We start from the raw sequence: 72,089 nt of genomic DNA on the forward strand, positions 1-72,089 counted from the left end.
CGTAGGTGCAACGGTGAAAGCGGATCAGCGTGTGCACCTCAAGGAGATATCCCGGGAGCTTGGCATTTGGTATGGGAGTGTTTAAAACATCGTTCACAAGCCCTTAGGGTGGGTGCCTAAGCAGTTGGATGATCTGATGAAAGGCAAGTGAATGATTGCTTCACTGAATCATCTGCAACAATATGCCGAGGAGGGTGATAGTTTGCTGGAGCACATTATTACTTGCAATAGAACACGGATACTGCACTTCACACCAGAATCGAAGTAACAGAGCAAAGTGTGGAAGCATCCTAGTTCGCCTGTGGCAAAAAAAAAAATCCATTTAGTGCCATCTGTTGGGAAAGCGACGTTAACGTTCTGGGATCCCCGAGAAGCGCTCCTGCTGGATCTCATGCTACAAGGTGAAACCATCAATGCCGACAGTTATTGTTCTACACTGTGACGTCTGCTGGCTGCGATCAGGCGAAAACGCCGAGAGATTCTCGATGTAAACAACACGGTTATCCTCCATAACAATGCAAGGCCACATGTAGCAATCAGAGCCGCCGACAAGCTCCGGTCATTTCAATGGGAGAGTCTGGAACACCTATCATAGAGTCCGGACCTTGCCCCTAGTGGTTTCCACGTTCTTGGTCCGCCCTGAAGAAGTTCCTGGTGGGACACCGACCCACGTGGAGCGATGAAGCCAAGATAGCAGTCCGACGGTGGTTCCACAGTCAGCCGGACGAATTCTACCGCAGGGACATATCAAAATTAGTTCTGCGATGAGACAAATCTCTGAACCGGTATGGGGACTATGTAGAAAAATAGTGTAGGGTTACGTAGAATAATACGTATACTTGTAATTAGCTGTATGTACTTTATTTTGGCTAATAAAAAATAGGGGCAAAGACATTCTGATTCGCCCACGTAAATTTAGTTGCTCATTTGGACAAACAGCATGTGCGGAATAACGTACAGGTACGCTGTGCCAAACATGAATGCGGAGTTGTACTATTACGACGCCGACAACACACGGGGACGCCGTGAGTGGAACTACAATGCTCTTATAACAGCTATTAGTGAAAGAAAAACTCGATTCACTTGCAAGTTCAAGTATATCTGTAATGAAACTTATATCATATTTCTCACGCAACAAGTGGAGTAGAACCCCAGGCCATCACCCAGGCTAACATCTCATGCTCCTGATTAAGGTCCGCAGCTCACTTTTAATATCTATCTCTTTAAACGAGCTTTACATCAGCTCTCAACATGTCTTTATGTGACGTATTTATTTGGTTGATCGCTGGCAACTAGTGACAGTTATGGCACGTAAAAGGCCATCTTTGCAACCCTAGCCTTACGGCTTATACTAATAAGTGCCCTCGTGAAAATTCTTCAGCGAACTGTCAGCGGATCGACGCATCTGTGACGATCAATACACTGAACCGCTCTTTTAACCTTACAGTAACTATGTCAAATTTTCATCAATAGCCTAAAGATCTACTGTCAAAGTCACTGCAGTTTTTATGGCCTCATTTTGAGCTGTCCAAGCTAGGTGTGCTGTTGTTCTTGAGAAAATTAAAATGTATTTGCCGATGAGATACATTCTGCACGTGTCTGGGTTTCCAGTGTATCTAACCAACAATGAACTTTCTTGTCCTTCGAGCCCTTCAAACTTTTACCCTTCAGATAACACGCATCTTGGCAATGTTTCCATAAAAGCACAGTTGAATCCGCACGTTGATTTCTACACTCGGCATCATGGTAATGATGTCTCTTGGCAACGGTCCATAATGAAGCCGACAGCAGAGTCAGCTCATCTTGTAAACGGCGATTTATTTGATAGGTTAGAACTGAATGTGAAAAAACTTCCCCTTTTCCTTTTACGGGAAAGGGGGGGGGGTGAAGGGTCTACTGAAACCAAAATTCGATATGGAATGGTTATATAGGAGCCCGTACGTACAAAAAAAGATCTATCTTCTTCTGTGTTCTCTGTTTCCTGAAGAATGAGCTAACACAAAGCAATAAAGAAAGAACGACAGAGCGACGTTAACAGAGTGTTACAACAGCGATGCATTTAGCTTTCAGCAAACATAATTGTGTCCAACAGAAGGCGATGTCAGTCGCTGACACTGATGCATTGGTGTTGAGATAAAGCTCGAGTGATTCAATGCGCCCAATCGGCTCGACCATTGATGGCCAAGGCCGAGCGACGAAACAGGGAGTCCGCTGGCGAGGAGGTGATCAGGGGCACATGCTGTTTCTTAACCTATATATATATATATATATATATATATATATATATATATATATATATATAGAGAGAGAGAGAGAGAGAGAGAGAGTTTGTGCTTTGTTTTAACAACACATAGATCTAAAGTGAAGAGACGACGCGATTTAGAAAGAAAGGCACAGCATTAGATTCTGACGTCGTTATTTAAGATATTTCATGGAATACGTACAACTTCACCGGCAAATCAAGGTTCGCTCAAGTGCGCCACGCTTTCCCGCACGTGTGTACTTCGAATTAATTAGGCTCAGGCACAGGAGGAGAAGAAAAAGAAAGGAAGTAAAGACAGCGAGGTCAACCAAACGCAAGTCCGATCTGCTAGCGTACACGGGAGGAAGAGAAAATGAAGAATAAGAGGAGAGGGAGGGAAAACGGCTCTCTTAGTGCGAACAGGTGCTGTTGCCCATCACTTATCGCCTAAAATCGGTCACTGAGGCCAGTTGAATTCATGAAGCGTAGCAATGCCTGCGACGCATTGGGCCGTGATCCAAGAGTGTGTTTCTGAAAATGGTCTGCCGTCTAATCGGTTTAACACACTCCGAAGAACGTCGCGTTTGATATCATAAAGATAACAAGAACAATACACGTGCTCGATCGTATCTTCCCACTTGCACAAGCCACGGAAAGGTGTGTCGGACATTCCAATAAGGAATGAGTAGGCTTTCGTATAATCCAAATGAGCCATAATCAATTTGGGCCATTTTGTACGCAGAGACGACAACTGTGTCCGCTAATTAAGGGTTCGCTAGCGTATATAGAAGTTCATACAGAACGTTTCTGACGACTCCATTATATTGTTAGGCTTAATGTTGAATCGGCTTTATTTAATGGACGGGGTTGCTGGTGAAGTCAAGATGGCGTCCCGAGGCTGCGCCAGCTAACGTCTTCCTCCTCTTCTCCTTGCCCGGCTCATGCCGTAGCAATATGAATAAGAACGCCATGACAGAGCACTGTTATCGATTTCTATGTACTTTCGTATCCTCACTTCATAGTATGTTACCTCATTGTATTGTTTACTGTGTTTTGACACCCGCTTTCCTGCTCTTTCTTCCGCGAATAATTTCCCAGAGAAAGGCAGCCCTGTTGAAAGTAATGAAAAAATAAATGTAGGCTCCATCAAGTTTCTTTGGCGCAAAACAAACTGACAATTCCGAGGGTTCATTATGCACACCGAACTAACGCGAACTCGGGACACAAACCCGTCACGCCGCAATTTTTTCTGGTCAAGAATGAACCCCTTTCACATTCGCTAGTGCGAATAAACAATTGCCCATACACCGATCCCGCAAGATAGCGATGACCGCAACGACAAGAGATGCGGCGCAGTTGATTGGTCTTTCCTCTCTGAAAAAAAAAAAAAATAAAGACTCATTATGGCGAACGAAACTTCACCTTCACTCGGCCTTTCCTTTCGCAGAAAATACGAACACAAAGAAATGTAAGCATGCGACGCGAAAGTGCATAACAGTCCTTTTTGACGCGCGACCAGGCGTGTACAAAACCAGAGCTCCGAATGACGCGGTCTTCTTTCTTCCTTTTCTTCAGCCTCGACGCAGACGGGTAGTGTGCTCGAAGAAGGGTGGAGCGAAACGCCAGCGGGTAGTTCGAAGATCCAGCATCCACCGAGTCGTTTATGAATAGCAGCAAGCAGCGCACAAGCATTTCTCCTCCGCGGCTCATTTCTTGCGCTCTCTCTACACTGTTACCTCACTTACGTTAAAATCGCAACGCCGTCGCTCGTCACCGTCATCGACGTCGTTGCCTTCAGTGATGTTGTGCCTCTTGCTTACGCCTCGCGATTGTCAGCAGCCGAACTAAAAGAAAAAAAAAAGAGACATCCGCGCAGTGCAGCGGAAGCTATGGGTCGCGCCAGTCAATCACGAAAGCGCTCCTCAATTAAGTACTGCTAAACGCCCTCTGCGCGACGCCGACTGAATCTAACTTTCACAGATGGATAAGCGGTGCGCAATGGGCGAGTCGCCCTTCCTTCTCTGAAACACGCAGCTGGATCTCTCCATTTACCGATTAACTGACAGGAGCACTAGCTTTCGTAGCACTGCACGGCACTCGTACTTCCTCTTGCCATGGCAACGGCCCCCTTTCCCAGCTTTCTCCCCTACCTGCCGCGCCACCGCCAGTGTAGTTATTTGTGGAACATCGGTTAGGCCGTCGCCGCACCAGAGATGGTCGTACGCGCTCCGGAGCACGTTCGCGAAAGAGGACGACTGTGTTCTGTGGCGTCGGGCACGACCTTTCTTTCTTGCAGCGCTGATCTGGTCAAAATCGCTTGCGGGGGTGATTTAGAAGAAGAGAGGGCTCCGCGGTTAATGCATGCCTTGCGCCGAAGCTTCGCCTTCTGAACGAAATGACAGGCCACCGAATCAAACGCATCTCGTCAGTAGAAGGGTTGGCATTAAGCACGCGCGCTCGCGCGCTTGCCGAGGACGTATAGTTCGAGTATCCGCCTGTGTATACCAGCGTGCCTAGCTGTTCGCATTCAAGGATTACGAATGCGCCATTTGCGAACATTCGATGCCTAATGGCGGCTCTTCGAAAAACACACTTTGTACGCCTGTTTGGAGGGGCTCAGTTCGGCACTCGATTCGTCGTTGTTTGCAAGCTAAAGAGCGAAAGCATCACCGCCTTTATTTTTCATCTTCATTTCGTCTGTTCCACTTTATCGCCAATTCAGAGACATGTCTGAATGAAACGCGCTGCAATCATTCGTGTCGATAGAAGGAAATGGTGCTAGACTGCACGAGCGTTCACGTTGTTGCGAGAGAATGTGAGGCATTGAACTTGAGGAAGAGAGAAGCTCAGAATGTAACAATGTTTCTACGCAGGAAAGCTCAGTTAAGCTCTTATGTGGTTTTTAATCTTATGTGGATTTTGTTCCCAAGATATTCCAAATGCATGCACCGCCGGCACTGTTGCAGTGAGGAAGACATGTTACTTAGATATTCCCAATTTACTCCGTGCAATCGCTGCATTGACGCGGCAACATTGGTGGTGCCAGTTCTGGCAGCCATTTATGCCAACAAACCTTCGTGAACATATTGCCCTTCTTTTAGAATAGGGCTTCCCAACCTAGCAGCTCACGCTTACGTTTGGCAGCAATATGAGAGCGACTTATTCTTCACGCTGCCGAGCAACGCATTAACGTTCAGCCTTTATTTTCAGTGACTATGCCCTTTTCACGCGCATTTTTTTGGTATCGTATTGCATGTCTCAGGCCCGTACTCGCTCGGTCAAAATGTGGGGCAGTGAACTGCCTCTCGGCGATTCACTGCCGCGCATCTTACAGTGATATCATTCAATCCGACAAGACTCATACGCAGCTCTTATATGAGAAGCACTGGTCGAAATACTCGCAGCGCCTCCGGAGAAGGCCGGAGTGTAGGCCGCGATCTACGCGGGCTCACAGCGGCAGTAGCACATTCTACATAAACGTCGAGTAGGCGGACAACTGCCGCTGGCGTAAAGCGTACGTCCCATGGTGCTGCCCCATCAATCATGATGTTCTGACAGGACGGCAATTTCGACACGATTCGCATGCATTTCAGCCAAACATTCACTATGCTGGCCGGTAAGTGTGGTTGTGTGCGCGGCGATGCGCAAGCTTGCGCAGAGTGATTCTAGATGACAGCCCCTCACGCACAACATATACGCGAACAATAGCAAAAGTGGTTATACTCTTCAAAGAATGTGCGAGCGTATTTCGTGGCTGAAAAATTACATACTGCCAACCTCCGAGCTCTAGCCGACGCCTGCTATAAGAGTGTGGAATTATAAGTGAGAAAGAGTCAGGAAGAAATAAAGAGCGAGAGAGATATACGATTGTACTACACTGAGCATGGTCATATAAAATTATGAAAAGAAATTACGAAGAAGGGACAGCTGTGCTCTCGCGATTTATAACCTTGCGTCCGCTTAAGTGTCCGTTGGATTGCCTTTAGTGAGGGGCTTGCTTTAGCCGTGGGGAACTAGCTAGTTTGTTTCAATCTTTCTTACATTTCATATGTATCTTCTGTTCTAGGACATGAGTAAATCACTATGCACGTACACTGTAGAAACACGTTAAATTTCTTTTTTAATGTGAGAGCCATTTGCTCGGTCGCTGTTGTAGATATATTATTACACGAACAAACAAACGCTAAAAAGAAGCCAGACCATAAGGAACAGTCGACGAAGAATGGTGATCCAGTGCCAGGTAGCGGCGTGCTATATCGAGAAGCCTTATAGCGTTCCAGTAAAAGCGAGCCTGTGAAAAGACAAACCGTAAAGTAAGCCTCAGCTAAAGCAAAAAGAAAGGTGCAATTTCGAGAGAAAGGTGATGCGTCGAGTGCGATAGCAAATTAGTAGAAAGCTATACGGAGTAAGGATGATAGTTTTATCGGCCCTATAAACTTGTAAACATTTGCTTACTAACTACCAATATAACAAGTATGGTGTAACACGCTCACAAGCAAACATGACCACATCTCTGTCGATGACCACGCACACTCGCTGACAAAACGCTGGAGTGAGGAAATGCGGCAGCAGCAGCGAACGAACCGTCTGTCGTGCTGCCTTTCGCTTCAACGCGAACTAAGTGGCGAGAACACAGCGCACACGAAGCTATCAGCATTCGGCGCACTCTGTCCCCATCGCATATCACTTTCGAAATAGGGCGCACGTGGCCGCGCCATCCGCAGGCGCCGCCGGACTAGAATGCCCCCCCTCCCGGCTTCATCCATCCCCGCCCCCCCAGTGCCAAACGCGCGATGGAAGACGGTGCGCTACCTCCCCGCCTTCCTCCCTTGCTGGCGCGACATTGAGCCACCATCGTCGGCTCACCCTCGCACGATTTCACTCGCACGTACCGCATGCGGCGCACGGCGACAATGTTACCGCACTAAGACTTTATACGGAACATCATGGCGACGCCAACGGCGGGAATGCCCCTGTAGTGTCGACATAATTGTCATCGCAATGAAAAAATAGCACAGGCGACACTGGCTCACATTTCGTAATGCGTGATGTCAAGAACCAGCCGATGGTGATTTCGTAGAGCAGCAAAGGCTTGTTGCGCCGAAGGTTGACTTTATGTGCTCAGGAGAAAGGCGACGTGTTTATTTCCACCACGGCTTTCAGTGAAAAAAACAACTCGAGAAGTTAACGCTGTCGATCAGCGACAACGCCGTTGGTATTCAAATATAGGTTTGAAGAAAGAAATGTCAAAATTTATCAGCGGAGCTGATAACCTTTGTTGTTGTTTTTTGTTTTTTTGTCAGCCGTCGTGAATAATGTCGGGTCCATGTTTCACTAGTGTATATATTGTAGCAACATGCAAATAAAGTGAAGTTATGCACTGGAAGTAAAGTTCAAAAAGTTAGAAGCCTAAGCAGCAAAATATATTTTAAATTGCACGCTACGGTATCAGTAAAAACGTCCTATACGAGACCGGAAAATTCTTGGCGATATTGATATCATGCGGGATGAAAATCCACACAATTTCTCCATTATAGTCCAGAAGTATCTGGCTGAATGTATTATTGAAAACATGTACATTAAAGAGGCTGCCGGCTGCGGCTATTGTGTTACGTGTGGGTACTGCAAATATGTAAAGTGAAAGGGGATCAGCTTTAGTCGTTATTTAATGAACAACTTGAGCCCTCTTTATTTGTACGTGGCTTCAACCGACAACACTTAAAGCGACCGAAATAAATCCGAATTGTGATCCGTAATCTTTGAACATGCAATAAAGTTTAATGCGAGCTTTTGAAGTCAATTAAAAATTAAATTGTGTGATCTTACGTGCCAAAACAATTATGAGATTATGAGGCACTCCCTAGTGGAGGACACCGCGATAGTTTTGACCACCGAGGATTCTTTAACGTAGATCTAAATACGTAAGCATTTTTACATTTTGCCCCATCGAAATGCGGCCACCGCGAACGAGGTAAAGCCCATGACGTCGAGCTCAGTAGTGCAATGCCAGAGTCACTAAGCTACCGTGGCGGGTCGTTGTTGAAGTCAAATTAATGCCTTTAGATAGGTAGGACATGTGCCACCCCATGTTTCTATCATCATCATCATCATCATCATCATCATCATCACCGTCATAATCCTATTTTTATGTACACTGCAGGACGAAGGCATCTCTCAGCGATCCCCGATTACCCCTGTCTTGCACCAGCTGATTCTCACTTGCGCCTGCAGATTTCCTAATTTCATCCCCCCACCTAATCTTCTGCCGTCACCGGCTAGGCTTCGCTTCCCTTGGCGCTCATTTGGTAACTCTAATGGTCAACCGGTCACCTGCCCTACGCATTACATTGCCTGCCCATGCAGCTCCATTTCTTTCTCTTAATGTCAATTAGAATATCGACTTTCACCGTTTGCTCTCTGATCCACACGTTGTTTTCCTCTCTCTAGGCGCCTAACATTTTTCGTTACATCGCGATTTGCGCGGTCTTTGTTGATCTCGAGCGTATATTTGTTAACCTCCAAGTTTCTGCCCCAGATGTTATCATAGGTAGACTGCAAAAATTGTACACTTTTCTTTTCAACATCATTGGTAAGCTTCCAGTGATGATTTGTTAATGCCTGCCGTATGCACTCCAAACTATTTTTATTCTTCTGTAAATTCTGAGTAACTGACCTAAATAAAGACTCTAGAGGCTGACTGGCGATCACGAACTCTTCTTGCCTTGCCAGGCTATTAAACACTATGTTGGTCTCCTGCATGTTAATTTTCAAACCGTTCCCTAACGCTTTCTCAGTTAAGGTCCCAAATCATTTGTTGCAATCCATCCTGAGTGCTGCTGAGCAGGATAATGTCCTTTGCAAAGCGACGGTTGTTGAGATATTCGTCGTTGATCATTACACCTAAGCATTACCAGTATCACAGTTTGAATACTTCTTTTAAGCATGCAGTGAATAGTATTGGAGATATTGCATTACCTTGCTTGGCCTTTTTCTTCATAGGCAATTTTCTACTTTTCTTGTGCAGAACGAAGGAATCTGTGGAATCTTTATAGACATTTCCCAAAATATTCATGCATGCCTTTTGTACTCCTTGATTACGCAATGCCTCGACAACTACTGGTCTCTCTACTGAATCAAGTGCCTTTTCAAAATATATGAAAGCCATATATAGAGCTTAATTGCATTGCGCAGATTTCTCAGTTACCTGATTGATTTCATGGTGGTGATTAACTTCACAATATCCCTTCCTGAACCAGCGTGTTCTGTTGGTTGACTGAAGTTGGTTGACTGTTGGTTACACAGCCTGCTGGAGTGGTGCCATACTAACCAGTTACATATAAACATGTTGAAAACAAAATTTCTTGTATTCGCTTCCCACCAACGAACACTTCACTCCATTCCTCCTATTTTTCTTGGCGCCAGTCCTATCCCTGCAAGATTTTCCTCTAATTATCTTGGTATAGAACTAGACAGAAATATCAAATTTATTCAACAAATAACCAAAGCAATACAGACGATTACTTACGGGATCAGGGTACTTCTAAAGGCACGAAACATATTTAACCATCGAATATTACTATCCTTATACTTTTCATTTATTCATTCCCACATTACTGCGTTACTTGTTCGGGAAATACCTACGTATTTCACGGGCATCCGCAGTAAGCTGAAAAACGCTAATCCCTAATAAATAGAAAGACAGAAAATGTTTATTCGGACGTTTTGCAAACCACTCTGCAACATACTAATTGGAATTTTCTTGCATGGATTCGTTGCTTCAGAAGTTGGTTAATCAATATTGACTAATTATTATATTAGGCAAAATACAAAAATGGCGTGAAACACTACATACAAAAGTGAGCAACATGCATTTGGTCGCGTCGTCTTAGAGTGCATCGGCATATGTTTAAACTCTTGCTAAATTTAGCCGAAGCAACCTGTATATACTGTGCCGAGGAAAGCATATGTCGACAAGTTCACTTGTCGAAACATTGGCTCTCGCTTTTGCCTTGTTCGCGTTTTGCTCATCGTTTCCTAGTGCATATCACTTTCGATAGGTCACTTCTTTCTATTCGGCAAAGAACCAATGTGTTTCAAATGAATATATTATACTGGAAGGTAATATTCTGACAGTCCGCCAACCTTTGTCTGGATTGCCATATATAACTAAAAGGTTCTTCGTTATCGGGTTTTCTACTTTTTGAAATTTTGAGGGTGAAAATTGGGTGCTATTATTCTACAAGAAAATCAAGGAGAAAACAGTGGTTTTGCTTTCTGGCAGCTCAAGCTTTTAAATTTTCATGATAACTTCTACGAAGCCTTCACACAAGCAACGGCCTTCTCTTGGTTCTCTTTAAACAAGAGAAATCACTCAGAGGAACATTTGGTGCAAAGAGGGTTGCTAACCAATCACGGGACGATCTCATCTCTTCAAAGCCTCGTTGTCAGGCATTATTAGTACACTTAAAAGAAACAACATTAACAGAAACAACAAATATGGACAGGTTTTGCGATCGCTTCCTTACTTTTTTTTTCATACAATTCTTGAACAAATAGAGAGCGAGAGAGAAAGAGAGAGAGAGAGAGAGAAAAGGCAAGGAGAGGGAAGGGAGTAAACTCGACAAAATAATAGGCAAAAAACGTTATGCACACGGGCATGTTTCGAAAGAGGTGTGATCCTCTTCCTCATCTTACAAAAGTCATTGTTGACGTACATTGTCGTAGGCGTGTTGAGCGTTTCTGTGTCCATGCTATACCTGTCGTGCCTTTAGTCCTTGTTCGTTATCGTCCTGCTTTACTCATTCCCGATATACGTTCAAACAACAAAATGGAATACCAACTATAGACGAACGAGCCACCCTTTTTGAACGCATAGCGTAGTTACACGTTCCTATCCTCTCAAAGACGCAGCTGCCGTTCACGATGCAGTACGTCGTCAGCACTGCGTTAATTTGATTCCTAGCACATTGCCACCGTTTACAAGTATAATGCGAGAAATGGGATGCGTATTCGTGTAAACACAGCTACCAATAAAGCCGCAGGCTTTCCTTTCACTCAAGGCTGGCAGGCGCTGAACATATATATTGCCATATATGGCGGTTTCGCTTGAGTGTTGCGCTAAAACAAGGTATATACCTTCTTATTATTATTATTATTATTATTATTATTATTATTATTATTATTATTATTATAACACGATATATCGTGAAGACTTGCTCACAGAAGACAGGCTGTCTTCCCTAGTTTTGTGACATCTGCATTTATTATTATCCTTTATGAAAGGTCAAACTTCGGGGAGTAATCTGGTATCGCCCGATTTTCGTAAATTTTCTTCGGGGTGCGAAAAGCGGGGAATTACCGGATTTTACAGGAAAACGAAGGACCCTACTTATAATGCACGTTGTTTTTGTTTTTCCAATAAAGTCCCGTCGACGGCGCTGCGAGAGCTCGCGAGAGCGCAAAGTCACGTCAATTTAAGTACAGCCCTAGTGTCTATGTATCGCCACTGATACCAAAATATAAACACTAACGGTGAGTCCTATCATCAACTGAGAAACCGCACCGTCATTACAGCCACGTTTCTACGTCATGATATTTCTCCCCCCCCCCCCCCCCCTACTTTTCTAAATCCCATCAGCCGCACTCTCGGGATAGACGTTCGGGCAGGGGAATATGCGCGCTATCTCTTTCTCTGACGCTGAAGAGAGGAAATTCCCTTTTGAATAAAAGATGGAAAACGTGAAGGCTTAATGCGAAAATGGACGCCGTTGGAAAATATACGACGCCTTGTCTTCCGTTTTTGATACCGCTCCTTGTCTGCCTCCATCTCCCTTCCTTCCCATAATCTCTGTACTTTAGCTTATATGCGGAAACAAAGGCTCTTCCTGTACGTATCCCGCGCTCATACATTATATAGCGAAAAAAATTGGAATGAGTAAGCAAGTACATTACGTCATTTCTACTGATACCGAGCGAAAGAAAAAGAAAGATTCACTGCTTTTGAATATACATTTGTGACTTCGGGAGAGATTATCTACGCACATACCTGGCCTCGCGCCTCTTATCCCAGGGCATATCGCTGAAAGCCTTTCCTAAACAGTTTTCATTTGCTTCTTTCATTCTGTTTTTTATAACGCTGCCTATACATCCTTATATGAAACGAGCACGAAAACACGCACGCGAGAAGATGGCAACGCACACACACCTCGAGCTATTTTGCTTATTTATGCATTTGTGTCATTTCCTCGTTAGTCAATATTTCTCTGTAGGTCCCCCCGCCACTGCCGTTTCCCCAGTTCTTCCTTCCTTTCGTTTCCTCTTCCTTTGTTCCCACCCACGAATGTCCATTTTGCAGCTTGTTCACAACCGTGAGCGAGGAAACAATCTCAGCTCCCTTTAGGTGCTCTCTTCTTTCAGTCATCGATTCATTCATTCGCTTTTTTTTCCTTCTTTTATTCATTTACCCACCGTGGTGGCTCTGTATCTACGGTGTTCTGCTGCTAAACACGATATCGTGGGTTCAATCCCTCCTGGCGGCGGCCTCATTCCGACGGGGGTGGATTGTAAAAGACGATCGTGAACTGTGCGCTGTGCTCAGATGGCCGAAAGTAATCCGAAATTTCCCACCATGACGTCTCTTGCAGCCATTTGAGTTACTTTCGGAGATTAAACCATTTGACTTTAATATTCCTTTCATTCACTCACTCACCCGAGAGTTCATTCTTTTCTTCATTCGCTCACTCACTCTCATGTATCTTATTCACTCCTTCACTCATACGTTCATTCATTCACTTACTCATTCGTTCTTTTCTTCATTCACTTACACACTCGGTGTTCGTTCTTTACTTCATTCACTCCCTATGCGCTCATTCCTTCCTTCATTCACCCATTCACTCACCCATTAATTTCTTTTTCACTCACTTACCATTCATTCATTCGTTCATTCATTAGCTAATTCCTTCCGTCCTTTTCATTTCCTTCTCGTCATTTATACTTTGCCTAGTTCTTCTTTCTTTCAGGGCTTCTTCATTTTTTCCTGGACGAAGCTCAGTGAGCTCCTTCCGGAGTAAGCAATTCACTCCGCCCGGCGGAAAGACGTCGCGCTCTATACGGGCCCAGGAAGTGTTGTGGTTCGCTGTAGGCACAGCCATGTACGCCGCACAAAAGCAACGAGTCGCTGAGCATTTAGCCTTAAGCTCCAGGATGTGCGTGCATATTTCGCGGTTGAGCGCACAAGCGTGGGCGCGTGGAGCGAGCGGTGAGCCGCGTTATCTGTGCCAGCGAAAATTTGCGGTTGCGAGGAAGAAGAAATAAAAGAAACAAAGTAAAGGGTAAGACACGAGGGGAGTTTCTTATTTACGCTCGTTGCGTTCACAAAGGCGCATGGTGGTAAAGAAAAAAAATGTGTAAACTCTTCCTGTTCACAGCAGACTTGGCGTGAAATCTAAAAGGATATAACGCACGAGAAGAACTTTCTTTAGGAATTCTGTCTTATACACACATGTAGAAAAAGCATCGCATGGATTGGCGGATGAAGGTGTGCGCGGCGCAAGTTTGGTTTTGTTCATTACCACCCACTGCACGTGTAACTTTTAGGAGGCGCATAGAAAACTTTTGAGAAAGGAGAGCAAATTGAACCGCAAGAATCGCTTTTTAGCGACAACCGTGTGATGCCAACAGACGATGAAGCATAAGAAAACATAGCAAGGCAATAACGAAAAGCAAAGAAAAATTTATTGACAGAAATGCAGAGAGGTAGGCCTAAGCTATATATCTTGCTCTGGCGTGCTACGGTGCACTAAGGAAAGGAACTGGGAGGAATAGGACTGTTGAGAACGATGATTATGACGACTATGATGGCAGTGATGATGAAGACAGCGAAAGAGGTGCGCATACACAAGTACACTACGTCGCGGCCTCTCTAAATCCATGTGTCTAAACCAGCGGCTTGTAGAAAGCCTGCAGCTGCACTGGTAATCAAGGCTGCGCTGTCTGCTCAAGGCCTACGACCCAAAAGAAACTGGTCGGGTAGCGGCCTCTCATCGGCATTGTCCGTTAAAAAAAAACGACATTATGGGGCTTTACGTGCCAGAACCACGATCTGATTTAGAGGCGCGCCATATAGCGGGCGGCTCCGAAATCATTTGCACCACCTAGGGTTCCTTAACGTGCGCCTAAATCTAAGCACACAGGTGTTCTTGCATTTAGCCTCCATCGAAATGCGGCCACCGTGGCCAGGATATGATCCCGTGACCTCGTGCTTAGCAGCCAAACACCCGTCATCGTTCGTACACGGAACAAATGCAAAATATGTGGGCAAATACGTGTTTCTGGCATCTGACAGCGTTTACAATTTGAGCTAGAGTCATTGCAACCTATGAGGTCTGCATAACGCCTAGTAAATGCGACACCAAGGCGAATCCACTGAACCGCACTTGTTTGGCTTATTTTCAGCTTCTGAAGCATACGGTATTTAATATGTGGGTCCCACTTATGCAATCGCCTGTGTCGTCGATCTGGTGGGGACCAGAGCTCCAGCCTAGAGTGGCGTATTAAGCAACGATGCAGGACGTTTGTCTCTGTTTGCGAGAACGTAATGCGTATATCAGAGGCATTAGTTAAAGATATTCTTGATTCAGCATCTGCTTGTTCACTCCCGAGCACACCAGAGTGTGCACACTGTGGTCATTTCTATTAGCAAGCTCGAGAAGCTCTGCGATTTCTATAGCGCTGAGGAATAATACGAGCGCCGTCTCGGGATGCAGCCAATGGTTCGAAAAGCTGGCCTAGCATTGCAGAATATCGTCCACGTGTAACGAGGCTCTTCGGAGAGAAACTGAAGTGCTTCCTGGATCACAAGTTCTACTACATTCAAGTGCCTTTATGGTCTAGTTTAAGCTAGCAAGCGATCATTTGTGGGACGACAAAAGCTGCAGTGGAGGCATGTGGCTTGACATACCCATCGGTACACACATGCGCAGTACCTCCATACACTGCATAAATGTGAAACGTGGCGCGTTCCTTGAGGCCAATGGATGGAACGGATGACTTCGCCGTACTACCTGGGATCTGCAGTCTATAACCAAAGGTGCAGGAAGAACTACGAAGGTGTTTTCGCATTGCTGGCGGGAGAGCATCTTGATGGTAGCGTATTCTGATGGCGCGATATAGTCCTCGAAAAGTTACAGCTTGGGTGGGTGGCGGAGAGTAATGACAAAGGATGGTAGCTCTTTCCGGTCAACAAGCGAGGGTACACTCGAAGAGGCTCGCAGAGGACGTATACGCCGATGGTAGAAGCACGAGCTTCCGTTTATGTTTCGTCGGTTGATGTACAGCGTGGTAGGCCCGAGCATGCGCGCAATGCTCGAGCAATGTTCTTCAGCGAGCGCACACAGCAGACGCTATTAAACTGTACATTTGAGTCATTAGTTTATGTTTTACGCTTTTTTTCCGCCAGAACTGCCATTGTGATAGCGCTTCTGCCAATTTGGCATTTCAGGGAGCGAAAGTTGACGCCATCATCGCAACAGAGGCAGTAATGCGGGCCAAGAGAAGGAGGAGGAGAAATAAAAAGGAGAAGGCGGGAATGTTAACCAGAAGACCGTCCGGTTGGCTACACTGCACACTGGGGTAAGACAAATTGGAACACAAAGATTAGAGAGGGAGAGGGGAAGGAAAGACGCGGTGAATTCGCGCGCAGGCGCGGACGGCACCACTACACAGCATATAACAAGTCGTTTGCAGAACTGCGGAAGTTGCAAGGCTTCTTATTCAATAGGAAGGCCGAATGTCCCTCAAGATGCGTTCACCCGCGTCGCGTCGTCTACTCACCGCCAAAGTAACTTGTGGTAAACAACGCGGATACGCAAAGGTCCTAGCATGTCACGCACCGCTGTAACGTATCATGTACCAAACAAGACTAGAACTGTCTAATCCCGCCAATAATCAGACACTTGCGCACGGAACAATATTTCGCTGCGCAAGAATGTTGCCTGTGTTACGCTTCGTACCTCTGGGAGTGCTGCAAACAACAAATGAAGCATCAGTCAAAGGCGTTCCCGCAGGCCCTGGTGTCGCCCTCAAAAAACACAAAATTGCCTCCAAGGCCCTGTCGGCCGACGAGCGATGGGGACGGGACAGTGTTCGAGTAGCGCCTGCACAGGCATCGGCCGATCGTCCAGTCGTGGCAATGTGTTCGAAGGTTTTTGTCACTGTGGTCGAAAAAGAAGAGAATATGTCACCTAAAAGCATCAAACAACCGGAACTTGTGCTTTCCGTTAAGCTCCTAGAATACAGTGTTTGGTGAAAAAGCGCACTTTGGTTAACTTGCTCAGAACTTACTACGAAGAAAGTTCATCATTAAGTTCAATTAACACATCTTTGCCAAAGTTTGATCGACGTGCCCCTGAGCATTAATATCAGTCCTTCACGTAGAGCGCCTTCTGCCAGAAATCACAGCTACAATCATACGCCAGTAGGCACGACTTTCAATGCAGGTACCTAACGTAAAAAAAAAAGAAGAAAAACACAGACGGGAAGAAAGAACATTGCCACCTTAACAAGCCCTAAACTTGAATATGCATCGGCTTACTGTGACCTCCTGAGAGAAAACACTATGCCAGAAGTTAAGCAAAGAAACATTCTAGAACCCCGAGGCACGTTTCTGCAAGCGCCTTTTAAGCGTGAGAGAAAAAGAATTCAAGGAAAAGAAAGAAAACAAGAAAGTTCCCGAAGTGAGAAACGGGCAGTGCGGCACGCTTAACCGCGAGACTTGCGGAATAGACCTTGTCTGAACACCAAGCTGTAGCGAAAGAAGGTAAGAGAGAGAAATGCACAAGAGTTTCTATCGAGAAAAGTGTGGAAAAAGCGTGCTCGATGTCAGAAACGTTTTGAAGAAAGAGGGCAAAGGTGCGGGCCCAATCGTGTAATGCGGCGGCAGCGACGACGGGGTCGGTAATTGAGAGTCGCCGTGCCGGTTTGACGCCGGTGTTCTCCCTATAGCGCCGTCGCAAGCGGCTGCCGTCCGAACCGCGCACCAGCAGAGCGAGCGGAGAATCTCGCGAGCAATGGAGCGAGCACCGAAGGGGCTATTTCCTCTCTAATCCGCGGAACCTGAAGCGGGTAGGAAAAGGTACATGGAAGGAGTGCAACCCGCGTGTTTGCACCGGCGGCAGGAGGAAGGAGAGGAAAGGTGGAGAGAAGTAGGGGGGGGGGGGGGGGGGCTTCTCCGCACGGCTCGGCACGTTCGCCCGAGCGGAGAGCCGGCGGTAGGTTTCGCTAGAGCGTAAAAGGCGCCCGCGACACGAGCCGTGCCGGTGGCGAAGTCGTTTTCTGCTCCGCGATTTCTTCCATACAGTGTGGTGCGAGGCGAATCGGTTCGATCCCTTTCCTTCTCGGTCGCTTGTATTATACGCCTACGCGGATGGCTGAAGCAGCCCCCCCCCCCCTCCCCCCTACCACTTCTAGTTCAGCCTCGAAGGTGATAGGCGTCGCCTAATGCGCGTGACACTAAGGCTCGAAGGAGCCGTGTGTATGGGATCCTGCCAAATCGGATTTCATTCGAAATCGCGCTCTGCGGGCGACGTGGTATAGTCGCTCGCGTTTCTCGACCTTTCTTTCCTCGCCATCAGGTCGTGGCGCGAGGTCATTTTCAGAATTCTTTAAGGGCGGCCGTTGGCGCCGTCAGACATATATACTTAGACCTGCAGGTCGTTGTGGTGAGGAAATATTTTCGAGCGGTCCACACACTCCTGCGAAAAAAAAAAAGAGAGAGGCTGTCCCGGATTCATCAAGGCCAATGACACGAGAGAGGTAGTTGGAGGAATGAGCGCTGGACAACAAGAAGAGTGCTTGTACGAATCAACGCGTCTGTGAATGCCAGCCCACCTTTTCCATTTTACGGGTCATAAAGCGCAATACTGTATTGTTTTTCTTTTTTTTTCTCTCGCTCTTTGTCCTCTTTCCAACCCCGGCCTCCCCGACCCCAATGAACAGTACCAAACCGGAAACTCGCATGTGGTTAACCTCTCTCTCTCTTCTCTTCTCTTGCATTAAGGTTGGGGCACTGTACAAAATGCTTATTGTCTTGTCTTCTTTCTTTCTTTTTTGACGAAGCGAAGTCGGCTCTGCGCGTAGGTACTGTTGAATGTGTTTCAAAAAATGTTCGTCTTTTCATTGTAATATTAGCTACGACACTATCCACGTCTGTAACCAAACGTCTTCCGTCGTGCAGTTCCTCTTTGCTGCTCATGATCTGTCAGCGCAACAACTAGACAAAGACGAAGAAGAAGAGACGATCAAAGGAGCTGTTTACCAACTGGAGATTAGTACAAACAGGTGGCCTATATATACAACAAAAATTGCACCAAAGCAGGAAAAATACAAGCTAAAACCAACACCTTGTACAAAGGCGCCACATACATCACGCTTGATTAAAGCTCATTGAAATAGTTATATTGATCCTGTGAGGAGGGCTGACTTACGTATTCTTGCGCATGCTTACTGATGCGAAAAGCCTCCGCCATCTCGCTCGTGCTCTGCTCTCTGTGCCTCATAACGATACTATCCAAAAGCGGTACGCAACCACAAGTGCGACAGTGGCTATATATATACGAGAGCTGGGTGTGCCCTCTAACGAATAGTGGCGTTCTTCGAGGCGTACGTTGATGCACCGCCCGGTCTGGCCAATGAATGTTTCACCGCAAGAAAGTAGAACTTTATACACAACGACAGTACCACAGGTGGCATCAAGATCAGATTGAAGAAGAAAGCTACAAAACACATACGTTTCCTTGCGAAGAAAGCGTGAACATTTTTAAAGGTTTCATCTTGGTTCGGCAATCGAACCCTCATCTTTCTGATAGATGCGCATTTTCCCTTTCTTTAAGGAGCAGGAGGAGTGTTGCTTGCAGCTGGCTGACTTGCGAAAGAACGCCGATAATTGCTCCGCCGGAGCGCTAAGAAATCTAGCGTGGAATGGTCTGACGCCCGTCACGTTACATCCGGTAACACGAGAAAATACTCATGACGAAGCTGGATTTGGTGTTGCCGAGGCACTGAGCTTTTAGGAGAGAGGAACTGCGGCTCCTCCTAGAGTTATTCCGCGATACATAGGTTGAGTGGGACTGGTGCCCGTGTGGGTCGACGTAGAATGAATGGCGCGCAGCCTGGTGCGCCCCAGTTCCTTTCTGAAGTATTTTCTATGATGCGCATTTCAGCAGAATACACTCTTTTCAAACATAAGGAAACGAAGTAACTTACCAAAATGTAAATATCGAACTGGAAAGATTGGAAGCTCTCATAAAAAGACAAAGACTAAAATATCAAGTTAGAAACTAAGAGAAGTGATAGAAAACTTGGCGACAAGGTTGAAGAATGTAAATGAACAAGGACGCAAGGAGGGAAGGGAGAACATGCAGAATGAAAGAAGGACGAACGGGATGCATGAAAGAAACATACATTTATGAAAGAAGTAGTTCTTTGGATCCGGTGTTTAATTATTTGAAAGTGCAGGCGCACGTAAGAGAGCAACAACAAACATTTAATTTCGACGTTTTAGCCAAGGTCTGGACTTCATCAAGAGTGCGACTGCAAGCACCCAGAGCTCAATTTACGCATTTGCTCTACAAGGATGAAACATATTAAAAAAACAACGCACGGCGTCATGAATACCAAAACGCCCATGCACGAAAGTAAAGAAAATGCACTGCAAGCAAAGTAACTTCAAACAAAGAATAAAAGAAACTCTTCTGGCAGCCGCGACACCTCGCATGATCCATGCTAACATGTGACCCTTCTCCCCTGCATTCGACTGGCTGCGTCTTTCCAGCTTATATTTCACACACCCCTCCCTTGTGGACTCTATTGATTGCACACGTCTTTATATTCATAGGATACCACGCTTACTTGAGTGCATGTACGCGTGTTGTTATCCTTTCCTTTTTCTTCTTTCCTCCCCTCCTTCCTATCTTCCATTTCTGTGTTGCTGTCACCTCCCTTCAGAAGAGTAGGCAGGCGTTGTGCCCCTTCCGGTGGCAGTTGCCAGCCTGCTCCTCGCTTTCCCTTTCCTGTTAACTGTGTATATGTGTATATGTGTTCAAAACAAATAATAATAATAATAATAATAATAACAATAATAATAATAATAATAATAATAATGTCACCAAACGATTTCTTTTTCTCTTTGTTTTCTTTGCGTTTTTATTCGTGACGCTTATAGGGGAAATGTATACATTGAGCGCTGGGTGCTTGCAATCACACGTTTTATAAAGGCTGGACCACGGCCGACACGTAAAAATATATGGACGAGAAGAAAGCGGGTTACCCGAGGGGCCCTATTTTTATTAATCCTATCATAAGAAGCCAACAAACACACACACCAAGGACAACACAGGGGAAATTACTTGTACTTACTAATTGAAATAAAGAAATTATAAATTATAGGAATTGAAAGAGGATGAACAAACAACTTGCCGCAGGTGGGGAACGAGCCCACGTCTTTGCATTACGCATTACGTTGTGCGATGCTCTACCAATTGAGCTACCGCGGTTCAATTGATATATATATATATATATATATATATATATATATATATATATATATATATATATATATATATATATATAGAGAGAGAGAGAGAGAGAGAGAGAGAGAGAGAGAGTACTGTATTCTGGCCTGCTACTCAGCGTCGAGGGAGGGGGAGAAAAGAAAGTGAAAGTGATGATGATGATGAAAACACACGATTCAAAATTAAATAACCAAATTAATAAAAAAAAGCTTATTGCAGTCGCATAATTAGAACTATTCTCATAAAACGAACAATAAGCTTCATAGCTTGGCGCGAGAAATATTCTGGTCATGGACCCAAAAGAATGTTTTCAAATTGTGGGCTGTTGCCGACGCGTTCCAAATAATTTTACGATAATTGTCTTTCTCGCCAGCACAGCTCTAAACAAAAGAACGGCATAAAAGAGGCAAATCTAACAAAAAACGAGCTCGGTGCAGTTTCCATTATACCCGCTGCCACTTATTTGCGTCGAGACGAGACAGATGTAAGAACATTCGGGAGTGTTGCTTCCGGGGCTGATATGAAACTTTGGAAAACAATTTTTAACCCCCCCCCCCCCCCACTCCCGTCCCCAAAGAAAAGGGGGTGGGGGGAATTAGAGAACGCTTTCTTTATTATTTTTATTTATTTTTTTTGCGATGGAGCCACTTCGCGCGTGCGACACTTTACTATGCGCCGAGCTCAGCCGTGTTTGCCTTAACAGCCACCGGCGCCAGCCGGCGATATTGGAAAAAGATGCGCGATGTCGGAGCCCGGCCGTGACAGCTGCTGCGCGGCAAACAGCGCATTCCAATTAGTGCACGACGCAGCGGGACGCAAACACGCGAGAAACAAAGCACGCGCGAATGCGCATTCGTGCAACCAATTCACTTGCCACTGAGCACTGGCGATGCTTTGTTTGTCCATTGTCGTTCCTCATTGTACACTTCCAAACAAGGCAGAACTTCGCAGGATGATGGAGGTCTTGACGTGGGGAACCGTGGCAGAAGGAGGAATATCGCCGGCGACAAGGATTGAGACAAAGGGGACTTGCGTTCGTGAAGGCAGCAGGTGCTTTTTTTAGCAGCGTTTATGTGCGTGCAGCTCGCTCTTCCTCAACGGGAGAAGAGGAGCGGAGAGAAGGTACGTGGAGTAGGGTTAAGGGCTCAAAGAAAACAAAGGGGAGAAGGGGAATGGGAGTGGGGGGGGGTCGGTGTTTAGTTGTGAAAGTGAGGGAACAGGTAAGAGTTCTGCTGCCGGTTCTACCCAGAACTAGGGGTGATTAAACACGAGAAGAGATGTGCGGGTGTAAACAGGCAATGTCCGTCCAGTGCGCCTAGTAGTTTTACCAGAAAACAGGAACTTCGAAGGTATACGGTTAGCGTAGACGTCAGCACAGTTAGTTGAAATGGTTGGTTGTTTACACGTTGACAAGAACGTGCAAATGCGCTTAACAGACGTTGTTAATATATTTAGAGGGCTAGGCGCACGTATACTCTACGTGTGTCTTGGCCTTTGATGGTCATAATTTAGGAATGTGCGTGTGTACTTCACGTAAAACGGTGGTGTACTATCGCGTTCTCCTGAAGAGAAACATGACAGCGCCTGTCCCTGTCAACATGCACATTTATAGCTCTGCTGAATGTAGAGTTTCACGAAGAGAAACACCACAGATAAGTTTTTAAGTTGTTTGCACGGACATCTACCGCTTGCCGCTGATGCTGAGCGCGCACCCATGCTTAACCGGAACTACGAGACTCGCGTTTAACTTGAGGCTAACGCTAGCGCGTTTCAGTGTGTAACGCGCGCGACAGTAAAAACTTGCCTTTAAATAGGTACACAAGTGTCTGGCAGCACATATGTGCAGAGTTCGCGCTGAATAGAGCCGGCACAAAATATCCGATCAAGTGTCTCATAAGAAGATGCATTGCTATTTACGCTATGCGCTTCATAAACTGGGACTTACCTACGTAAGTAAAGACGCGAAATTTGTCATCGTTGAGACGTAATCCAGACGCTGTACACAATCTTCTTCGACTTGCACTATGCAGGAATTTCTGCAAGAGACGTTTCTTACTCGGTATTTTCGTTTACCTGCAGGGATTAATTAACATTATAGCGTACTTGGGCGGCTTCCGTTGCTGATTTAAGGACGCTTTGGATCGTGTTGCCTCAGACATGTGCCTTTTGTTCATCTTATTCGATTAATTGTTTGAGTAAATATTACATGCATTATTAACTCGTTAACTTGCTAAATAATTAATATTGAATAAATTAATTATTCGTCGTTGTGCCATTCTCCTATCTTAAAGCGCAGGTGTTAACATATTTGTGGTCATAGCGGGTTTGGCACGTCTGGTAGTTTCACTCGAGCTGGTGGCATCGCAGCTAGTTTGTTTATAATATTTTTTTTTTTTTTTTGCGCGGCAGCGGCGAGCGCCATCCTTCTCGTAAAATTTAGCACACGGGAACGAGTCTATAAGTCCAGTAAGTGTGGTCCCATCTTAGCCAGTTTACGCACCGGCTGATCCCATGACAATCAAATTATATTTGATGCTAAATTGGAGCTGCAGGCCAAGGCGTTTGATACAATGATTTCTATTTATTTATTTATTTATTTATTTATTTATTTATTTATTTATTTATTTATTTATTTATTTATTTGTTTATTCATTTATTTATTTATTTTTACTTAGAGCATGCACAGACTTGCGGGTGTCTAAGCAGGGTGCCATCTATCGGATTATTACAAACGTTGTGTGAAACACATACAAAAACCATGCGAACAATCACGCTAGATTAAGATGCGCGTATTTCTCAATCAAAGGATGACGCCAACATACACGCCGCCGAGGAATATCACCGGGTCTCAGCGCGTCTGGCAATGAGCTAGAAAGCAAGGACAGACTGATTACGAGAGCAACAGGACATCTCACGTACTCGGGTAAAAAAAACCTCTTTGTGCACAATAAATGACTTGAAAAGCAACTCGATATACATTGTCATCGACCTAAACCCAGAGTAACAACAAAATAACGCGCGCAAGTTGAAAGCACCGTCGATACTGACAAGTTGACGAAGCCGAAGTGAAACCGCAATCGAAAGAAAGAGACACGAGCAAAAAAAAAAAAAAAAGTTAATCAGAAAGACGCGCACAAAGGTTGCGAGAAATATGAGCTGGAGACGCAATACACCGCGCAAGCGCCTAACTGACCCGGCAAAAAAATCCTCGCTGCAAAGATGAACAACACAAACCAGAGGCCGAAGGCAAAAAGAAACTACAGCGAAAAGGACGTGTCGCAGGACAGGAGAACCGAGCGTCGCAAACGAAGTTACGCAAGACACGAAGTGCGACAAACGAGGGGAAATAGCAAAACGTCGAGACAAGCCCGATCGCGCCAAAGACAAGCCGAAGAGTACAAGACACGCGACGAACGCCCCTGGGCTGGAACGCGAAGGAGGGGACAAAAACACAGGATGTGGCGAGAAAAGATCACGGCATCGACGACAAGCAAGCGGGCGCATCCGAGCGCAGAGGCAAGGACAACAAACGACCTACGCGGCCCCGCGGACGCCGAAAAGAGCCGCTGCGTCTCCGTTTTCTTCCTTGTGTTGTCTGCCTACTTTGCCATCGCTTGCCGAACCCGTCGCTTTATTGTTTCTTTCCCGTACGGCGTCCAATGAAGAGCAAGGTTGACACGAACAAATGGCGATCCTTCGACGCACATCTAAAGCAGCTGACATGTGCGCACGCGCACACACACACACGCGCATGCACCTGCGCACACATACACGCAAGCACACATACAAGCACATACAAGCACACAAATAAACACAGAAACACAAAATCCAACGTAAAGAACAGCTTGCGAGGAGACGGCGATGGTTGGGACGTTGGGACGTACCCAGCAAGTGCCCCGGAATGGCGAAAGCCAAGCTGAAAGATAAGAGAAAATAGAGAGATATACAGAGTGAAACGAAAGAAAGCAAAGGTCTGGGACCAGTGGCGAGAAATGAAATATCCCCGATTTCGTGTGTGTGCCTTCGGGCAGCGGCGAGAAGGCCGCCGAATTCCCCTTTTTGGATTCACTAGAGAAATTCGAGGCGTGGGCCGCGCGCACACGCACGCTTGACATCAACGCCGTTGCAGTGGCTACCGAGAAGAGGCTTCACAGAAAAAAAAAAGGAAGAGGAAGCTTGGTTGTGGGAGTCGCGTAATGTCCGCTGGCTCAGAGACCGTGACCGCGCTCGCGCACCCCGAAGTGGCCCAGAAGCGTGGACGGATGAGAGATGTTGAACACATTTGGAGGGTTCCGCTTCTGCGGGGAAGCTTAGCGGCTCCCACTCCATTTGTCTTTCCAAAGCGGAACGCACAAACGAACCGGACGAGCGAGTTCTATCGCGCGCGTCAGAAAACCGGCGTCAACTACCGAGTTCCTGGAGTTTGCCGTGTGACTAATGAGATGACCCAAACAACGACTCGGGATTGGCCAATTTTTGCACGCACGGTTTCGCTGACGACTTGAGGCGTTTTGTGATGTGGCTTCCGTGGGAACTCGCAGCCATTCGTACACAATTCTTTCTCCAATTGTCGCATGTTCCGGTTTTAGTTTTCCGTACTGCCGAAGTTTATCGAGTGGCGAGGTTTACATGGTCTCGGGGTAAATGGCTAGTCTAAAATAATACAAACCGTAGTGGATGGCTTCATTCCTGTTTTGAATACCTGGGATTCTTCAATGTGCACTTGAAATCTTAGAAATAAGAAAACAAAACGTTGTATTTCAGCTTCTGTCTCCTTCTATCGATTTTCAGTCCCTCTACCCCCTGACCTTAGCACAGTGCATCCAGTCGGTTTATACACTGACTAATCTCCCTATCTTCCCCTCTCCTCCTTTTCCTCCTCCTCCTCCTCAAATCTAAGCACGTCAACGTTTTCTGCACGTGACCCCGTCGCGGGAAACCGAACCCGAAACATCCTTACAAGCAGTAGAATGGTACAGATGATGATGACAACAACTACAATTCCTTCAAAAATAGAGCAAACCAAAATATCCATTGAGCCGCCGTCGCGGCTTCCTCTGATTCATCTTTTCAAAGACCAGCAGTTGCCTGAGTGCAATGAAATTAAATTTTGGGGCCTTACGTGCCAAAACCCGGATCTGATTGTGAGGCACGCCCTAGAGGAGTCGCCGCAGTGAGGCACGCTTATGAATTAATTTTCGTCCACCTGGAATTCTATAACGCGCGCTGTTGGAATCGTACCGCTGGCACGAGTTGTTGGGGTCTCGGTGCTGACGCCCGTTATTGCCAATGGGTCGCAAGCCCCAAGGGTAGCGTTGGCCTGGCGGCCTGGGGCACTGGAAGCATCCGAAGGTCCCGGCAAAGCATGAGAAGACTGGTAACAGAACAACTTGTTTATTCTAACATAGCAAAAGAGCGGCCGGTCAGGTCGACCGAAGTGGAGAGACGGGAGAGCACGTAACTCAACAGTACAAATCGGAGCCTCTCCCTTGGCGTCCGGGGGCAGCTGCTCTTATACTCCCGGCGTCGCGGTCCAAAAGGGAAGGAGGGAAGGTCACGGGATGAAGGTCACGGGACGGCGCAGCAGGAGCCCACGACGGCGCGAACTGTCGGGCCGAGAGACCTCCAGGCCCCTCATTCGGGGAACTCCGCTCCCCGGCTGCCGCGCTTTGACAAGCGAGGGCACACACACACACACGCACACACGAAGACACGTGGCACTGAAACACGCCTGGACACGCTTGGCGGGTAGGCGTTGCGGCGTCGTTGAACGGGCCAAAATGTCCGCCGCTTTGAACAAAGCCCCGGCGTCCGTTGCATCCGCGCCGGCATTACCGCGTGTTGTAGGCGAAACGTAACAGCGCCTAAATCGAAGTACGTTTTAGCATTTCGCCCCCATCAAAATGCCACCGTGACGGCGGAAACTAGAGATCAGCAGCGCGACGTCGTAGCCACTAAGCTACCACGGCGGGTCGAGCACAGTTGAAGGCTTCCCATCTTTGCTTGTTATGCCTTGCTTTGCTTTGCCTTCCCTTGCTTTGCCTTGCTTTACCTTGCCTTGCCTTACGTCACCTTGCCTTGCCTTGCTCTGCTCTGCTCAGCTTTGCATTTCATCGCAATTCATAGCGTTGCACTGTTCAGCATTGCTTGCTTGCTTTTTCATTCTTGTTTGTTACCTTCCCGGAGTTCTCTGAATGCGAGGGCAATCCTCACTCAAGCCGTGACGTGCCTCTGGGTCAGCGATGCGCGTCCCACCGCCCCTGACAGGACGCCTTCTCACGTTCGTGGGTCACGTGACAGAGGACAGTCCCGCGGCTTCCATCATCGCCCTCACTGCAGCGCGCTTCGCCGTGCACTGCATCTGATCCGAGTCAGCGCACCGGGACCCCAGAAGCCGTAGTGTGCCCTTGTAGTGTATCTTTCCGTAGCTTTCCTCCTCTGTTGTTCTTTCTTTTTTTTCTTTCCGTCTTTAGCAGAAGCACGTCGAGAGACAGAAATACATTTGCTTAGGTTTTAGGAGACGGATACTCGCACAGTTGACCGAGTTCTCAGTCAAGCGTAGGCGTTTCAGTCGGCTTCTATTCGTGTTTTATTTTTATTTGTATTTTTTTTTAATTTTCACCCTCCACTTAGCCGGCTAGGGCTCATCATTGCACTGTTATCATTCACTCCGCGCTGGACACTTCCAGCCAAGTCTATTCGTGCACTACATTTCTTCTTTTCTTCTCTCTTCTAGGCTTTCGAAATACACTGGGCGCGTGCCCTTTTCAAAGACCATTACGTGTCTTCAGAGCATTAAAAAAAAAGAAGATAGTGTGAGCGAGCAGCAAAACGTGAACAACGCAAAACAAACTTGCTTAAGTGGCCGGGAAGCGTGCGTTAAAGGTCTCGTAGATAAATTGCACATTTAGATAATAAAAATGAAAACACACATATTTGAAGAGAGAGACGAAAAAAATGGTATGAAGGAACCCGCAGAACAGCGCGCTCGGAATTCCTAGGTCGTAAGTTTCATCCTGACTTTCGACGTAATGAGTTATTTTCCTTCTCTGTTCCCAAACAAGCGCGAAATTTCGAAATCCAATTTCGAAAGTTTTCTTTAACACACTAAACAATCGTTTTTCTTTTTTTTTTTTTTTTTTTTGGTGCGCTCTTCATACCTCGCCTCAGTCGTAGAAAACCCGTATTGATTAGACAAATGCCCTGAGGTGGCCTCGTCTTTCGATGTAGAACAAAATCTTTTTTTTCCAGTTCGTTCTTGCTTCCTATGCAGAAAACAATTCTCCTTGGGAGTATAAAATTATAGAACTGTCTTTCTATTTCTCACGTACACCTTCGAGTGAAACGCGGCAAAATAAAAGCCTTCCTTGAAACTCGAACGCTTGACTAAATATAATTCCAGGCTCTACGCCAGTTGTTGATACTGGGGCGAGAAATAACACGACGGGAAAGACGTACCTCGTCAGTGTACAGTGAACTTGTACTAGTCCGTCGATCTTCAAAAATGATCACATCGGCTGATTGTTTCAAGGGAACCGAGCAAACGAATAGGAAAGAGTATGACAACGAACTACGGCGAGTGCAGTTAAAGATCTAGCAGAAGCTCCACGCGAAGCTGGGTGAAATAGCATGTGCGCGTTTAAGTGTGGAGCTTATGTGTTCGACGTGATGAAGAGGCCAATCATGCACTCCAGGGCGCCGGCAATGTCGGCCCCGTAGAGTGTCTATGTCATGCTGTTCAAATATTATAAACGCAGTTTATGCTGCATAGCTTTATTTTCAAAGCTTCATCAGCAATCGCTCCAACTTTCCCGAATGGAGTACGCTGAATAAACGGAAAGATTAAGATTGAATTAGACTCCCCCTTTGCTCGAAGAAAGTAGAGTCCATTTACGTGCTGTCTATCTTGCACTAATCGTTGACTGTTTTCCTTCTGTTGCACGAAAGAGTTGCGTTGAGACGAATACACCACGAAGAAGGTTCAGTGCTCAGCGATTCAAACGCAATACTCGGAGCGAACAGCTGCCAGCGATTAGCTTTCTTTTTTCGTTTTGTTTTTCGTACCCCCGCTGCGCGCCTCGGACACCGAGCTGATGCATTATGGTGTACCATGAAAGCGAGAGCCTTTCTGACGCACCGTGACTGCATTTGGTCGGCCATCGATCACCCAGCGCTTACCGCTGGCGGAAGAAAGCGCCGCCCGCCATGAGGTCCGAGTACCGCCTTTGAATCGCTGAGAACCGCAAGTATCCTCACGTAAGCATTCAGCGTTATTACTTCTTTTTTTCATATTACGCCTTAGTCCAAATCATTTCCAAAAAAAAAAAAAAGAAGGAAGCCCGTCTTCGTTCTGCTTTATTTTTAACACTCAAGAAATAACAGACATGATGAAAAATATTCAGTTGTTGAAGCCAGAAATAAATATCTAAAATTAAGAATGTTATTGCAGAGTACATACAGTTCTCAGCAAAAACGATCGGTACGTAGCGCAGTTTGTAAAAGGCATTATTTTTGATACAATCACCTCACTTGCAACTAACATACGGAACACATCCAGTTCCAAAATAAGAAAGGGCATAACTTGCTACGGTCTCATCCTTAGTGGGCTACAGAGGATTCAGATTATGAATAATATTATTCTCGTAAGATTCTGTCGAACACTAATTTTGGAATTAAAAGTTACCATCTCCTGTGAGCTGTAATATTCGCGGGCGCCACATAATACTATATCGGGCATCGCCGATTGCAGCGACCCTGCCATTTTCCGTTGCACTGCTGCTTCACTACGGAATTAGTGGACATGTAATTACCCACCGCGGTGGCGTACGTAGTGGCTTTGTCGTTGCGTTGCTCCGCGCGAGGGCGCGGGATCGACACCCAGCCGCAGCGGCTGCGTTTAGCGGGGGAGAAATAAAAAAAAAATGCCCTTGTACCGCGCACTGAGGGCACGTCAAAGAATCTGAGCTGTTAGAAATTGATGCAGAGTCCCCCACTATATATGGCGTGCATGATAACCGTGTCATCGTTTTGGCACGTAAATCCTCAGGTATAAATTTTGATGCGTGTAATTGGAGTAGATGATCGCAGCAAGGTGCCACAGAGTGAAAATTGTACAGCGTCCTTTAACAACTTCGTAGCTGAAGAAATTAAGCAACAGTAACTTCATTAACGAAGTACTTTACCCACCTACTAAAACGTACTTAATAAGGGACGGTTAAATGGGTGCTAGTGATTAAGCATATATTTCGTCTAGGCAAGATGTGTAGCTGAAGAATGTGCACCGTTTAATACGACTATTCCTTCACTTCTCCGATTATGTAACATTAAACACACATCCGTTGAAGCGTTCCCCATGGAAACGATAACTTTTCCCAAACGTTTCTGAAACGTTTCCCAAAGAAACGATAAATTAATGGAAATTAATGTGGATGAAAAAATAACTTGCCGCAGATGCGAACCGAACTCACCACCTTCGCGAAATGCGTAGGTTGTGGATTGTGGTTTACCCATCTGCGGCAAGTTGTTTTTTCATCCACTTTAATTTCCATTAATTTATCGTTTCTTTATTTCATTTATTCAGCACAAGTAATTTCCCCTATGTTGTCCTTGGTGTCAGTGTTTGTTGGCATGTTACGATAGAATTGTCAAATGCATTTGACCGTGTGTCACATGCAAATCTAATTGAAATTCTTAGAACACTTGGATTACCAGAAAATATAGTACATTGGATTCAAGCTTATTTAGCGAATCGTGTTCAGTTTCTGGAAATCGATGGTGTGAAATCTAATAGCCTGCCGGTTTTATCCGGTGTACCACAGGGATCAGTGTTGGGACCCCTGCTGTTTCTTATCTATGTAAATGATATTGCTAAAAATTTGGATCCTAATGTGAAGGTGAAATTGTTTGCTGATGATTGAGTCATTTATTCCACTGTAAGGAGTTCTTTACGCCAGGATACACTTAACAATAGTCTTTGTAAACTCGCGGACTGGTGCGACGACAGAGGAATGCAAATAAACTTTTCCAAAACAGTGTCAATGACAATAACATTGAAACGAAAACCACTACTTTATACTTACCACATTGGCAATCGGAACCTTGAATCAATTACTTCTGTTAAATATTTAGGCATAAGAATTAACAGTAACCTCAAATGGGACACCCATAATAACAACATATGCAACAAAGCTTTCAAAAAACTTTGCTTTCTACGTAGAAAGCTAAAGAAATCCCCTTCATCTGTCAAGCTGCAAGCTTATCGTTCCCTCGTACGCCCAATCCTAGAGTATGCTTCCATAGCGTAGGACCCGTTCATTAAAAAGGAAATTGACAAACTTGAACGAATTGAGCGCCTGGCTGCACGGTTTATTTGCTCTGTTCACAAAACGTCTTCATCAGTTTCTGGCATGTTAGGCCAACTTGCACTGGATCCGCTCCACGTGCGCCGTAAAGTCGCCAGACGCCAGAATTATTTTACTCGTTGTTTCATAATCAAACAGGTTTAGCAAATGCCACATATATTACCCACGCTCCACAAAGGTCGTCGCGTATTTTTGATTCTAAAGTAGTTCAGTCATACTTTGCTCGACCTAAATCTTTCAGAAATCCTTTTTTTCCACTTACGAGCGAAGAATGGAATCATTTACCGGAATGTGTTGTTGAATGCACTTCGTATGTTTTCATTTGAAAATATGTTGATAAAGCATCTTATGTAAACCCTCTCCTGCTTGGGCAGCATTGCTGCCTGCAGTATTGTGTAAATAAATAAAATAAATAAATATAACAAGTTAATTAGCAAAACACGATTATTAACAAAAGAAACCAAGTGTCTGAAAAAAAAACATCTCGCCAGGGCCGCCGTTCATTTAGAGTGGGACATCACTTAATTGTGCTGTTTACAATGTGTTTATAATATTATAGCAATTAACTCGTGCGTTACAGTAATTCCGCCCACCCCGCAGATCACTTTTTTGCAAGAACGAACTTACATATTTATTCTTGTATTAGCAGCAGGTGTATCATAGGGTCCTATCTCCTGCAGAACTCTATTTGTGATGCAATATTTTTTCTCAGGTAACAAAATATTGGTTGTTTCAAGCGCCATAACACGAAATGGAGAGTGTGTGCGTGTTCTTTCTTTTTTCTTCAACTTTGACGGCTATCCCCTCAGACAACGCTCTTAGAATTGGTTTGCAGCTTTACCGCACAATGACTTATGCTATAGAAATGTACTCTTTACAGGCAGACAAAAACAAGATGGCAAAGGCTTTCGGACACCAATCAGGCTTTGCAAAGCACGAAAGGGTCCTAGAAACGCTGACATATTTTGAACGAGAAAACGCGCTCCATAGAGTGCGCATCTGTAATCTCTACCTTAGCCCTGTATTACCATACGCTTCACATACGCTACGCAGAATCAGATGTCTCAAAATTCTCATTTAAGTACTCAGCCTGCATGATTATATTTGGGGAGCTTCTTTATTTTACCTAAGAAGAGTACTACACAAAAAAGTCACCGTGCCATAGACAGGAGATTTGGGTGTTTCTCATAACCCTTTATGACTTCCTATTTACCGTCTCCCTCATCGGTTGATTAAATTAAGGTTCGATAACTTTGCTCAAACATATACGAATCCTGGCAAGAAAGAAAAAACAAGGAATGTTGAATAGGTCAGAAGTCATGCACTGTTGGGCCCACAATTTCGCAAACCTTCGTTTTGCTTGTTTGATTGATTTTTTTTCATTCATTGAGATATCTTCTTGGGGACAACCAGTGCACCATTCTGCTTTCACATGTTATGAAGACTCGTCTATGTATTGCGCTTTATGCTTTGGATTGCTCTGGTTTCGAGCTCTTCGCCGCGCAATTCAGACACGTAGCAATAACGAGTCCACTCGCTTGGAAATGGCAGCAGTCAGGACACTAAACAGCGTTAATCCAGCACATCTCTGCCAACTTCATGAAACTAGAAGCAGAAAGGGGCGTAGCTCGGCAAGTTCCTCTCCAACAGATATGTGCCGCTGTTGCTCCCTTGCTGGTGCTGTGCAGCACATAAATAGTGGCAGTATATGCCTGATCTTTATGAACCCTTGCCGAAGAGGCTTTTGTCAGCGTGGTTATGGGAAACTAGGCCAACGGCATCCGCTTGTGAACCCCCTCAGTGAATGTCCTGAAAGCAAATAGGCTCGAAACAAGAGAAAGGGTCGACGATAACGTCACAAACAGCCCTTGTTCTCATTCTGCGCGCGCCTCACGTTCCCCTTGGTCTCGCCCAGGGAATTAATATTTTCAATGACGCAGAGAATAAACGAACAAATAAAGAAATAACAAAAGAGGAGGGAGGGGTGAAGGAGAGACAACAAAATACCCTATTCTAGTTACCCATTCCGGGCACGCCACGAAAAAGACCTAGCAATACTTCAATCCCTCAGAGGGACTGCAGTTCGCCTACATCGCTTTGTCAGTAGGCAGCCGTTTCTGTCGGGTCGCATTGTCGTCTGCCGCCAACGCGAGGTGGAGCAGGCGTAATTGTCCGTTCGACTTGTGTTCGCGCTTCCTCTCGCTTCCTGTGCTTCAGGAAGCAATGAATCACCATTGCTTAGTAGCATCGGCGGGACGGTAAAAGAAAAAAAACAAGTGCTTTCTCTCTTTTTTTTTCAATAAACATTTCTCTCTTTCTCTCTCTCTCTCTCTCTCAGTATATACTGAGATGCGAATGAAAGTAAGTTCATCCGCGCACGCACCTTGCAGCGCCAAACTGATCTGCATATGTGTTTTTTCACATCATGTGCACGGTGTCTTCTAAACCTAAGCGCGTTTACATAATAAGCTACCGCTACTTCTTTGTCGGTTTCAAATGGCAAGTTGCTTTCGTTCGCTCCTGGCCTGAATATATGAACAGTCACAAGAATTGTTACTTGTTCGAATAAGCGAGAGTTACTAGTTGTTGTATTTTTCGAGCGAGTATTAGGTAGATAGTAACGTTTCGACCTTCGGCGCTTCCGACTCCTAGTGAAGTCATACAGTAGCGTACTGTATGACGTGCAACGTATGTCAAGCGTATTGTGAAAAACGCTTGCCACTGTCAGTTTAGTATAGTACATAATTGAGCACATTGGGCAGAAGAGGCACCACAAAGAATAAGGCAGGTAAACGTGGTATTTCATGTTGGGTAATGTGGTGCCTGATGCGTGCCCAACAAATTATATTTTCAAGATCCCTAAATAACCCAATGCCACGCCGTTTTCGAATAGCACTACAGTGTCGCTGAAGTGTCACTACTATGGGGCAACTAGCGCAATTTTTATGCCATAGTCATGATTTCAGATCCTCCTCGTTTTACCAATATTCGGTGACGTGTCTCTTAAATATTTAAATAAGGCATAACTAATTTCATCATATACTCAGATATAACATTGGTATTGAATCACTGTGCCCAATGCTACCCCATTGTTCATCAATAAACAAAAATTACATTACATTCAAGAGTAAACGAAAACTAAAGCCAAAATATTTCGGAAATTCGCCCTTTGGAAAACCGCCATTTTGCATAGAAACCTAGCGCAATTTGCGACGTCAGACTGGCGTCATCGGTGCATAGTGCGGGCGTGTTTCACGCAGGTAATCAAATTCTTTCTCGACAAGTAATTACAAAAAAAAAGTTTTGTAAGAATTTTAAGAATGCTCCACTACTCTAAAGTGCACTACTGTCTCCAGCTAGTTTTCCACTGACTAACCTCTTCATTAACCTTAAGAGCTTGCACCTTAGCAGCAAGGGTGCCACTTCAGGATGTTTCTTTTTATTATCTAGACTCAAAACATTTTCAAGCAAGTAAAGGAAGGAAGCTTCAAGGATTTGGTAGTCAGCAATGTCAAAATTTTGATTTTCTTGTTCCTCTCCGTGAGACACACACACACACCTGTCTGTGCCCTCCACGAGGCTCTTGCACTTACAGTTTATTGCGTGCTATTGTCTTTGTGCGTGTCACCCCAAATACGGCGTCGCGACAGCCTATTTTTCAGTCAGAAAAAGCATTCTTAAAGCTCCCACGCTCTCGAGTTCATTGCAATGCAACAACACAAAGTCATTCCCCGCTGAGAATGCGCTCGTTCCACCAGCCGCGCCGTCAGACAGCGGTGCAACTAATGGTTTCCTCTTGCGCATGTTCGGCTGCGTGCATGTTCACGCAATCTTGCCGCATCAGTGAATCGCTTCAGCCGAGTGCTGTGCTAATTTGTTCCAGTAACTTCGACGAGAGCCGGCCCACGCTTGGAAGCCTCGCAACAGCGTCTCACTAATTGCGCGCAGCGCAGCAAAATAAAAGACGAAGTCATCTGAAGAACTTCTTCATAATCAGTAGATAATCCTTCCTTGCGCGACGGCGATTGAATTGAAGGATTACGCAAGGATTAGCGTTGCACCCAGGGTGAGCGCGCCTTCTTTGTTCGGTCAGTTCTCGTTCTGACTGGAACCAACACCGATATGTAAACTTTATTTGGCCCGGGACGCGCACATTTCACTGCAGTGCACGGAACTGGCAAGACACACAGCGCTTGTGGTGTCTTCTTGTCTCGTCCCTTGTCTACATTTTGCGCTGTTACTAGCAGGACAGAGAATAGGCCGCGTTTTCAAGTTCAGTAATGAGAAGCCATGTTGCACGTGCGCCGAAGCAAAAAGGAAAGAGAGGAACACGGATGAAAATGAGGCATAAGAAAAAAAGGGCGACCCATTCACAAAGCGGCGAAGTTGAACAAACAAAAGAACAGGTAAACGCTTACGTGTAACGACTTAACTCGAGTGCAATTAGCGATTGAAGGATGACACGAGAACAAGTGTACGGTGCTTGGAGCGTCTCGGGCCCTCGTTCGCATCCTTGAGCTATGCACGCCTTGCGTAATGTCATCTTCAAAAGGTTTACTTGTTGGGTCGCGTATGCGATCTCTCCTAAGAGCGGTCTCTGGTCGCTAAGTATAGCGCGAACCATAGCAAGACTAGAAACAAGGCGTGTTTGCGTTTATAGTGTAACATGTGTGTATTAGAATTTCAGGTATTTCTTTCAGAAACAGTAATGAAGATTTGCTTCTGGTGACTGCCGCATCTAGTTATGTTTGAAGTAATAAAGGCAAGCCGCAGAAGACCAGGACTCAAGAAGAATAACACAAACGACGGGACCGGCGCCGGTCCTGTCGTTTGTGTTATTCTTCTTGAGTCCTGGTCTTCTGCGCCTTGCCTTTATTACTTCAAGCATGAACCAACTAGCCCAAGCAAGACTTTTACTAGTTATGTTTGTTTGGATTTGGTACAAGCCTATATGACAACGAAATTGTTGATTTTTCAAGCTCCAGGGACTGAGACACGGCTGGCGTTGTCTGTGTGTTTTGCGAGGGTTTCGTCTTCTATCGACTTGGAATGATTTCGTGGCTTTCCTGCACAAGAATAAGTGCTACAGCAGTGCAACCTTTACAGGCAACAAAGAAATGCGGCATTTTTGGACACAAGTCAGGCATTTCAAAGCTGAAATGGATCCTGAACAAGCCTAAATATTAGCGCGGTGTATACCCCGTGTCTTGCTAACGTTAGCGAAGCAGTCCAGAAAAAAATATTGAAAAATTACAGTGCAAGGTGCGATTATAAAAACTGCGGCGTTGCGTCGTTTGAAGACTGGCGACCGAGCACCATAGGTTTTAAAATCGCATCTGACGCCGTTTTTTTTTTAATCTTTATTTTTCTTTGAACATTTTGGTTAACGTTAGGTGGGACAGCCTACAGAACAAGGTATCAGAGTAATGTCTGCTGGAGATCATTATAATGTTGTGATAGCTAATCTTATTTCTCATGGATAGAAAGCGATGCGCGAAGCTTGAAAAAAAGAGAAAGAAATTAGAAGTCGCTGGTAATGTCATTTGAGCCTACTTAGCCCTTCATGCGCTTTAAGAAAATTATGCTAAGGTGGAGGAAACATAAATATTGATGGAAGGTGCGCTTCGACATTGAACAAAGATCCATAAACAATATGGTCGTATGGCTGTACGGCACATCGCACATACACAAAAAAGAAAGACAAAAGGAAGAACTACTCCTGAGCACAAGGTTATGGGTTCGATTCTTAGATCGCATGCTCTCGAGGTCATAAAGCAAATCGTGTACTTTGAGAGACGCCACTGATGGGGCTCCAGTTTAACCTAGACTACTTGGGGTTCTCTAATGCGTACTCGAACTACGGCACACGAGTGTTGTTGCACTCCGCTCTCATCGGCGCGGATTTAATTCGGCCGGAAATCAAGCCCACGACCTCGAGCTCCGCAGCGGAACACTGTGAACACGCGACGAGCATTCGTGCACAACCCGCCGCGGTCGACACGACCTGTGCATGCTTCTCGCGTGCAACAGTGAAACGTGAGTTTCTCCATTACTAAAGCTCCTGTTTTAATTTATTTCTTAGCTCTTTTTTCCCATTAGGCAGCATATATAAACGCGTGCGTCTCGTCCGGGTTTTCCTTTCCTTTCCTATTCCTTTCTTTTTCTTGTTTTACAGCGCAGCTCTTAGGCGACCGTTCCTGCGGCGAGCGTCGGTGGCGTAACCGAGCAAACAAGCACAGCGAAAAATAAAAGCGAACGCGCAGCGCAGCGGGGAATAAAAGACGCGAGGAGGAAAGTAGAGAGGAGGCTCCAGCGGAACCATGAGGCGGAAAGAAGGGGAGGGTATGGCGGAAGTGTGAGAAGCGTAGTGTGGCGGCGATGGCCACAAGATGGCGCCAGAGTAGCGCATGTCGTCTGGTCGGTAGCTCTGTCGGCGGCTGCTGCTGTGAATCGCGCCCAAGCGTCACCCACGCACTGACTCTCGCGATCTCCAGATTAGCGAGGCAGTCGCGCCACACTTCGCTCTGTTTGCAACGTGCCGCATGAGACATTGTCCGCGCCTGCCAATATATCGCGAAATGAAAACACGCATAGAGCTGCGCTCAAATTTTGCATTAGGAAGTATTGTAATCGGCGGTGACTTTCTTTTCGTTTTTTTTTTTCGTTTTCTTGCTTGTGAGTCGTTTTTATGCTCGCGAGTGCCTCGTCTATGTGCATTGCTTACCTCAAATGGTGAAGATGAAAGAAAATACGACAAATTTTTTTGCCGTACCTTGTGTTACCTTGAGCTTTTCGTTACATTGCTACCCCAATATACGCCACAGCCAGATTAGACTTCATGAAGTATGCTAACATAGATAAGGAAAACGAAGGCACAGACACGAATTGCACAGGACGGGTAGTGCTACAGAGAGGCTGGCATGTTAAGCACCTTATTCTTCCCCCATTATACACGTTTGATTTGTAGTATTTAAATTCTCTAGCGGCTCCAAAACCTGACATGATATCCTTTCATTCTTTGGTATTTGTAAATATTATTATTTGAATATACATATCACATATCATGAAGATAGTAGGAATGAAGGCATCCCGTTATGTTTATATTGCGAATCATGGCCAATTACTCATCCTGAGTGCATAGCATTCGTTCGAGGCAACAACAACAATAATGCCGGGCAATGAACCTGCATATTAATTTTCATCACCGTCAGCCTCAGTGTCTGTAACCATGTTTCATAATACCAATGACCAACTACCTCAGCTTTCACCCACAGTAGCCATATTAGCATCACACAAAATAAAATGTCTGATATGTCAGCTTCTAAGCCCTGCTTTCATGCCAGGATAACATAAAGGAAAACGAATACAGCCGGCTATTGAGAAATGGTCCCCCTCTTTTTTTTTTCTAAGGACTTTCCGGATATATTATTGGGCTTTGCATTCTAAAGTGACGAAGAGGTGCAGCCGGATAGACAACCCGGAGTATCACACACTTCTCAAAGGAGCATCGTGGGTCGTGGATGTACTATCCAGAAAGCCTCTCCACCAAAGAACCGGTGCCCTAATTGCAGCTTTTGGGGAATCGAGGCCTCGCGGGTCCCAACCGCCCGCCTCTTTAAAGCCGTATCTGCGACGGCCAACTTGAGCAGCGACAATTCCTTCCGTCTTCCGATCGCACGAGGGCTGTGATCCCTACAAAGGCAGCTCATTAACGAATGACCGATGGTCTCCCTTCTATCGCATTAGGTCTTCAGAAAAGAGCGCTGAAAGCTAGAGACGTCGTCGGCTAAAGCCGAATGGCTCTACCTTTTTTGCCGTGTTGGCTTATATATAGCTGTAACTCGGGCCCGACTGTCTGCAATACCTCAGTTAAAGCTACCCATTTTGCTCGCGAAGCAGAAGAGAGAAAAAGCTCGGCTGGACTCCGTCGGAGGTTGTGAGACTCTTTCTCTTAGTCTGGGTACAAGAACGGGGCAGGGCACAACCATTTCGCGCGACAAAAGAAAGCCTTGTACTTAAAAAAAATTCTGCCGCGAACGCGTCTTGCACTGTCACGTTGTCTTTTCCAAATGCGCAAGCTGGAAAGTACTCAATTCTGGGCGCAGCTGAAACATGAGCTGAGCGCTGCTTTCGTCTCTTGCAGCCATTATTACACGCTTGAATAGTGAGTGTCGTCAGGCAGTTATCGACTACTTTACTTCTAGGGAGCTTTCTTTATTCTTTCGTTTTAATTGCACATAAACAATTTACATCCTCTGGGAAAAGAATGATACGGAATGTATAACATTTTTTGTGTCCAATGACAGTTTTGTTACTGGTTTTCGTATTGCCAGACACTCCGCGAGCTCATGAGGCAAAATGGTGGGTAAGAACTGTGTTTAGCGGCACTGCTCTTCGGTATTCCTGTGCTGTCTTTTTTTATGCCTGCTTCAGTCCTCGACCTACATACTGCAACGTTTTTCACGGATATTGGTAAAATATTGGTGCCAACAAGACAACAGTCAGCATCATTGCGACAAATGCTTTGCCTGTGCAGCAAGCCCCACCACGCTTCTAAGAGACTTCGCCTCAAGACACTCTTCAGACTGAAACAAACAAACAAAAAACAATTTCTTCGCCTCATTTTTGGTACTTTGCGGCAGGTAGATAGGTAGCTAGATAGGTTCCTGTCTCGCCTCGCTTTAATAAACAGAAAATAATATGGGAGTGACGGTGCAATCGAACCTCTCCTGCGAAGCACAGAAGCCCGGTGCTCTAAGCATTAGGCCACGAGTTCTTTTTCCTTTATTACAGGGAAGCAAAACCGTATCACTTACATTAAACGCGCAACAAGTGAGTAATCAGGCAACTTTTAACACAAATCGAATACGTGAAACCAGTCAATCGATTCCCTGGAACGCTTGTATATCCCGCGCATTTGAATTATTTCTTCCTGAAAGTTGTTCTTCGTTGCTCTGGGTGATCCGATATATGTATTTGTCATTCTTGTCTATACACATACTATGCAATCTAATAAGGAAAATGAGCTCGTATGGCAAGGTTCAATCTTTAGTCACATCAGGGTATCTGGCAGCCCCGATAGGATTAACTTCTAACTTTTTTAATATTCACTGTAGATAATCACAAAATATACTGCGTCACAACAATCAATGAAGCAATGATCAATAGTTTCTGGCCTTTTGCACAAACTACAACTTGTGTCACTGGGAACAAAGAATTCTTCATTCTTTTGCCCCGTCTTCTCGGGGAGCCTCGACGTATGAAGCTTAAAAAGGAGGGTCTCAGTTTCCCTCGAAAGGCGAAGCATCGCTTACAAAGTAAATTAGTACAGTCATACGAAGTGAGGATAGTAGTTTCATCGGCCGTATTTCAAGTGAGGATAGTAGTTTCATCGGCCAACGTTCGCTTACTAACTAAATTAACAAGCAAGGTGTCAGCGCGCACAGGCTAAGCATGAACGGATCACATTCGATGACCGCGGAAACTCGCTGTCAAATGCGTGAGCAAGCGCGGCAGCAGCCGCGAGCGAAGTGATCTTCGTGCTGTCTATCGCTTCAACGCAAACAACAGCGAGAAAACAGCATGCACAAAGGTGTGAGCCGTCTGCAAATCGCCTTCAAGATTCGGCACGCACGGTCGCGCGTACCGTAAAGTACGCAGTTTTTGGACGGAGTAACCCCCCCACCCCCCACCCCCCATCCCCCGCTCGCTCCTGCGCTGCCTCCACGCTTTCCTGTGTTTCACGCGCGAGATTCAGCTGCGATCGTCGGTTCCCCTTGCGCCTGGTGGCGAAATACACAGTTGCCGCCGTACCCCTCCCTCACGTCCCCCCACGGCCTCTCACGCGACGGAAGACGGCGCGTTTGATCTCCGCCTTCATCCCTCGCGCCTCTCGCGCCCCTCCCTCCCTCCCATCCCCCCACGGCCTCTGGCGCGACAGAAGACGGCGCGTTTGATCTCCGCCTTCCTCCCTCGCGCCCCTCCCTCCTTCCCTCCCATCCCCCCACGGCTTCTCGCGGGAAGAAAGACGGCGCGTTCGATCTTCGCCTTCCTCCCTTGCGCGGGCCAGATTGAGCCGCGATCGTTGGCTACTTTCGCGGGCTTTCACTCGCACATACAGCACACGCCGCGCCGCGACGGTGATATCGCCCTGGGATTTTATATTGAACATCACCTCGAAGCCGACGTTGACGGCAAAAATGCGCCTGCAGTTTCCATATAGTTGCTATTTCAATAACAAAAAGTATTTGCTCCCGCACAATAACAGATTTTCTTAACGCGATTCAACACATCAGACAATTGATGATCACCAAATATAGAATGCTATGCTGGCGTGGGACAGCATGCGTTAATACCATCCCTAACCGATGTCCTGCGACTTGAGCTAAGTAAGTAGGCTGATGAACATATTCTCTGAACAAATAAGGAACAGTATAAACTATTTCCTTTTGGAAACCATACAGAAAATAATTTTCAACAAGGGAAGATACAAGGGAAGGTAAATGAAGTGAGATATGGCACTTGAGTATCTCGCGTAATAACGAATGTGTAACATCGCGAAAGTACAGAACGCTCAACATTAACTGCCATATAAACAAATGTGCAAGGCCAACACTACCCCTTTAAAGCGGGTGGAAGCAGCTCTCAGGTTTGCATTGGCCCCATGCCACAGCGGCAGAAGAAGCGAGAGAAGATGATGTAGTATAACTAAATATTCTTTTGCGCACAGTGGAGGACTTGAAGCACATAAATTAATTTGGTACCTAACGACGTATTGCATATTGCTGCTCTTGCGTAACAGACAATTTTCTTCCACTTCAGGCCTAAGCTGCTTGCCGAAGTTTTGTGCTACACTCAGACCAATATGAGCTACTGTTACGAAATTAATCAACGGGTACACCAAGTTACCGCACGGCACCAGTAGTCCAGTGAATACCGGCAACATGGGATGGAGGCACTCCGCCCTCATCAAATCAGTATCATCTGGACTTGTCATAATTAACAGAGTCACTGGTGGCTGAACAAAGCGATTGCGTTAGGCGCATCACTTAGACACTTTTCTTATTTGAGCATGTAAACGGTACATCGTCCGCTAAGCGAGAACTAGCTAGTCGACTACAAACTGTCATTGTTGATTTAGTCGGAGAACATCAGACACTTGGTATTCGTGGTCGTAGCATACAGTCCAATATACATATTGCCTGTTCTATCCTTAAGTTTGTGTCAGATAGCTTTCACCAGGTCGCTCTTATTCAAGTTGATTTGGCTAAAGCACTCGATAAGGTGAGCCACGATTTTCTTTTTGAGCTGCTAAGTCATCTCAATATTGGGAAAATTTTGCTTAACGGAATAAGGATGCGTTACAGAGGCGAAATAACTCGAGTATTTGTAATTGGCACGCTCTCTGCTCTCACCTTTATTCGATCCTATGTGAAACAAGGATGTCCACACTCGCCCCTACTTTTCGCTTTTTATCTAGAACCTTTGTGTCTTAGTGTCATTTCGCAGAATACGGTAACAAGCTTTGACTAGGCCAGTATTTTCTTTCCTTACTTGGTATTTATTGCATCACGTATAATACTATATGCGAGAAACGTGCAAGCAGAAGATAACGCATCTCATATTTATGGCCCAGAAATGATCTATAAATCATGTGCAATACATACACTGCAGAAAAATGCAAATAATTTTGAACTTTAAAAAGTGCCAACGACTGGCAGCTTATCCAGAGGTAGTAGCAGTCCGGTTGAAATAGTCCGGTAATATATGTCCTTCAAGCGACCAATAATTTGATCATATTAAAATTTCGACGAAACAAAGGGTCCAGCGTTTCGGTCCAACGTGCGTGTCTTCCGTAAGCTATGTATTCCAATTAGGAAGAACATATAAAATGGCACGTTTTCTTCGTGGGTGCACTCAAGTATCGGATGGTATGCTGGTTCAAAATGAGGTATTTCTTAAGAATCTTTCTTAATAGTTTCGGGCTGTGCTTCTTAGGCCACGATCATATGCTTGCTTCTCTCGTTCCAAAAACATCCAGCTCTTTGAAATGCTAGGCGTGTGCGCCAAGTGCCACTTCCTCATCCTCTTTCCTTGTGTCAGCTCGTGCTCTGACGGGTCGTGTTAGACTGCACAATCTCCAGGATCGGCCCACCGGCCACCGTCATCAGCTCTTACCTGGTAACACGCTACGTAGGAATTGTGCGGCGTTGTACCAGCTTGATCATTGCCAGAGCTAATCACGCTTTAACGTTTATTCGCTGGAGCCCACATGTCGTCGTCGTTTTACGTAGACCACAGGACATAGCCATAGATACGTACGATTGCATAACACGCAGTAGAGGACATCAAACGATATGCTTCCACCGTTTACGCTCGTCCATTACTATGTAGAAACCAACATTTGACATGCCATAATGTCGCGCCGAACGGTTGGTGTAAAAATCATGCCGTTGCCGCCATATTATCGTCTCAGTAGGATTGTCGTCATCCTGCTGTCGTCACATACACGTACGCTCGCCACCCACACACATACACACACAAACAAACAAACAAACAATAAAGTGCTCAATTTACAGAAGTTCGTTTATAGGATATCGTTTTGTGGAGCCCCAATTTATGCTGGATGGCCAAGTACCTGCAAAATGTTTCGCATAACATCGATTCCCACGATGCGCGTTGGATTTTCACAATTTTCTTTTCATTTCTTTAACAAGACACATAACTATGCCTATCGTTTTTTAACGTGTAAGCATTTGCAATATGCAAGCATAAACCATTGCACGTCAAAACTGTACGTGGTGCGTGGGTACACCACCTGTGCTCTACAGCGAGCAGTTCTTTTATGCTTTGTTTTATACCTATAAGCAAACAAAACACAAGCTTACTCATAAAAGACTCGCCTATGAAACTTGTTTTATAGGCGTGGTATATGAAAAAGAAAGAACAAATACGACCAAAAGCGTATCTGAAAAAAAGAACACACCTTATGTGCGCAGGATCAATGTTTGCTCTGCTGGCTTGCCCCAGCGAACGCTTTCTCCCAGATAAGAGCGTATGGCGATGAGGCCCATCAATCAGCTCTGGTTGCAGCACCAATGCTTGCGTGGTCGCAATTATCCACTCTGGGCATTACCCGACGAGAACACTCGAAGCGTGTGCAGTGGCGCCGCGGGAACGCTCTGTTGCAACCGCCGCTGCTGCATGGCCGCGCAGAGGGGGACCTGCACCTGAGTGCTTTCTCGTCAGCGCCGCGCTACGCAATCGTGAGCACGGTGGCGCGATTACGCGTAATTCCCCGCGCGCAGCCGACGAAGCCGATGGCGGAGGCCTCGTTCCGTAGGGAGTCGAGCTGCTCTGAAGAACTTCCCTCTGCTAGCCAAGCTATAGCGCGTTCACCTCGCCCACGACGAACGGAAGCCACGCTTTGTGGCTTCCGAATGAAAGCTCTGTTTTGTCGCTGCAAAGAATTGGGTCGCGAGTCAGACTGGGTCCATTCCGTTCACATAGGAACCCCTTCGCAGCCAACATAGCAACTAATTTTACTAATTACCTACACTCGGCACAAGATGAAAAAAAAATGGAAGCGGTTGGGGGGTAACGAGGGCGGAGCCACATTGATGCCGCGAAGGAAGTCCTAATGATGCCGCATTAGGACTTCCTTCCGCACCGTCTTTAAAACAACCACCTTGTATCTGCTCGTGTTGTATATAAGCAGCGTTGCTCGTCCTAGGTTCTGCGTACAGGGTTGCCACGTGTTGCTACCCTCCTTCTGCGCTTCTCAGCTCTCTGCGTGCAATCAGCCTCGGCGCTGATTGCTCTAACCACCGTCTTCTTCGTGCTCTATTGTCACCTGTCGCAGAAGGTGAAGACGGAGCCTAGCGAATGCCCTCCTTCAAGGGCCCGTTTAGTTTCGTAACACCGGCTTCATCCTCCTGAACGAGAGTGCCAATGCGTGCAGTCTACTGTGCGTAGAGGCATTCACGCTGTCCTGAGAGCGCACATCCGACACCTGACTCGGATTCCCTCACACCATCTTGCTTGCTTGCCAGCAAAAAGGCCACTTTCAACTTTTGCTAAAACTATTGTAAGACATCAGTCCTACTTGCCATCAGAATTTACGCCCTCTACACGATTGTCAGATCCATTGTGATGTCTGCACCGGCCGCAAGTGCAACTGACAATTCCAGGAATCAGAAAGAAAGCTGGAGCGCCGTTGCAAGCTTTAAAACAAGCAACTTTGGAGCACATTCACAACGTGCACAGATTCCGGCAACATGTATACACAGATGGTTCAGTAAAACTCAACAGCTCTGCTGCTGCAGTCATCATCCCGGCACAATCTGAGGAAATCAAATTAAGAACTTCATGTGGGACCACATCGACGGGTGCAGAACTCGCGGCGCTCCGTGCTGCACTTGATTTCATTAAGCAGAAGCCACCGCAACAATGGACAGTCTTTAGTGACTCCAAGGCAGCCCTTCAGTGCATACGAAGCCCAATGTGCCACGGACCCAATGAACAACTGGCCTCAGAAATTGGGCACATATATCATCAAAGCCATGACAAGGGACACAACATAATCTTTCAGTGGCTTCCAGGACATTGTAACATCAGCGGGAATGACCACGCCGATGAAGCCACCCGATCTGCACATGAAAGTGGTCAACGAGTCTCCATTCCGCTTTCGCGAACAGACGCTGCGGCTGAGCTGCGATTGATGTCCCGTGAGTGTACCTTGCCCCTGTGGGACTCAAATGTTTTCACCATGTGTCGGTTGCGTTCGTTGTCTCCGCACATACGGATGCACCTCCCACCTGGATTACCACGACGTGAACAGACCATGCTCTACCGTCTGTGGCTAGGCGTTGCCTTTACAAACTCATATGCTTTCCTCATAGGAATGGCCAACAGCCCTACGTGCGACACATGTAACATCGACGAGACGCTAGCACACATTATCTGTGTCTGCCCGCGGTACAATGCTGAGAGACAAGTGATGTGCAGAGTACTGGACCAGTTGGACAATCGTCCACTTTCAGAACTGAAAGCTTTAGGCCAATGCTCCGAAAGAACATCCGCTTTGAAGGCCTTACTCGCGCTATTAAGGTTCTTGCGGTCGACGGGGCTTCACGACAGACTCTAAGAATGCCGCCCCCTACCGCTCTGTTGTGTACGCGCTTTGTTCGTGCTTGTCTCCCTTTCTTTCTATCTCCCCCTTCCACTCCGTTTCTCTTTTTATTCCCCTTGACCCTTCCCCCTGCGCAGGGTAGCCAACCGGAACTACCTCTGGTTAACCTCCCTGCCTTTCTCTGCATTATTTTCTCTCTCTCTCTCTCTACTGTGCTAAACCTCCTGTGCGATAGGCTTCCATAGTAAGAGATACTTCTGCAACGTCGAAGTGACCTGTCATCATCATACAAGACGGTCGTGCAAGCACGAGTATACCCATTACGATCCACCCGCCTAGGTGAATGAACTACAACAGTTAAAGTCTTTCACTCCGTCTCTTCCTCCCATTGCTTTTAAACTCCTACTGCCAGATTATGAAACCTCCTTCACCTCCCCGACTTTCCTATCAATAGTTCCTCCCTTTCTCAAAAGACACTGCAGCGCATAAAGTGATAGTGCAAAAGCAAAGACGACGACAAGGTGTTCCTTTGTTTCCCCGTCACAAAGGCCATACGATGAGGCGAACAAAAAAATCTGGTTTTATAAATAGTGCAGAATCGGCGTATGTCTGCAACACTAATTGATTTGTTGTCCAAGAGATTGAGCACGAACAGATACGACAAGAGAGACACGGACGAGCGCTGTATCTCCTGCGCCGCCCTCATATAACACTCCGCCTCCCCCCCCCCCCCCCCGTGCTTCTATCTACTCATTATAGAACACCAACCAGCCCGCTCCCAATCCTTGCTTAAGGGGTTTAGAGCTTGCTTTCTTGCACGCTGAAGCAAGAGCCTTAGTAAGGCGTGAAGAAATGGGGTTCCAATGCTTCGATGCATGCATCCATCCGCAATTAGTGACTTCGAAGTGGCGCACCGTGATGTTTTCTTTATGCCTTCCTGGCCTTCGCTAGCAGTGCTTTGCACACTACATCAGTACCAACAAGTCAACAGTCCCGCACTGTTCCATTGAGTAATCTGTTGTTGCATCCAGCCTTGCCAAACTTACAAGCAACTTTCTGAAAAAAAGAAAGAGAAGGTTAAGACTTGGTGCACACACTGCACGCTTGGCGGCGCCAAAGAAGGTCATTCTTATCAACGGATCGCCGTTTAACATGTAACAGCACGAGCTTGTGGCAACTAAAGTACGCAGAAAGGATCTCAAATGACTAAGCTATAATGTACGCGATAATATACTTCATGTCATTACCTGCCAATCAAGCAAATGCAAGAAACGCCTGCCTAACGTGCTGCACCCTTGCAGTTATGAAATAAGTATACACCATCAAGGATGCAGAAAGCAAAACAAAATGAAAGGGAAAAATGACATTCAGCAGAAGATAGCTCGTACTTACGATGGAAAATCATACAGATTGTTTTGAAAGATAGCTTGGCAGTTCAAGAAAAATTCCCCCTAGTCAGGGCTGGAACCCAGCACCATCATCCTTCCGATGCAATCTCTCTGCGAAATGAGTTTCTCGGGCAGGCGGTGTTTTTTTCTTTTTTTGCGATATCACCAAGGTTCACCTGAATACAAAAGGCTGCCACTGGGAGCTGCAGCATGATTTGTCGTTTTTTTCTGTATTTGTGTATGTCCCATCTCCTCGCGCTGGTTTTGTGTTACCGATGTAACAACTACACTTCCTAAACACCATTTATTCTTTACATTGCACTCATAAATCTCAGCGGGCCTTGAGAAGAGTTGCTGGCGAGATCCGCGCATAAATAAAGCACTCGTGTTTCCAACGGAGTCATTCGCGTAGTCTGAGCTCTATAAAAAGCGCGAAAAGTGTCGTAGGCATTTCTTCCTCCACAATGTCGCAAGTTTAGCATTTATTAAAATTCATTCATTCGTTCACAATGATCAAAAATCACGTAGGCGTTGTACCAAAGCCAAATGGGGGCCACGGCCGTTTACCTCCTGTGTTTTCATCGTTACGTCTCGCGAGCGTTCTGCTTCTACTGGTCATTCGGTTGCGTCATCACTGCGTCATAATAATGAGCTGTTCTCCCTCATGAAAAGCGCCTGGTGTGAACTCTTTTACCCTTGCTGGCACATTTTTCGAGCGTTCCCAAAGAATGCATGACGCAATGACATAAAGCAAAAAAAATATTCATGGCGTCCTGCTGATGCTGACGTACTCCCACTCCCGTTTCTGCTGGAGGTTTTTTTTGCGCCTCGCGTAATCTGGCTGGATGCCCAAGCGTTCTGTCGATGACACTGCTGTGTGCTCACTGCGCGTAGCAACATATACACGGCCATGTCGCAAGATGTCTCTGAGTCTGTGAAACCGTGCTATCATTTGCACGCCGCTACGCCATTTTTGCAACAACAAACTCCGCTGCAAGAAGAAACATCTTAAAAGTCTTGGTTGAAAAAATTGCTGTACTTCTTATCTTGAAGATGTAAAAGAATGTATAAACGATCCAACCGCGAGCCAACTGTACCCTCGCAAGAAAAAGCATTGTTTCTTGCGTCGCGCAGTCTAGTATGTTGCAAATCGTGCCGCCCCAGACTGTCGCCTCGGAGACAAAGTATTCCGGCTGGAACAACACACAAGTAACTACTTGGGCTTAAGTCGTATAGCCTCGGCTAAAGAAAATGTCCTCAGAGCGGAAGTTTCTTTTTTCCTGCCTTGGAACCTAATGGTCTTTTCAGTCCCCACATAAGAGCGACAGCGTGGAACACTATTTCACAGTCTTCAGTGCCTTGATGGTCCATGTATCGTTGCCCTTTTGGAGGTCCTTCACGTTAAAGCTTCGGCGAACTTTAGTGTCTTCTTATTCTTTTACTCTTCTTCGGTGGAGTTGAGCTTTTCCGGCGAGTAACCACGCCTTAGCTATTGCAACTAACGTTCACGCTTGCCTAGGACCGTTTTGTGCGAAGGCATCGTTTACAAAACAACGATCTCCTACGGGTAGCAATATTTCGCGTGCACCATGCAACAATAATACCTTCTTGATGCACAGAAACTGTCATGTCGCCCAACCCTTCATGCATTGTGAGTGTCTAGCCCGCCTCGTACGGAGACGAAGTTTCTTTCTTTTTAACGAATTTAGTGCGTCGTGGGAACAGACGTGTGTTCTTGAGACTCCGGCAAGTCTTCTAACTGAACAGCAACGAGGGTGTAACAGGCGCGGCCTTCTTACGGCCCTCTTAAACCACACAGTTTTAAGGTCAGCGAATGTTGGCAGGAAGTAGCGCAAAGAAGCACCAGTGTCAATAGCATCAGTGTCATTAATATATCGAGAAACAGCACCAGCAACAAACACAGACGGTCGCCCTATCCTTCATTCTTCATCCTCGAAGAAGGAATGAACGAATGAAGGAAGAAAGGACGAAGGAAAGTAGAAAAGAAAGAAAAGTGGAAAAAATAAAGGAAATAAGAAAGAAGGAATGAAGGAAAGGAAGACGAAAATAAGTAAGAGAGGTAGTAAAGAATAAAGGAAACATATGAAGAACTGAAAGAAACAAGCAAGAAAACAAATTAAATAAAGAAAGCAAAGCAAGAAAGAAGCAAGAAAACAAAAGAAAGAATAAGAGCCTACTTAACAAAGCCTTTCATTCGTGAGCGTCTTTTTCCATTAGCCTGCCTAAATTGCTAATGACATGCTCAACATTATAATTTGCTGATTTCTGCGCTCACGAACAATTTAGGGTGAGACCATTTTGAGAATTTGTGGGCCCGGATGATAATGGGCACCTGAAGCTAAGTGTGCACCTGTTGTTTTTCGAAAAAGTAACACATGCGTTTGCGCGACACCTTGAGAATCGGCTCCTTCTTGTCGGCCGCGCTTTCCCTGCAAGAGGTACTACTTCTAATGAACGATGGGTTGCTCGCTATTGGAGGACGTGTTCCAGCTACCGCAGCAAAGTTTAACCAGCAGCAAAACCTGCTGTAGCTAGACAATAAACTGCCATGTAGTCGGCAAGTAGTAGCCTATTATTCCGGCAGTTCGACCAAATAAAGAGGCAGTATCAACCTACCAGCGCCTGTCCTGAGACTTTCCTTTCTTCATATGCTTCAGTTTGCGCTAACTGAGATATTTGGCCCATATTTCTGCCGTGTTATACCTATCAGCCTCGCACATTTTCTCCATAATATTCTGCTCTCTCTCCACAAATGTATGTGCTTTTTAGATAAGGTAGGTTTTATTGCAACACAGCTTCTACTCCTTCTTTAGATTCTTCTTCCGCAATTTTATTTTGTCTATGGCTTCAAGAAAAAAATTAAGGACAGAAGCAATGCTTAGCGCCTGTGACATGTTCTTTGTGTCTCTTCTTTGTGGTTGCGCCCTTGCGCTACATCATGCCATGGAGATTTTTTTTTTATTCTTTTATTTGTTCTCTTTTAGGTTTATGAAACAGATAGCGAAGCGAAGCAAAGAAAAGCGTTTTCAGGTGATCGCTACAACAGCTCAAGCAGAAGCGCTACGCTGCGCCGGCAGTTGCGTAATAATGTTCGAAGGTGGTCGAAAGCAACACACACAGCATTATTTCGGATGATTTGACACTGAACAGTGCTTTCCTCTCAAGAGCGAGAGAGGTTCCTTTGAAAAAAATTGAATTGGAAAAATGCTGATAAAGCCCGTTAAGTCCGTCTATGTCGTGCAGCGCAATGTCTTCCGACGGCCTCCCTCCGTCTAGCGTTTTCTTATTATTTCTGTATATCTTGCTTTGAATGTTTCAGCGGCACTGGGAACGCTTGTCAGACGAGGTGGGTTCCTAACGCCGCATTGGTGGACCTTTAATCAGGCCGAGCGCCACCCGAAAAAGAGCCCCGGGCGAGCTGTGATATCGATTTCATTCAGGACTGTTCTACCGCAGTGCGAAAAAGAATTCCTACCGAAAAAAGAGATAATGACAGAAAAATTTTAACAAGAATGTCGATATGAACAGTAAAAGAATTGCAAGCTCTGTGAACGGCTGCGAGCGTACGGTACAGTAAAATCCAAAGCAGAAACAATAACTACGAAAAAGAAGAAAATGAAGCACGGGAGCTGACGCCCGTCGATTTCTTCTGTGCATCGCTAGGAACGTATTGTTTTTTTTATTGTTTGTTTTTATTCCTACAGGACGAGAAACCAGTTGAGTAGAAGTTGCGTCTCGCTCCTTCTTTCATTCCTTTTTTTCTTCCAACTTGGAGTGATGCCTTAGGTAATAGACGAAGGGTAAGATGAGAAAAGCTTGGTTACAAAAAGGAAAAGAAATAAGAAACCACACTTGTAATTGCTAAGACGCGCAAACTAATTCAAGTGCGCGTTACGTCAAGCCAAATTACAACCAGTGTTTTGGTTTGAAAAGGAGAGACACATACCGCTTTTTTTTTTCTCGCTCGGAAAAGAAAAGATCAAGAAGAAGCGACTAGAACGTAGGCAACGCATTCTCAGGTTATTGCTTCTCGCCGCACTCCTCCATTTCCTCATTTGACTGGACAGCCACGAAGGGCTTCGACAAAACGCTTGCGGTTACTTCGTTCTTCGGGCTATGGCCGCTTGTTGGCTAACCTCTTTTTCTTGTTCGTCTAGGTGTTCCCTTTTATCGGCTCACTTGCATTACTCGAGAAAACGTTCTGCAGTGTAACGGTTCTGCATACTACTCGAGAACAATAACTCACGCGCATCAGCAAGAAAAAAAAAAGAGAGAAATAAAAAGGCGGCAACGTCGTATACTTTAGCTTAGGGTTTGCTGGGTTTCACAGCCAACCATGCATTCCAAGCGTGCGGAAGCACTACGCGTGTTCTGTGCACCCGTCGATGAATGTCCCAAGGAAAGGGCTGCGAGATCGAATTGTTCACCCTGATTGCAGCAATCAATCTCGAACTAGTATAACAACAGCAATGGAATCTCTTGTTCAGCCTCGACCGATCGGAGCCGTTATAGGCAATTACGTCCCATCGCCGTTTAAGTTCGGTCGCCTGTGTCGGCGCCCCGAAGGAAGGGATGCATGACGAAAAAGGCAAGAGAACACGATATTATTTTTATTTAATTTTTATTCGTTTTTTAAGCAAAAATATTTTTTTTTCGTTGTGCACAATTTTAATTTCTAAGCCCATAAAAATAACCATAGATTTCTTCAGTACATGCAACCCTAGCTGAAAGACAAGTTCGACTGATCAGCTTGGGAATGAGAAATAAGTGAAAAGCAACCACAATTCCTAATATATTGAAAGCGAGCATTTTTCCTTTCAAGACAGGTGTAAATAACGATTGTCACCCGGTATACCCGGCCTTAGCCCAATATTTAACCGTATACTGGTTGCTTCAGTGAACCCTTTCATAGCTTTTGTTTTAATTCGCCGTGGCAGGTAGTGCAATTCCAGTCCGTGAGCTGGTCTAGTCGAGGAAGCGGATATTACTTGCACAAAAAAATGAAATGCATATTCAACCACTTAACAAATTCACTAATTAACCAATTGCCTTATGGCACATATTGCAATTTACAAATTATAGCCGGGGAGTTCGCGAGGCGAATCCACTTGGAACGAATCGACAGGATGACACCAAGTTTCGAGGCATTTATTCACGAAATTTGTGGAGAAATGCATTAGGGTTGCAGTTACTTTTGTACTTCAATGCATAAACGACGCTTTGTTAAGAAAGTAAGCGGAACGACAGTGCCTTTTTACCGCAAGTTTGACGGCACATACCTCGAAAGTGGTGTCATCCACACAATTCTTTTCAGGGAACAGGGCAGGCCCTATTCTTGCCATGCATTTTAGGCTATGTTCGTGACCCTTTTTCTCATGATCTGCTGGGGTTAGAACATTAACCTTGGTTGCATTGTAATTAGCAATGTTAGGTAGTGTTACTGAACCAGGATAATATTTTCTTAAAGATCAGTTTTTATGTTTTTTTGTTTTACTGGACCCACCAAATTTTAGAGCCTAAATCTGTAGTAAATAGCCTGTAAACAAAAATCCCCTACATGAATATTTTTAATCCTGGTTCAGTAGACTGTCTGTAATGTTTGCTCAATATCTGGAAAATATTACCTCCCTAGCGCTTGTAGTTTCTGAAAAAAAGGGTCAAATGCAGCAAAATTTGGTGTCTTGAGATAATTGGCTTCGAAGAGGAAGAAAGAGCTTTATTGCAATATAGGACTATAGAAACAAATTCTGACGCATTTTTTCAATAGCCACCAGCCTGGTAGTCCCCTCCATCGCCAACACTTCTTTCCTGTGCTAGCTGCCTTGTTTTCCGGGCCTCCTTAGTGACCAGTCGCGTAGCCCTCTCTGCAAAGTACAGTCGCCGCCGGTCAGCTTCGCGCAACCACTGGACTGTGAACCGTCCTGGAGAAACTCCGAATGACCTCAGGATGTCAGCTTGAGCAATGCTGCGGTCATTAAAAGTTAGCACAGCATCCATTGTCGCTATTTTCAGCGTCTTGAGGCCAAGAAAGACATTCTTCGGAGCGCGCTCCCATACAACGTTGTTGAACGCCTCATCGCGTTCTGAGTTTTTCCATGGAGACATTTCTGGAGAAGCTCATGCTTTGAGAGTTGCTGAAACGCCGGCGTTCCGCTTCAAACGTTCCGCCGAGTGCGAAAGCTTCGATGCAGACGCGCACGTGGTGGCCGCGGCGCCCACTCCTGGATTGTGTTGCAGACAATTGGCGTCATTGGAGATCGACTTATGCCTGTTTCCGCGGAAGATACTTTTTTTAAAGCACTTCTTTGGCTTCGTCATTGCATTACCACTAAATAACCAGCACCAAAGTATAAACAAATTCGGTTGTCCGCGAAAACACACCGAAGCACGAGCAAAACGCCGCGCGTTGCGAGTAATTCAGCTGCGTCTTAGGATTCGTTTGGCTAAGTGAAATATGCTAGCTAGGTTTTCACTGTTGCCAGATAATTGACAGCCATTCGGCTAAACGTGACAAAAAATAGGCGGTGAATTTTTTTTTTTTTTTTTTCAGTTTAGGAGAGGCGCAGATCCCGAGCATGTGCCAAAGGGGGCGAGGCTAGATGCTGCCTAGGTTTCGAAAAATGTTGATTTTGAGATAAATATTTCGCGTGCGCGCAAATGAAACACTGGGCCATTTTAAGGAAAGAATAGAGATTTTAAATTACACAAAAACAAAAAATCGATTTTTTTCGGAAACTTTGCCTAGCCTGTTCCCTTCAGGTGGAAGTGCCTTGCAGTCTCAACCGCTAAAAAGCATGTCGGGCGAACAGCCAGGCTAATATCTCCAGCAAACTATTAAAGCTTGTTTCTCTTTCCCTCTCTCAATCGCTAGAATTTTTAAATTGCAATATGTGCCATAGATTATTTAGTTAAAACGTAATTATAGAATTTTTATCAATTAGTCGGATATACATGTTTTGTGCAAGTAATGTCCACCTCTTCGAGTAGACCAACTCAAGGACTAGAATTGTGCTATCTGCCATATGCAAGTTTCCAAAAATTTTAGAGTTTGCTGAAGCACCCTGTATAGCCTGGTATTCCCGAAGAAACTCAACATGAAATCCTCGAGCCAAACGTTTCATTCGAAGCAAATGTATTCAATTCGTATTTCAATATCTTTTTATTGACATGCACCTAACCGACGTGAAATGGGCGCACACACTAAGCAACGAATCATCTCCCTTTCGTGGGAGATGCTACTTCAGCCTCAATGCGAAATGACGGGGCCGACACTAAGGGGTCATTCACACAGATAACTCGCAGAAATGGCGCGACCAAGTTGCTCGATCGTTTTGGGGTCAGTCGCTCGGCTGCTCGATTTTTCAGCCACGTGAACGCAATCGCCAGGTCGATGAACCAATCAGCGGCGCTTATTTTACGTGGCGACGGCGATGCAAGCACGGCGTGAACGTCACCAATGGCGAGACATTTCTGTGTGGCAACGGCCAGGTTGCGCTAGCCGATGTGAACATCAGCCATAGTGAATTATAGCTTCTTGGTCGCCAGACGCGGTCGATCGCGCGACCTGTGGCGATCGCCGGTGTGCACACTGCCCTAAGTATCAAACTTTAGGACAGTCGTCCGTCAGGACAAAGGCAAGGTCCCTCGATTGCGATAATCCTACAGGCAACGAGCCGGACGTGCTTGTGTTGCCTGCAAATGATGTAAAGTAACGAATACGCAGTAGCGCACCGGACAGCCGACGATGATGTTTCAGGGTCCGTTTTGCTTCCAGCGTGAAAAAGTACAGAAAACAAAGCAGGTGGTTTCTTTTCATTTTCTTACATATATATTTTTATATTGTGGATTCCGGTATGCGAAAAGGAGTAGCAGTCACCATTATACGGTTACTACGTCTTTGTCTTTTATTTTCATTTCAATGTTTAAAAAAAGGCAGAACGCGAACACAAATAGGGTGGTTTATTCTACTTCTCTTAAAGCGTAGCGTACGAGCACAAGTTCTTCCGTTAAGGTTGTGTAACAGTGTCAGCCGCAGCAACACTCACACTTAAAAAAAATAATATGTTCGTTTGACTCAAAGTTACACAAGCACAAACACGACTTACAAAGAAAAATGTACGAGAAGAAGTTCAAGAGCTCAATTCCTGCAGGCGGTATTGCTTGTAAAGCAAAAACAACAACAAAAGAAGAAGACTTAGGTGAAGTAGAAGAAGTAGACAGCAGGCCTTTCGGCGATTCCTGCGGCTTCATTTACTCATTTACTGCGACAGCCGCATTCTCCCCTTCTGAAGATCAGTGTCTTATTTGTTTGGTTTGGTTGCCTGCTTCTTCAAATAATTGCGTTCGCCCACTACGGGGAAGTGGACGGGAACCCAGCGGCTTAGATGTGGTTTGCTTATGGGGGAGAGATGCAGTCGTATAAAAAACAAGTTAAGGTAGGAATTAGAAATATTTAGTATAATATTTTAAAAGTGATTATAATTGTGTGATAAAACAAAAAAAAAATGTGTGGATTAGATTATTTGTCACTTTTCCTTCTTTGTTATGTAGGCAACTTCCTTTCAGTAGAGAAGTTTATTTTTCTTCCCGCTGTGGCAATGACGAAGATGACGAGGTGAGCCGAAGACAAAAAAAAAAGAAGGAAAAAAGAAAGAAAACAAAACAAAACAAGAACAGACGTGGTGTTTTTCGTCGATGACGTCAACGTAAGAGAATGGACAGACAGACAGACAGACAGACATGACAAACCCGATTTCGAGCCCTTAACTGCCATAGCAGTCAACAAAATAAATTCCATCAACGTGAACATGAAAATAACATAAAAGTCATGAAATGAGTAGTTCCAGTACATATCGAGCCACTTTGAAGAATAAGCATATAAACCTTATAATATATACACAATTCCAAGGTCGGCGCAAGCCCACATAACTCTTTATCGAATGAGTTTTAACGCATTCTTGAATACTCAGAAAGACATTCTATATCTTCGTGAGTTAGTCAATTGCCTGAGGAAATAGATGGGATTCTTTTTCTGCTTGTCTTTACTTGGGCAATGAGTGGTCGAGGAGGATTGAACATCGATATTTATTAAATTGAAGCCTTTCAAAAGAAAACAAACGAGACGTAGATGCAGGAAGTTAAGGCAAAAAAACTAATTAAAGTTCCTTCTTTTAGCTACTAAACCCCGTCGCATCGCTTGTGACGTATTTGTTACCGGAAAAGCATAAAGAAAGAAAGCAATTCGAGACCATGCTAGCTCGTGTCCGCTGACGTAGACTTCATACGGTAGTTTATTAAATTATCTTCAGCAGCACCTCTCCACACGCTGTGCCCTTAAAACTTTCTCGTTTCGCCTTTGCAATAGTACACACTGCTTGCTTGTCATTCTCGTTTTGTGTTTCGTTTATTTTTTTACGTTATCATTCTTTTTTATTATTTTAAAAAATTAGGGCGCTGCAGAAGACATCTTTAGTTCGCGTTCTCTGTGCGGCCCAATTCATAGTTGAGGCGTTATTTCTTAAGCAAAACAGTTACGATGGCCCAACAAGCACCGACTTATTGATGGCTGCTTGGTTGCTTATGAGGTCCAGAAGTAACGGGGAAACTGTTAGAAACGAAGTACTGGAGGGCTCTCAAAACACTTTGGTTACTTAGTATTCTTTAAGATACGTCAAAAGATCGGTAAACGGACGTTTTACATCCCACCTCCAATGGAATGAATCGGTCTCACGACCTCGTGACCAGCGGTAGAGCGCGACGACGTCTGAGCAACGGCTGTGTCTACTTAACGAGCACAATACTAGGAATTACTCGACTCTGCCCCCAATCCTGCTTTTCAGTGGCATTTTACAATATTGAATAGAGGATCAATTGATGCGGTTTTAAGCGTACAAAACCTCCACGGAAGACAGGGGCCCAACTTCCCTCTCTTGCTTTTCTGTTTCCCCTATGTTTCCTTCCCTCATTCCGAAATGTGCCGATGTCAAGAAAACGCCATGGAAAACCATATCATATCAAACTTTGTTAGTGCTACTTCCATTAGACTGTTTCAATAGGAGATAGATTTTTTTGATAAGTGGTTGCCCCACTAGGCTGATGAGTGGTCTTGTTGCTGCGTTCTGCGCATGTTGTATTTGTCTATATATTGCCACGTGATGCCGTGAATAAAACAATTGTAAGTTACCGCCCATGTCATCGTTTTGTGTTCTCTTCACCTCCCCTCGTCTTTATTAACGATCAATGTGATATGCAATACCTAGAAGCCAGCCCAAATTGAGAAAGTGATATAAATTATAACCTATGTATATCTGTATATATGTAGAATGTGGTGTCAGATAAAGTCTGACTTGACTAGCTTTGACGATTATAAGCTCACAGCATGACCTGACCTTAAACACGCAGTAAGCTTACAGCGGATAATATAAACTCCACCTTATTGAGTAGAGTTTGTATCTATTGAAAGCTCATTGCACGAATTCTACTTGAACTTACTTTATTTTTCATACTGTGGACTCCAAGTGGCGCCATATAGTAAAACGTTCCGCGTCGGTCTCGACTATACTTAGGCTTACGTAACAAGGCTAACGCGACAAAGGAGTTGCGCGCATGTAATGCATAAACTTTTCTCTTCAGGTGAATTGCAACAGGCAAGAATAGTACAAAACAGACAAGTATAAGGAACAAGGAAACGTACAACAGAAACGAGAAGACGCAAAACAAACCTGAAAATTCTCGCTTCTCGGCACTGGAAACGTTCACAGTACGGCCATGCTCGCGACTCGTTGATATGCCGTCAATGAGCCGAACGACCAGAGTACGACGGAAACTCGACCGCGTTGAATAGGCCAGGGGACGACCGTCAGAGAAACGAGATATGAATAGAAACGAAATCAGCTAGGTGAAAGAGTCGAGGAACCAGTTCTGCAGTATCTCGAAAAAAAAAAGGAAAAAAAGAAAACACCACCCATAGAGCATGTAGCCCAATGAATTATACCGCATATACATTGCGCCAAAGAAGGAAACATCGATGCGCAGCCGAGAAGAACGGGAAGCTCGAATGCTTCACTATCTGTGGAAGGGACGAAGGAGAAAATATCGCTTATCTCTGCGCGCGGGGCTGAACACAATAAACAGGTCGATTGTAGGGCTGCGATTCGCGTTTCCTTCGCCACCGCAGAACAAACAGCAAAACGTGGTATCACGTGACCGCGCATTCACGATGTACCATGCAGATTCGCGTAATAGACGCAGGCTTTCACTTATCAGCGCTTTTCGAAACAAGCAGGTTTGCGGCCACCAATAACAGGGCAAATTGGCAGGAATATCAGTGTGAGAACGTGTCAGCAAATAAATGGAATAAATTACAAAGGCGAGTCATAGTGGCCTTCCGAAGATTTCTAGAAATTATCGACATCCTCGCCAAATATTGAGTAGAGTTTTGTCATCTATTGCAAGCTCACCACATGTGTTCATAATCAGATTGCAATTGCGGCGCTTAAAACCACAGTCTTTAATTTTGATGTGTTCTACGTGGCCTTATTTTGTGTTGCATTCTGTGCCTGATTACCTGCGCGTTTCTATAACCTTATTCCGCGTTTTCTTAGGGCCCGCTCTTCAGCAAACTTACGTGACTTCACGTTACAATTTTGTGAGCTGTCTTTAGTGCCATATTTATGACCTCACTTTAAGTTTCACTTAAATATACGTTTGATCATGTTTGACATACTTACGCAATTTGAGTGTTTGTGCGCGTTACGTGTTTTATGTGTCGTTTCCATTCATGTGAGAAAGAGTAGCCGGCGCCCCCTAAAGGCGCAAACGAAAATTGTATTTATACCATATATATATATATATATATATATATATATATATATATATATTTACAGTACCCTCGGAGTAAGTATACATTATAGAGGGAAAAGGCTACATAAAAGAGGTTCAAAATTGGATTATACAGAACAGGCATATTATACGCAACAATTAAAAATTATGTGAGCTGAATAATTAGATGTCATAATAAACACCTTTATAATACACAAAAGAAAAAATAATGGTAGTTCACCAGAGAAACCTCATAATACGCTTTTCAATACACAAGTTATGAATGATAGATCACTACATATATACTTAAGTTGCAAATATCTTGTTTGTAGAATAAGAAGTCACATGATGTATTACGCCCAACAAGTTTCATGACTTCATCATTATCATCATCATCATCATCATCATCACCACCACCACCACCAGCCTGGCTACGCCTACTGCAGGGCAAAGGCCTTTCCCATACTTCTCCAACTACTCCGGTCATGTGCTAATTGTGGCTGTGCTGTCCTTGCAAACTTCTCAATCTCATCTGTCCACCTAACTTGCTGCCGCCCCCTGCTACGCTTCCCTTCTTTTGGAATCCAGTCCCTAACCCTTAATCACCATCGCTTTAAATTGAGCAGGATTACTTATGCTAACAATAGATGCTGGCAGACCGTTCCATTCGTTGCATGTTTCTGGTGAAAATGATTGCGAGTGTGTTAGTGTGTTAGAGCGAGGCACATGTATACCTTATGTACATGATCTCTACGTGAGAAGGATGTCGGCATGGATTAATCCATGCCGACCGAAGCGCTGGGTCCTTCTAGTAGGAGAAAGAGAAAAACCAAGCGGGAAAGCTAAGGAGGTTGACAAAGGACATGCCTGCTTGGCTACCCTACACTTGGGGAGGGGAAAAGGGAAGAACAGGTAAGGAGAGAAGAGAAAAATAATAGTGAGTCATTTACATTCAGTCGCAAAGGAACCTTCACTGTTACAAGCGTTTATACAATCCAGTGTCCTTCAAGAAACGCAGAAGGGCTTTTGTGGCCTTTTGCATACAAGAACGCGTAGGCCAAGGTCCAAGGATCTTTTCTTCTCAGAGCGCTCTATTGTCTAGCAGGTTTAGTTTCGCTTGTAAAGTACGTCGTTGAGTGTCAAAGGACGGGCAGTGAAACAGAAGGTGCACAGAGTCTCCCGTACAAATTGCACCCGTACAAATTGCGCGCCGCACTGTTGGCCATTCCAATCTGGAATGATTAAGGAATTTGTAAATGCGACGCCCAACCACATGCGACCCAGTAAAGTTGCTCTGCGAGGGGAGATTCCAGGCGGCAGGCGAAGTCGCAAGTTACGGTTGAGAGAGTGCAAGCGTGAGTTGGTGAAAGCCGGTGAATTCTACCGCAGAAGTGCGATGTGACGACCAAGTGATTGAAGTTGTCGCGCAGCATCAGTTTTTGAAAGTGGTATAGGAACTCGCTGATGTTTTCAGTGAGCCGAACGCGCAGCTTCATCTGCGCTGTTGTTAGCTTGGCCAGTATTGAAATACAATGTTGTGTCCTTTCTTGAGCGCGTGATTATGAACGCGCCTTATTTCGTACACTAGGTGCTCGTGTAACCCATGGCATAGGGTAAACTGCAGCTTTTGTAGGGCTGCTTTAGAATCGCAGAAAATGGCCCAACGATTTAATAGCTGCTAGAGCACGTACTTGAGTGCACCTTGAAGAGCCGCAAGTTCTGCTGCTGTCGACATTGTGTTGTGTGAATACTTAAACTGCAACGAGACGGCGTCTGATGGAACTACTGCTCCGGTAGGGCTGTTTGAATTGGTGGAACCCTCCGTGTAAATGCGTATGCGGTCAAAATAAGACTCGTTGAGGAGAAGCAGAGATAACGGCTTCAAGGCTAGTGATGACAAGTCTGCCTTTAATGCAGTGATTTGGGCTTGTTGGTATGACATCGTGAGGCTTATAGCGCGTGAAAGGCAAGGCAAAGACAAGACAAAGACAAGTTAGATCATGCGATCTAACGCTGCCGAGGATTGGGCAAGGCTTCACTTATTAAGTTCAAGCTCACCATGAGACAAACGCGCATCCGTTATTGTTTAAAGCGTATTTTTGTTATTCCTCGTAACGACATCAACATGAATCTGAAGCGGACGCAATGCCATCTCGTCAGTGCGCGACTATCGCTATTAAGCCTTTGGATGGCTTCCGGTTTTTGCCATTGACATAGCCTGCTTAATTTCTCGCGCAATGACGACAAATATACTGACCACTGCATGGCAACTGTATCTCGAATTCAAGAAAATTTCAATATTTCTGGGGTTTTTAGATGCCAAATCCACGATCTCGTTATGAGACACGCTGCAGCGGGGGACGCCGGATTAATTTTGAGCACCTGGAGTTCTTGAACGCCCACCTAAACCTAAGTGCACGAGTATTTTTGCATCCAAACGCGGCCACCACGGTCTGGATCGACCCCGTGACCTCGTACTCAGCAGCGCACCGCCACTAGGCTAGCGCGACGGGTAGGACTCGAATTCACAAAGATTTCGTTTGATCACGTGAGCGTTGCCATTGGCCAGCTGCCTTCGCCATTAATATGTCCAGAACCCGGATTGGCCGAAACACCCTTTTTGTGAATATGGGCCTAGAATCCCGCAAGGATGATGATGCGCCTATCTTTTATTTGAAAAACGTAAGAAGCTACTTCCTGCACTTTAAAAACACGCCCTTTTCTGACACATTAGGCTTATAAGACGTGCGACCGCAAGTTTCTCGGGGCTGCAGCCTCACAGGCTGCCACGAAGTGTGCGGAGTCGTCTGTAGTAGGGGACGGAAGTCTGCTGTTTCTGTTTCTGTCACCGAGGTTCGGCGCAGGACCGTAAATAGCGGAAGTGAAGCGGAGTCTCGCGCTCGGCTTCAATCACGCTCGCTCCTTTCAGGAGACGCGGGGCAGTAAGGGTGAAAAGAGGCGAGATCGATACTCCCGGCTGCCCTTGCGATACAAATCTGTTTCTTACTCTTAACGCTATACACCACCATCGAGGATAGGTGGCCACTCCTGCCTTTATCGTTTCTCACCCAGCAGCGTCGGTTACAAAATATATACCAACGCCGTCGTATTTTCGATGAAAGCCCACCCGTAAAACGAGCAGCGAGTTCATCGAGAACGTGGTCCTTCTACACTTCCATTTGTAATGGACGTCGTTTTTATTTCCAGGTTATGCTGGCAGCCCTGACCGACAAGGCCCTGGGCAGGAGTGCGTACCATCTTCACATGACGTCTAACGTACTTCCAAGAGTGCCTAAATTGACTTTAAGGAATAAACGTAAGTCATTTAACACTAATGAAGCATTCTTTAAAAACACCATCTTTACTAGAGCTGTTGTTGGCCTAGATGCTCTTTAGTAATGGAGATGCTTAGGAATAGTAACGAAGACACGGGCTTCAAGAAACTGTAAGCAACTTAGTTGTTACCTGTTTTCCTTCGTTGTATCTGTAGTTCCACATTCTTATTTCTGTGCCTACATCTGTATTCATTGTTTCCATATCTTGTATCTGTATTCTGATTTGTTTGGTGGCAGAACGTCGAGTGTTACTGCGAAGGCGTCACATAGCGTTACACAGTGTCAACGTCCCGCTAATTTGTCACCGTCACAATTTGTCTCACAAAGTCCGGTGCCTTTTAAATAACGTAGCAGTGCTGATGTTCGTGTCTGCTATTCCACGAAAGTTGTTTTCCGTTAGTGGGGCGCTTGTCCAGTTGGTCTAGCGTGCCTCAGTGGCCTGCCCTTTGCGGGTTGAAACGAGAGCACTGACAAAGAAGATGCGCGATCGTTCCGCTGCACTCGCATAAATCCCAAAGCGGGCCATTGCCCATTCCGATAAGGAAAGAGTACGCATGTGGAAATGCAACTCCAAGGCATAGACGAACTAGAAGGGTGCAGTTACGAAGGCTGGACGCAATACGGAGCTGTAAATTAGGGTACAGGGTGTGAAGGCGAGCACTCATGAAATCGGATTAATTCCGCTGAACCAAAGTTAGGTTCCCTTATGAAAATGGTTATGTCCTTTATGTTTACTGTATGTTTCCTGCAGTTCACATGAGGAAATGTCCTTTATGTTTCCTCCATGTTGAAATTTGGCCACTGCTTTTATGTTTCCTTCATATGTCCTCCCTTTATGTATCCCTTATGTTACCGTACTTTATGTTTCCTCCATGTTGAAATTTGGCCACTGCTTTTATGTTTCCTTCATGTGTCCTCCCTTTATGTATCCCTTATGTTACCGTACTTTATGTTTCCTCCATGTTGAAATTTGGCCACTGCTTTTATGTTTCCTTCGTGTGTCCTACCTTTATGCATCCTTTATGTGGCCCCAGTGATTAAATCCTGTATTTTACGTAGACATGCTTAGATGAAGAGTTCCGTGTACACATTTTATATTTATAAACTTTTCCTGATTTAAAAAGTTTTGCATTGGTTTTCATTGTAAGGTTACTGTTCCCCACATGATGCAGCGCACGGATTGGAACTCTGCTATGGCAGAGAAATTCATGCCAATTTGTTCTAAAATTACAAACTAATTAGACTTCATAGATTATTTCAGTATAACACTTGGAGTACCACTGTACGTTCCTCACTGCAGTGCTGCTGTTGTAGTTATGTCTTTGTTACTAATATAAAATGTAATGTTTGAATAGAAAGATCAGGTTGGATAAGTGCTTGCACTTTTAAAAGAAAGTTTTGACTATACTTTGCAAAAGTTTGTCTGAAACTACGAACAGTTTATTGGACTATCTGAATGTTACTTCAATTTGCCACGTCTGCTCACAGCAGACCTCTGGAATGTAGTGCTTGGGTGAGAGCTCACAAGGCACCTGAAAAACAAAACAAAAGCCAATCTTTTTCACTTATTCAAAAATATTCATATAAGGAAGAACAGCCTGGCCTGTATGCACACAGCTAAGAAACGTGGAGCAGTCAAAAACAGCTCATAAAAACATCAGGGCAACACAGAAGCTTTTAACTAATCGTTGTTTGAAACAGACTGAGCTGCCAGTCCACTCAGGTATCAAACTGCTCACAATTTTTTTTAAACATTATTGCAGCAGCTGCTAAGTAGTACGTGACCTTTAGAAGTGGGCAACTGGCCAATAAACCTTTGTGTGCCTGCTTGTACCGATGTCTCGTAGTTATATCTCAAGAGGTTACACTGTTATATGGTAAAATTCAGGCGGGAATAAAACCAGCAGCAAACATCAGACTACCTGGGAAATTATCACCAAAACTTAACTATCTAGTAAATCAAATGAACAATCGATTATGAACGGTCTAAAACCTACGCCGTGATTATGTAGCGATCCCTTTTCCGATGCTACTCGTTTTGCTCATTTATCTGACCGACATTCCGCTATCGTTATTAACTAGAACAGCCAGCCGTGGAAAGTGGGTTATAAGAGTGGCAAACATCGAGCGCAAAGCATCGCAAGAAAATCGCATCCCTTGTTAGGCAGTGCTACAAGCCACTGTCTTTAACAATCGCAGGAACTGACATCCTGTTCTTCGGATGAAAATATTAATGAAAACGAGCGTCTGATTGACATGCCTCGAATAAAAAGAAAGTTCGCTGTTGTAATGTCGGTCTATATTTGCCCTACAATATAAAAGACAAATACGCGAGCACGTCGAAGAACACAAACAATGCAGACAAGTTCTCGCGAAGCTGGACTTCAAACTTAACACTATCAATAAAGTAACCTTCACACAATTTAATATCTGTTCAAGTGTCAAACATCGCAGTCGCGTGCCAACTCGCGATGCCCGTGACACGTCGACATGCATTACACACGTAACTTGCGGAAATTCATATCTACGGAAGAATTTCTTGCCGGGAAACTACCGAGAAAACAGTAACTTTCAGCGTTTACGTAAATATTTGCCCATTAAATCCCAACAATCAGCGGTGGTAGCACATCACTCCATAAAGCAAGTAAGCGGTAAGAAATAATACATTTCACGGAAACTCCCCTCGTGAAACGCTTTGCTAAATGTGCACAGCAACATGGTCAACGTACGCTCAGAAAGTCTTCTGTTGTCGTTCCACAAAGCTTACTACATGAACCAAAAGTTGCGAGAATGCGCGCAAGCGTCAGACCTGCTTACCTTCAATGTGGTCGGCAAACGGCTTCGTCTCGCAGGCACCACACGACGACGCTCTTTCCGGCGCGAACACTGTCGAATTGCCGATGAACACCAGCGCACGAAAGCACAACTTTCAACAAATTCTTCCACGCACCATAATTCGAAGCCACAGTTCCAGGTATTCCACGAGCGAACGCGGACAGCCGAGAACAAAGGCAGCTCGGACGGGCGCTGTAGTACACATAAGACGCTGGCGTATCACAGGAAACATAAGGCGAACTAATGGCGTTACACGACTCCAGAGGTTTCCTGATGGTTAATGCACACGGTACGGATCACAGTTTGTTTAGGCACTTCGAAAATATGATTAAATTACCGTGTAACTGCAACGAGCACTCTCACCGCTCACAGCAACACAACGTGGCTTAGCTCACCGTCAACCGTCACACTGCGGCAGCGCCGCACTGCGGTTAACGAGTGAATTTAGCCTCCGAGATCTACATTTAATTTTAGGGCGTGCATTTTGGAAAAGCACGGCCTTTGAGATTAAAAAAAAAAAGTCGTAGCTGGAAGGAAGGCTGGTATTTAAACACAAATTATTGAGCTTAAAGTGTCTTGGTGCGCTGCCTTGTTTTTTTAAAGTATATGTAGAGATTTTAGACGAACTATGCGCGAACTTTTACCGGCGGACACGAGCCAACCAGCGCGCATCATGGCGTACGGTGTGCGTGCAGCTGCGATAGCTGTGACACCCACCGATCAGAAATTCGGAATCGCCACACATATACACGCTTCTTATGGCGCCCAGTGTCGTGTTCTTGAGAATGTCAGGCCTTATCTTGAATAGGTGGAACCATATTTCCTCGTAGCGTAAGGAATAAAGACGACAAAATGTGGCGATGGCTGGCTTGCAGCGGCAGCGGAACTTCGGCCAAAGTGAAACAGGCGTACTGCTTGCATGCTCGCGTAATCAAATACGGCCATACTCCGCAGACAACTTTCATACTCAGCCAACTCACAATTATAAGTTATTCAGTTGTACGCCCAAGCTAGCATTTACGGAATCCGCGCTGCCCTACTTCTACGCGTGCATGCTAATATCGACACAGCAGTTACTCGTACTTGTGGTCAGCGCGAAAGCGACACGGACAAAAGGAAGAAACACAACAACACGGCGCTGTTTCTTCGGAGTGTTTGTTCCTTGATTCCGCGTTGCTTTTGTGCTGTTGCTAAAGGTACGATGAATCGTAACCAACTCGCCCACTTTGCTATCTTACTACAGCAATCACACGCAGTCTTGAAAAGAAAGGCACCTTTAGCATCAACCGCCGGTTCTGCATTGGTTAGTGACCAAACTTTTGTGTATAATCTGTGTGAGTAGTAGAGAAAAGGTATCATGACAAGGCCAAGGGCTGAAAAAAAATAGCGTAGAAAAAGTAACATGTCAAAAAGTGCTTCGAAGATCACGGTTTTGAGGTGGAGCAGTGGCAGCGTCTCCCAATGTTCGAGTTTTTTTGTTTTTTTTTCAGCTTAGAGCATCAGAAACGTTATAGATATTCAATTTCACTACATTCTTTCGAACTAGGCGTTCTGAAAATTAGCGGCAGCTCCAGTTGAGCTTTGGAGGTGGAAGCGCTTGCATTTCCCGCTGATGGCTGCAAAGAAATCTTACGAGCGTAATATAGAGACAATCGTAATGTACGTATTAGATATTTATGTGTAATGAGGCTATCATGAAACCAATATAACAACGCGAACAGCTACTTAAATGGTTGTATAATCATATACGCTCACAGCAAAGCGGCGGATTGGCCGCGGAGGCGTCCGCCTCTTTTGCGGTTCATGTAGCGCAAGCCATCGAACACTGCGCGTCGTGCCACCGCGTCTCCAGCCGCCGCGCAATTGTTATTTGTCGTGAGGGATTATTCGCTGCATGAGCCTTTGATGTACGTATCTACTGTTGATGGCGCGTGGTGATCAATACGGCCAAGATATATAGGGAGGGGGAGGCAGGCGCACCCCCCATTTTTTTTTTTACTTTGATACGCCAGTAGTTAAAGTTAATACATCGTTCAGGTAGACGATCTATCTGTAGCATGTGTAAAAAGATAATCACTGGGCGCACCTTATGTTACCTGGATGTGCACTCGAGGGAGTACACAGCCAGGTAACATAGAGTGCCCACAGAGGTAACATAGTGCTGATATATATATATATATATATATATATATATATATATATATATATATATATATATATATATATATATATATATATATATATATATATATAAGCCAGACATGTAAATTAAGTAGATTATTTCCCAAACTGGAGGCGAAGCGGAGCATCTGCAAGACGCCTGCTATGAGAACCGTCTTAAAAATTCAATCAACTATATTTGATAGCCTAGCTGGCACAAAACTTTCATGAAATTCTTGCATATTAGGTTAAATACTGCAGATTTCTGCATCTGACTTGCTACTGGAGAAGAGCAGGTTGAAAAAGTAAGAAATACTTTATATATTGAGAGAATGGATGGCATAAATCATTATATACACCATCCTATTTCATGGCATACTCAATTTTCCGCACAATATAGCCACAATTAGTGCCGGTCGGCATGTATAGTGCGAGCTGGGCAAGCAGTGCCTTTTCCCTGAATCTGCCAGTGCCTAACATACAGTACAGATAGCTCTAACTGTACTATTTGCAAAAGATGCTCACTGCGGACATTCTGTTACCTACATGTGCACTCAAGTGCACATGTAGGTAACATATCAAGAGTGCATGCACCATATATAGATTAATGCTCTATGTTACCTACGTGTGCACTGAAGTGCGCACCTAGGTAACATCCCGCCGTAAACACAAAGGGCACATCCTACAATAATTATAATAAGGGTTGTTTTCTTGGGGCAAAGGAAAGGATAAGTCAAGATTTAGTACTTACAATGACTCTGCAGAGTGTATCAGTGGCTGTCACACAGTACAGATATATCTGCCTGTGTATATATGTACAGGCAGTTGTTATGTGCACTCTATGTCACCTACATGTGCACTCTAGTGTACACTCAGGTAACACATAGTACACACCCAGTTAACATGCTGCCGTAAACATAAAGGACACATCCTAGAGGCATAATAAAGGTCACTTCCTCGAGGTATACGTTAGGATGAGTAAACATGTGGTACACACAAAGTTGGCGTCCCGGAGGTCACACAAAGGACAAGGAATCATAAAGGTCACATAGGGCACAAGAAGGAAACATAAAGGAAACATAAAGGCAATGACCATTTTCATAGGGGTTACGCGCAAGTGCGCAAGGTTTTTTTCGCTGCGTCGGCTTTCGAAAGAGGAATGGCCACGCAGTTGACACGATCATGGACAGATCGGGCAGCTGCGTCCGCTTGATCATTGTCATTTATGCCGCAGGAACTGGACAACCACTGATACAGTATGCCGTCTTGTTGGCTAGTTGCTCAATGACCACATATCGAATATTTCAAATGCCTCAGCATACGAAATCATCCCTTTCGTTTCTTCCCGTTAGCGTTTCATTCGGGTATGCTTGTACAGCATTTACTTTCTCCCTTATTGATCGTATTGGTAAATCTGTCCTCTCATTGCGGAGATCGGACGGCCTATGAACAATGCAAAACGAGGTTTTTAAGAAATCTGAGCCTCCTCCGTCTTTTTCGCAGAAATACATATTATGCAGGTACAACGCATACTTTGGAATTTATGTGAAGAGAAGCTTTCGTGAAGCGGTTAATCCAATGCTATATATTTTTAATATTAAGTCTGGGCTATTGGTAAAGACAGCAGCAGCACTCAGCAGCCACGGACAGCTGTAGTGAGAATAAATAAATAAATAAATAAATAAATAAATAAATAAATAAATAAATAAATACAGCGCTGTAGTTCGTTCAGTTCCCACCTACACATCGTCGCAGGGGCGTGAGATTGAATCTGAGTGATGGTGGGCAAAGTATTACTGTCTACGCCTTATGCCGATGATGAAGCTGAGGACGAAAATGTGGTCTGCTGACAAGGATGGTTATCATCGTCGGCGTAATTAAGAGTACAGGCGGGCAGATGCAGCGAACACCAGGTTTTGAACATTTAAGTTCTGTCGAAGACAAATTAGCCCGTTGAAGCTACGAATAATAAATTAAACATCGGCATGTATACACCAGGTGCTTCAAAGCGAAAGCTTTTATTGACAGCACGAAATAATTAATGGAATCTGGCCCTTCACTTTCAAATAATTGTCTTTCTCGCAGATCACATAAGGATGTCTGCCGCAGACGGAAACAGCAGATGGCTTTTTATTTCTTTCGTTTTCTGTTTTTTTTTTTTTTTTTTTTCACAGCACTCGCGAAACCATGTAAGAATGTTGTCATCCATCGATCACGCCAAGCAGTTTCAATGCCAGATGAAAGCAATGTGTATGATTTTCTAAAAAAAGAATTGCGCGAACCCATATGGATGGCCCAGGAAGTAAAGGCAGAATCTCAAGGTTGATTATGCCACGCATTCAAGGCATCGTTGTATTTTCCAGCGTCGAATAAAGAAAGCCGCTACATTTTTTTTTTCTTTTTGGATGAATAACGGCGCTTCGTTTGATTGTTCGAGAAAAGCTAAAATTTTCCAATCGCGTTATATTTCAGGCCGAAGAGGAATTCAAGAATGGCGACAATATTCAGGAATGTTCGTGTATTTACATTTAGTTGCACCTTAAAGAATCCCAGGTGGTAAAAATTATTCCCGAGCCCTTGACAACGGCACCTCTCAGTACTAGCGTTGCTCTGGGACGTTATACCTTGATTGCTATATAAAGATAAGTATAGCAGAATTGAACATACGTATTCAAACTAAATATAGCCATCAATAACAATAATATGCATCGTTTCTCACGTGATTAGTGACCTAAATTATACAGAAGCCTTTAACGGTGGTACGGGCCCGGTAAAGGTAAGCATGCAGTGTATATATATGTATATATATATATATATATATATATATATATATATATATATATATATATATATATATATATATATATATATATATATATAATTACAAGGGCAAATTTGTACGGTAACACAACGGGCAGTGCCTTGTTATTTCAGGCTCAAGCCGGTTGTCTAAAGACAAAAACAGACCGGAGCAAATATTCGGACCTAGAGAAGGCATGTGTATGCTGCCACAAAAATCCGGAGACCACTCAGCACATCCTAATGGAATGAGAAGGGATTCACCCAGTGAAAACCGTAGGTAACGTTCACCTACTAGAAGCGCTTGAATTTAAAGCGTCAACCGGTCTGCAGTCGAGATAAGCAAAATACGTTTAGAGGATTGGTGGGAAAAAAAGTAGGGAAGAGATTGATACTACCGGATCTCTTACAGTCGTAGCTAGCGGTACAAGGCAGATATTGAAGTAACAAAGGAAAGGTTAAAAAGGTGAATAGAAATATGCTAGATAAATACATGTATAGCATACCTGATAAAATCAAGCAGGCTAGGTGACTGCTGGTCACCTAGCCTGCTAAAGGTTTAAAGGGTATGCCATTAAATCATCATCATCATTATCATCATCATCATCATCATCATCATATAAAATCTAGTAAACAATTATGGCGATTCGGAAGAGTAAGAGGATAAACGACATATTTTAGGGGGAGGGGAGGGGGGAAGAAGGAAAACATGCGGGATCAAATCCGGGCCACGGCGGTCGCATATCGATGGGGGCGAAATGCGAAAACACCCATGTGCTTAGATTTAGGTGCGCGTTAAAGAACCCCAGGTGGTCCAAATTTCCGGAGTCCCCCACTACGGCCTGTCTCATAAGTAGATCATGGTTTTGACAAGTAAAACCCCATAATTTAAAGAAAGAAAACATGGGTATGTTGATAACCTTACGTCGTGGTGCTATAACAGGTGGAGAATAATGAGATTCCCGTGTTTCAAATTTATTTTTCAATCAATCTTGCGAGACTCCATTCCAGTATTACCGCTTCGACGATACACCTAAAAGAACACTTCACAAAGGTGCGAAGCAACTATCACATAACCCTTAAACAGATTCTCTTATCAGCGAAGGAAGGTGGAGGAAAATTGAAAGAAATGCTTCGTTTCAAAAGTCGTTACACTGCATTTGACGTTGGTTCCTGCTGAAAGCCGGAACTCGACAACCTCTTTATCAAAGTTCCCCTTTATCAAGTTCCTACCCGTTTTATTGTGCTATGTGGTAAGATGAATTGCACTGGTCACGTAAAAAGAAAGAAAGGAGAAACGGTCCCATCAATTTCTCATCTAAACGAAGTGTCTGCAACGAACAAAAGCTGAACGAGAATTGAAACTTCAGTTGAGATTTCTAGTTTTCGATCAGCCTCGATATACGTATGCTTCCTACTGCGCTTCATGATT

This window comes from Dermacentor andersoni, chromosome 4, assembly GCF_023375885.2.
Source record: "Dermacentor andersoni chromosome 4, qqDerAnde1_hic_scaffold, whole genome shotgun sequence".
In the NCBI taxonomy this organism is placed as follows: Eukaryota; Metazoa; Arthropoda; class Arachnida; order Ixodida; family Ixodidae; genus Dermacentor; species Dermacentor andersoni.